This window comes from Akebia trifoliata, chromosome 14 (genome assembly GCF_017979445.1).
Source record: "Akebia trifoliata isolate Shusen 1 chromosome 14, ASM1797944v1, whole genome shotgun sequence".
NCBI lineage: Eukaryota > Viridiplantae > Streptophyta > Magnoliopsida > Ranunculales > Lardizabalaceae > Akebia > Akebia trifoliata.
Genome location: NC_141388.1, coordinates 28523674 through 28595762, shown reverse-complemented (window position 1 = coordinate 28595762; position 72089 = coordinate 28523674). Strand labels below are relative to the sequence as shown.

Sequence of the window (72089 nt, the reverse complement as noted above, 5' to 3'; positions counted from 1 at the left end):
CATTCTTACGTACAATGAAAGAATATATTTTTTAAGTTTTTGAGAGAACCCCCTTAATTATATCTTTACTTATTTGGGCCCCCAAATGGAGGGGTCTTTTAATAAATGTCAGGTGGGCTCCCACTTAAATGGGCCACTATTGAAAATTTGGCCCATAAGCTTAACTAATTGGTTTTAATTGTTTAAAATTTTTAATTTAATTTATTAAGATTTCACTTTACATTAATTAATGTTTTAATTATTAATTTTGAAAATTTGAATTTTTAGTGTTGAAAAATTATCGTTTTACCCCCGAAGAGGACTTTTGTGTTTCTAGGTCGTTTTTCGACGTTTTGGAATCGGTTTTTTATAAGGAATTTAGTAAGAATATCAATTTGTGTCATTTATGGATTTTCAGTGTGAAATAGTCGTGACTCTATGAAGGGCATTTTTGTAATTTTGTCAAATTTTGTGAAAATTGACGAAACAGTTTATTTGATTTTAGTTTGTTGTTTTATGTGTTCGAAAGGATTTTCCTAAGCGTAGTATAGGCTCTAGGGATGTTTTGATAGTAAGGGTATTTTGGTAATTTGATCATTTTTAGTGATTTTTCTTGTAATACTTCTTTTTGTCTAAAAATGATGATTTATATATTTTTGGGTCATATTTTATTAGCGTAGCGTAGTTTCTAAAGTTTTGTTTGTTTGAGATACCTTATCCAAATTTCTGAAACATATGTAGTAACAAACAAAAAATATTGGAATATTCATCCATCATTGGGAACCGTCGCAATCGGGCTGACGAATTAATTAATCAGGCGAGTGCCAAAATGGGGTGTCTACAGATGCCCCTCTTTGGTAGAGAGTTGAAGCTAACTACATAGCAAATCTATTTTGGTAGATAATGCGATATCTGAATGCCAAAGCTAGTGATAGTTCATTTTGCAGCCTGACTTAGTAATTCGTCAGGGCATTCGGATCCTTCAAGGTAAAACTTTTCCCGAAGTAAAAGTTGTCAGGTCCTTGAGCGCGAGCTGTCACTGACGGTGTCAAATCCTTGAATTTTAAAAAATTCTCCTTAACTAAATGTGCAAGTGTGTACACTTGAAATCTGAGATAAATCTCAGGGGATTTGAGCGAAAACTGAGTAAAATCTGAACATAATCTGAGAAAATCCTCGGCGGTATCTAAACATAATTCTAAGAAAACCCTCGATAGTATCTGAGCATAATTTTGAGAAAACCCTCGGCGGCATCTGAGCATAATTTCAAAAAAACTCTTGGCGGCATCTGAGAAAAATTTGAGAAAATCTTCGACGGTATCTGAGCATAATTCCGAGAAAACCCTCGGCGGCATTTGAACAATATTCGAGAAAACCCTCGACGGTATTTGAGCATAATTTCGAGAAAATCCTCGACAACATCTGAACATAATTCTGAGAAAATCCTTTGCAGTATCTGAGCATAATTCTAGCAAACCCTCGATGGTATCTGGGCAAAATTTTGAGAAAATCCTAGGCGGCATCTGAGCATAATTCCGAGAAAACCTCGGCGGTATCTTAACATAATTCTGAGAAAACCCTCAGTGGCATCTGAGCATAATTCCGAGAAAACCTCGGCGGTATCTGTGCATAATCCGAACAAACCCTCGGCGGTAACTGAGCAAAATTTTGAGAAAACCCTTGACGGTATCTGAGCATAATTACGAGAAAACCTTTGGCAGCATCTGAGCATAATTCTGAGAAAACCCTCGGCGGTATCTAAGCATAATCTGAGCAAAATCCGAGAAAACCCTCGACGTTAACTGAGCAAAATTTGAGAAACCCTCAGCGGTATCTAAGCATAATTCTGAGAAAACCCTTGACGGCATTTGAGCATAATTCCGAGAAAACCTCGACTGTATCTGAGCATAATTTGAATAAAATTCGAGAAAACCCTCGACGGTAACTGAGCAAAATTTGAGAAACCCTCGACGGTATCTGAGCAAAATCCTGAGAAAACCTTTGGCGGTGGAGTGAATCTGAGAAAAAATGAATGAATCTGGAAAATAATGAATGGATCTGGGAAAAAATGAACAAATTTGGAGAATCTGGGAGAGAATGAATGAATTTGGGAAATACTGAATGAATCTAGGACAGAATGAACGAATCTGGGGAAGAATGAATGAATCTGAGAATGAATGAATAAATCTGAGAAGAAATCGGAGAAAGACAGAATGCCCTATCTCTTATTCTAGGTGAAAGGGTAATAATGAGTTATTCTCTGGGCAAAACTAAATATGATATCAGAAACGCTTTTGTTTAAACGTCAAGATTTTTTCAAAAGTTTTATGAACTTAAAACCTGAATTTTAATTTCCTTTGAACCTCAGGGATTTTCAAAAAATTGCTATCAAGAGGGTAATATTAAATACGGGGTTCTCATTATCCTTTAGGATTAATATTGATCAAGTTTGAGTATAAAAATACCCCTAGTTTGATAAGAAACATTGCACTAGAGATAATTGAACACACTTTTTAGAAAAAATGCCCTTAATGTAAGGGGGAAAAATACACATTATAGATTTAAAAACACATTTAGTAACAAATAAAACTTTAGAATATTTATCCATTATTGGGAATTGTCACAATTGATTTGACGAGTTGATTAATCAGGTGGTACAAAAATTAGGTGTCTACATTGACCCAATCCTATTGAGGGCTTGCCTCCTTCTGACCAGATTCCTCCTATTGAATAGTTGTTTTTTCCTTTGGTCTTGTTTTACTTTGCTTTTCTTTTGTACTATCCTTTCCTAGGACTTCGTTGTATATATATTTTTCATACTTAATGAAAAATTTTGCTTTATAACTATGATCTTTCTTTGTGTACTCAATTTTCTATATAATTTTTATTTTCACATGAATTATTATGCTCTTTGTTGTAACTTAGTTGAATCACTACAGTATAATTAATCAAAAATTTTCCATGTGAAATCTTAATCTTCTTTGTAACAAACTTACACTTCAAGAAAAACCTCGCGCTGAACAAACCGAGCTTACACTTTGCTCTAACAAACTTTCTAACATTAGTTTGTTCTATAGAGCTTCTCATACTTCTAGCAAACTTTCTAACACAAGTTTGTTCTGACCATTGCATCCCTACTTCTTCCCCCCCAAGTTCTACCTCAAGTTTCTTTTGCAACCTTGGGTAAAACCTTTTTTGGGAGTATATGCTTTGAATTATTTACTTAATGCAGTGTAGATAACTTAGGATCTTAAGAAGCACAGGTTTAGGCTATATGTCACTATATCATTTAAGATAGAGAAATGTCTCTAAGTCCTTCCCCCTAAAAGGGGTCCAATTCAGTGTTATGCCACTTAGGATAGAGTAGGGGTTGTGACCAACTTCATATTTTATCAATTAAGACAGAGTAGAACCACAAAGAGCCTGACCCTCAAAGGGGCCCAACTATTGCTCTGCTACTTAGGATAGAACAGGGTCGCGACCAGCTCCATACTCTGTCAATTAAAACAAAGTAGAACCACGAAGATCCTGACCCCCAAAGGGGCCCAACCATTGCTCTGCCACTTAGGAAAAAGTAGGGTTGCGACTTGCTCCATACTTTATCAATTCAGATAGTGTAGAACCATGAAGACCTTGACCCCCAAAAGGCCCAACCATTACTCTGTCACTCAGGACAGAGTAGGGTTGTGACCAGCTCCATACTTTGTTAATTAAGACAGAGTAGAACCACGAAAACCCTGACCCCCAAAGAGGCCCAACCATTGCTTTGCCACTCAGGGCACAACAGGGTCATGACCAGCTTCATACTCTATCAATTAAGACAAAGTAGAACCACGAAGACCTTGACCCCCAAAAAGGTCCAACCAATGTATTTCCATGCACAAGTTACCAACAATCAAAGGAAATTTCTTTTATTGATAATATCTTTTGAGGTTACAGGTGTTCCATGATCTAGAAAACTTTTTATCGGACATTGTAGACAAATAATAGATCCCCTTTTGGCCAATTTTTATCACTCTGTATGGCCCTTCCCAATTTGGACCTAATTTCCCACTATTCAGCTCTTCTGTATTCTGAAATACTTTGTATAACACTAAGTCTTCTTCATTGAACTGCATGTGGTAGACCTTTTTGTTAAAGTAATTTTGCAGCTTCTAATGATAACTATCTAGCCTTACTAGTACTGCATTTTGATTCTCTTCAAACAAGTCTAGCTCTGCTACTAGTTTCTTGTTGTTCTAATCAGTTTGGATCACTTTTGATCTAGTCGTGGGGAAGTTGCTTTCTGTGTGTATTACTGCTTTCATTCCATAAGCCATGGCGAATGGGGATGATCCTGTGGAGGTTCTAGCAGTTGTCATGTAAGCCCATAATACTTCGTGCAGGACTGTTGTCCACTTACCATTTGCTTCTCCTAACATCTTTTATAGTATATCGATAACTACTTTGTTTGTGACTTTAGCTTGACCATTGCCCAGCAGATATTGCGACGAAGAGAATAACTGCGGTATCCTGTGTTCTTTATAGAAAGCCTTGATCTGCTCACTTGAGAACTATCTTCTATTATCTGATACTATTGTGCAAGGTAAACCAAAGCGATAGATTATGTTATCCCAATGAACTTCTGTACTTCTTACTGACGAATCCTAGCTAGAGGAAGTGTTAATGCCTACTTCATGAAGTAATCCGTAACCACTAGCAAGAAGGTTAGATTCTCTGGTACTCTGGGTAGCAGACCTACCAAATCTATTTCCCATTATGCGAAGGCCAATGGTTCACTAGGGAATTGAGTTGTACTGCTGGTTGTCGGATAATTCTTTCGTGTCTCTGAAATTGTCACAGTGCTTGACATACATGGAAACATTCTTTTGCAAATATGGCCAAAAATACCCTTAGGAGAGTACTTCATATGCCAACAATCTTGCACTAGAGTGATTACCACAATCTCCTTCATGGACCTCTCTTTAAACCTCTTTTATTTTTTCTGGCACTAGGCAGAGTAAGAGTGGTCCACCCATAGATTTCTTGTACAATTGACTATCCAGGATAGTATATCTCTCTATTTTGACTTTTACGCATCTTGCTTCCTTAGGATCATTAGGCAGTTGCCCTGACTGAAAGAAGGCAACGATTGGGTTCATCAACCCTTGATTCCTCACTAAAGTTACCATAATGACTAGTTCATGTTCATCGATCAATGGCCTTCACTGGTAGTCGAGTAGGAGCTCTCTCTTGTCTCACTCTCCTAGCATTGAGTATAGGAAGGCTTGCGCATCTGCATGTTTGTTATCCATTCTGGGTATGTACTCTACTCTTACTTCTCTTGCTTAGAATATGACAGACCTGATCTTCTCTAGGTTGAACTGTATCTTGGGATTTCGTGCCTCAAACGTCTTATTGATGTGGTTGACCTCTAGTTCGGAGTCATTATAGACTGTAGCCTCTCTAATTCCCAACCCTATCAAAATGTTGAGGTTGAGCAGCATTACTTCATACTCTGCTTCGTTATTTGACGATTTGAACCCTAGTTTGACTGTCTTCTCTAGCCTGGTACAGTCAAGAGTAAGTACTACTACCCCTATTGCAGACCCTTTCAGGTTTGAAGATCTATCTGTATAGACCTTCCACCCTGACTAGTTGCTTGTCTCTTGCCATATTCAGTATTTTCTAGCTCTTTTATTAATAGGTTTGCCATTTCTTCCATGAGGAAATCAATTAAGAAATCTGCGATTGCTTGCCCTTTTAGCAAGTGCTAGGTTTGTATTCAAGCCCAAACTCTACTAGCTACACAACCCATTTTACCGTTCTGCTTAACCCATCTATATTTCCCAAGACTAACTTCAAGGGATACTCTATGATTACCTAGACTCTATGTGCTGTGTAAACTAGAGCCAGCCCCATCTTCTCAATCCTTATACGTGATAAAACTTCTTTCAAATCTGCAACATGATCTTCCTTTTTTTTTTACTTTTTACTAGTAAGTCATTGATGTAGACCTCTACAGTCTTCCATAGCAGATCTTTGAAGAGCTCTGTCACTAGCCTCTAATAGGTTGCCCCTACATTCTTTAGGCCGAAGGACATGACTTTGTAATAGTAGAGTCCCTACTTAGTGATAAAAGTTGTCTTTTCTTGATCTTCAGGGTTGTGTTGAATCTAATTGTAGCCAGAATAACCATCCATGAAAGATAACCTCTCATGGCCTGAAGTGGTATCTACCAACTGATCGATTCTTGGTATTAAGAAGTTGTCTTTTGGACAGGCCTTATTCAAATTTGTGAAATCGATACAAACTCTGATCTTCCCATTCTTTTGTGGGACTACTACTATATTCACTATCTAGTTTGGGAATTGCACTTTCCTGATGAACCATATCCTGATCAGTTTGGTCACCTTTTCATTTACAACTTCCCTAAGGTGTGGTGCCAATCTTCTCAGTTTCTATTTTATCGGCTTCATACCTAGCTCAACATTTAAGTAATGGCAGATCACTTTAGGGTTGATTCCAGGCATCTCTTCTATCAATCAGGCAAATACATCCCTATTCCTCCTCAAACAATCTGTCAGATCCCTCAGCTCTTCTGGTCTAATTCTAATTCTACTTTGATTTGCCTTTCTTCCCCTATATCCACCATTTAGATGTTTTCCAAGCGTGGGGGTCCACTCATCTCAATTTCCCCGTTATAATTGTTATTGCTGGGCTTTTTCTTTAGATCTCTCATTTTGACCCAATATGCATATCTGGGCTGCCACTTGATCTCCCTTGATGTCCCACATCCCTTGTGATGTTGGGAATATCAAAACTTGGTAGTACGTTGAGGGGACAAGCCTCATCTTATGCGTCCACCATCTTGCTAGAACGACGTTGCATGGAGAGTTTACTTCGAGGACCATAAATCTAGTCATCAAAGTGATAGGCCCTGCCTGCATGGGCAAGACTATCTCACCCCAAAGCAGACTTGTTCTTCCATCAAATTTGATCAAAGGGGCTCCTGTTTGGGTTATCACACTCTTACTCAAGCCCATCTTCTATAAGGCTAAAGTGTACAGGATGACGACAGAGCTGCCGTTGTCAATTATAATCATCTTGAGAGTAAAAGTGCTGTATTGAAGGGTCACCACCAATGTATCATAATATGGCCTCATTACACCTTCCAAGTCCTTCTCAGTAAAGGCCATTGTTTGATCACTAAGTGTTTCAATATGCTCTATAGGTTCGTTTCTAGTCGTGTAGATGTGTGTGAAATGTTCTGCCTACCGTCTCTTTATTCTCTCATCAATCTTGTCCTACCCTGACCTCTTGGGTTCCTACTTTAGGACAACATGAATCACCGCTACCTTTCCATCTTGCCCTTTAATAGGAGGCTACTCTTGCTTTTAATTCTTATCTTGATGATGGTCTTACCTTTTTTTTCTCAATAGATCTCTTAGCAAGTCCTACTCTATAAATCTCTACAACAGACCTCTTAGAGCTTGACATCTTTTAGTGGTGTGAATCCACACCTTATGGTACTCACAGTACCTTTCATCCTACTTTATTTGATCTCGAGGAAGTAGTGCTAGCCACTCAAAATAAGACTCATTTACAATGAGGGGCAAGATCTTGTTGGGGAAATGAAAAAGTACATCCCATATCTTTTTTGTCTTGCGTAGGCAGCATTTTCCTTTTTTGCTACTGTAGCTATTGCTATTTGCTAGGCTTAGCCACAATATGTATTACTTTGCTTTTTCTGACTACGTTTCGAGGGTCAACCTCTAGTTAGATATACTTTTCTCCTCTTTCAAACATTTTGCTTAATGTTTCTAGTCTTTTCTTCACAAGAGACCTATATAACCCTGAGTCAGATGGCAAAGAGTTCCTAAACGCCACTATTGTCTTTCGTAACAACTTTTTAGGGCCATTACTTCTTCTTTGAATCTCTTTATTAATTTCTCTAAGACTTTCTTCTTATTGTATCCTCATTTTGAGTAAAGCGTCCACATCTCTTCCAACCTTCATATTATCGACATAACGCGCCACAAAGGTAATGTAAAGCTCCTCAAAAGAAGCTATTGACCTACGTAGTAACTTGTCGAACCAAGTCAAGGCGTTTTCCTACAAACTAGAAAGGCAAAGTCTACACATCAAGCCTTTGTTTTCCTCCATGATGTGAGTGTCTATCGAAAGTAAAATAAGTGCTCGATTGGATATTTCATTTTAGAATAAGGGGTGAAACGCAGTGGTACAATTTTTTTTGGGATTTCCTTCGTCAAAATCTTAGTCGTAAAGGACGATTTCTGAATTCCCCTAATTGTCTGAGTGGCCACGATGCCTATATCCGTGCTCCTTACTGTCTCATTTTCCCTCCGAATCATATCCTTGACATCCTCTCGTGTCAAACCCATGATGGACTCACTCGAGTTGCTGTAGCAGTCATAGTTTCAATGATTTCCCTCACACTCAGGTTTTATGAATGAGAATTGGCTTCTACACTCCGATCATGTTCACCCCTAATAGGAGGTGGGAGACCTTGCATATCTTGCCTATCTTTTTGTTGGTTCTCTATTTGTTGACTCAAATTTCGGTTTTGTTTCACCAAGCCGTCCATTTTCTTCTGCATCTCTTCTTACTACTTTTTCATACCTTCTAGCATAGTCAAGAGATTTACGTCCACAGTTGGTGCAACGGGTGAAGGAGCATTGACTTTGATTGTTCTAGTGGATCTCACCATTGTTTCGACTGAAAATAATTTACTGTGGTGTTCCCACAGACGGTGCTAAATTTGTAAGGGCGAAATCTGATGATGCTTTGATAGACTCTGCTCTATTGATCCGAAGTTGCTCCCTCTTTCCTCCTGTTAGCACCGGTGTGGTACCTGCCAAGAATTCTCTGATGCTCTAGTTAGAGTTTTAGAAGAATAACAATAAGAACTCCTTCTCTATTCAATTGGTAAAAAAATCCCTTAGCCTATGTTAATTCTTCCATCTATAGATCATCTTTTCGAATCAGGGTTTCCTTTTATTATAAGGATCCTAAACGAAATTGGAATTTTTGAGATTGAGTCCATGATTCCTAAGATCTCTTCCGAGATTTTTATATTTGATACGCGTAAATCGAGATTACTCAAATACTCAGATTAGGCCTGCCCTACCGGGAAGGCTAGGTCTCCACTAATGTTGTCCTACCCTACCAACCAGGTTAAATGTCTCTTCCTTGGTCTGTCCTGCTGCTGGGTAGGGTCGGATGTACTGGCATACACGATGTACCATTTAACCGGCTTGGACACGTGTACGGTTTGGATAACACACCGTTATTATCCTCTACAACCATAATTTTCTTAAAATAAATAAAAGAGATCCTTTTAAAATCAGATGGAGAAGTCATGATTTTCAAATAATTTAATTTCGAGAGAGTCCATATGACATGTATTGATCTACAAATTAATACACATAAGTTAGTGAATATCCTTTTGAAAGTAAATGAAAATCAATCTGAACATCATGTGCAAAGATCAACTCATTAGCCATGCTTTGAAAAAAAATTGATTTTTAACATAAATGCCACGTGCATAAAATCAGTAAGTCAACTTTTTTTTATCGAAAATCAATTTAAATATAACATGCACAAAGATTAATGAGTTTTGTAGACACTCAAATTTCACAAAAAAAAATGAGTTTGAGTGCCAATGTGCACAAAATGGTGAGTTAACTCTCGTGTTGACATTCATACCACCAAAACCTCGCAAGACATTTAAATTTGATTTTACTAAAAATTCCCAACCTAACATAAATAAACAAGACAAGGGAAGTAGGATATTATTCTAATGGTGGCAATCATGCATCAACCTAATCGTTATTCTATGCGAATTTATCTATAAAAAAAACTTAATCTTAGGCAACGACCTTTTACGTAAAATACCGATTGAATTTATGCCTGAGATCGAATGTCATGATTTCAACGAATCAATGTTCATGATTGGACACGCTCAGGTCTGAGCTCCATCTCCTAATAATAGTCCATTAAATCAGTAAGAATCATAAATCATGAAGCCAAAATAAACTTACTTTTGATCTATTATGCGAATCTTCAAATTAATGTTTGGGTGTTAGGGATCCCTTCAGAATTATCCAATACTTTTACTCCACTTTTTCGAATTGAAATAACGAACACAGATGGTAATTGGAAGACGAGGGTAGTAGTGACTAATAGTATGAGGGCTATGGGAAAGGGCACAAAGCCGAAAGGTGGGGGTGAGATGGCGAAACCTTGAATAGGGGTTGAGATGATGAAACTGAAAGCTAAGGGCTAAGATGAGTGATCTATGGGGGGTTGAATGATGAAGGGTGGTTGTTGCTATGCATGAGGTGAATGAGGTTGACAGTGGGGTTGTGGCGAAAAAGAACGGAAACAGATGGTGAAGTGGGGTTGAAGGGTTGAGAGAAAGAAGAAACAAAGTAGGTGGAGGGGAATATCAAAGAAGTGGTTGTGACAATGAAGACATGAAGAAGAAGAAGGTGGGCATTAAAATAGTGGTTGTGACGATGAATAAAGGAACAAGATGGGGTCATCAAGAGTGTGTTAGTCAGATCCGTAGGAATAAGATGGTTTGTGGGCTATGAAGGGTTGTAAAAATGTGAGAATGAAGGTGATCTGTGAGGTCTGCAATGCTGAAGAGAAGGGACGTTGTTTTTGGGCTAATGTAATAGAAGTTGTAAACACCCTAAAATTGCACAACCGGAGATTTGACAGTCTAAGGGATTAATGCTCCGTTTGGAAAAGCCTTCGCATGGCTAAATTTATGTCGAACACGTTCCGATTTTGGAACTTCAGTGTTTGGGACGGATAAGAATTCTTTTTAATTACGGATTAGTTCAACAAAAAGCAGCCGATTCTCTCGACCATTAATACTTAAATGAGCCTTCGCAAAATCATAAGGTTCCAAAAAAATAGAGTGAAAAGAATTAGCGCCAATCTCTCTCTCTCTCTCTCTATCTTACAATCAAGAACATCTATTTCCATCCTCTGCAACTCTATTAGGTAAGCAAATTTTCCTCTTTTTTTTTTCAATGTTAATCATCGAAAAATTCAGGAGATAAAAGAGGGAAAAAAAAGAGAAAAGAGAAAGAAGAGTACCTCTCTTCACCCATCGATTTCAATCCTTATTCACCCACAAATCTTCAGTCTTAACACCATTGTCATCTTCTCCAACAACTCAATCGAACCCAAACTCACCCTCATTATCTTTGTCCCAAACACCTCCAAGAGCATCGTATTCATCACCCTCACTTACTCATATTCACCATTAATGCACCAACATCCTTGTCTTCATGATACTCACAAACCGTCATCGTCAAGTCTCATTTAACACAATAATATCTCAGCTGCAGCACCACCACAGCCCTCCATTAATGGCTAACTCTCTCAATACCCTCTCTCACTCACAACTCACCCCAAAACATGAGAGAGCGGTGTGAATCAGTTCTGATCTCTTCTATTGATTCACGTTCTTCTCTGAATCTGAATCGAGCTCGAGATGAAAAGAGAAGTAACAATGGAGAGTTCCATTCTACGCCACAGCCACAGAATGTTTCTGTGGTCAGAAATAGAGTGAAAATAGAGATAATATTGCCACACCAAATTTTGTTAATGCAACACCAACTGTAGCAACTCTTTGGAAAAAAAATCATTAACTATTCTCTTATTATTCATGCCACCTTAACAATGAGAATGATCATCACCATCTGTGCGCATTTTGTTTTCTAATTATTTTTATTTTTATTATTTGAAATAAGGGTGGTCATATGTAAAAACATATGAAACAATAATGATTTTTCAAAATATGGGTTAGAGGTTTTGGATTGAGCTGATTTTTTGCAAGGATAGTCACTATGATGAGAAGATCATCCTCACAAAAAATCAGCTCAATCAGAAACTTCTAAATCCATCAAAAGGGATTTAAAAATTATTGATAAAATTGGCCAAAATCGACGGTCCACATTCTAAATCACTTTTAATGGGGGTTAGAAGTTTCAGATTTGACTGATTTTTTTTCGGATGATTTTCCCATCATAGAGATCATCCTCACAAAAAATTAGCTCAATCCGAAATTTCTAACCCATATTTTGAAAATTTATAATTGTTACATTGTTTTTACATATGTTTTCTCATATGTCCCTTGAACCTAACCCTTTGAAATAATCATTAACTATTCTTATTATTCATGCCACCTTCAACCAAGATTTTGATGGAAAAAAAAAACATTATACACTACTTTGAGTATATTTTTAGCTTTCAATTGGGGATGGCATGAAGGTGGTATTTCAACCGTTGGATTGAGAATGATCTTATATGACGGTTCGAATATTTATCGGATTAGATTGGGTATCAGAAAAATATTCAATTCATTGGCAAGCCCGGGATCTCTATTAAAGGGTGGTTGAGATAAGAGGTTAAAATTTTTCAAAGATGAATTCTTATTTTTTAGGAATTATTTTAGATTTACAATTTTCTAAAACTCCTTGGGACTATTCACCCATCTCAACTGTTTGTTTAATGGACATTATTAAATCACCTTTAAGACTAATAATAATGTTATTTTTAAAGAGACTCTACTGTTTGAATGATTACTATAATATTTTATTCGGTTGAGATTGTAATTAGAGGCAAACCTTCATAATAAATAAATAAAATAGGTGAATGATTGAGAATAATTAAAAGTTGAGGTGCTAATAGAAACTCTCATTTTTTTTTCCTTCGATTTTTTGTTTTAGATTTAAGATTTTATATGAATCTTTTATTTTTAATTGTAAAAAATTATTGAAATTGTTTGAATGAGTACTATAATATTTTATTCTATTGAAATTGTAATAAAAGACAAATCTTAGTAATAAAGAAAGAAAATAAGTGAATGGTTGAGAATAAGTAAAAGTTAGGGTGCTAATAGAAACCCTAATTTTTTTTCCTTAGATTCTTTTGTTTTAGGTTTAAGATTCTATATGAACCTTTTATTTTTAATTGTAAAAAATTATTGAAATTATTTGAATGAGTACTATAATATTTTATTTTGTTAAGATTGTAATTAGAGACAAACCTTAGTACTAAATAAATAACTTGATGATTAAATAATATTGTTGAGTTACAGTAGTTTTTTAATTAGAGTATTTGGTGACATGTCTACAAGTAAGTTGAACAAGAACTTAGTCAGGTTGATGCATAGATAAATTTGTATGTGAATTTATTTATTACTTTCTTTTTCTTAATTTTTTTTTAAATTTAAATTTTATTTTTATAGTTTTTATCAAGATAATGTCTAGTCAACCATCAGTAAAGGCATATTGGGATTCAACAATACATAAAATTTGGATGGAATGTTATGTTGAAGTAGTTCAAAAGTATGGTAAAGGAGGAGAGGGTCTAACCTCAAAAGGTCATGATTATTTTATAACTATTTTTGAAGAAAAGTCAAAAAAATCTTACACCAAAGTTCAATACAAGCATCGTTGGGATTACGTGAAAGATAGATGAAAAGCATGAAAGAATCTTAGGATGAAATCTGGATTAGGATGGGATGTAAATACATGATCCTTTGAAGCAACTGATAAACAATGGAAGTCATATGTTTTGGTAATTTTTTTATATGATAATTGAAGTTAAATGAGTTAGTTAATTTTTTTTTTCTGATTATGTTTTATATCTTTTATCAGTTAAATAAACATTTCAATCAAAAGGCACTAGAGTATGAAGATAAGCTAGACCAAATATTTGTTGGGACCGTTGCAATTGGAAAATATTGTATGACTCCAAACGAGACGTCTTCTTCAATCATGCAAGATAGTCGTTTTTCTCTCGATGATTTGGATGCAGATATTGATGATGTGAATGAAGGGTCAATACCAAATACTTCAATTGATCTAGTTGAAAAATCTGTTGAAGAGATGCCTAGAAGACGTCATAAGAGATCGAGTGAGTTTGACCCATCTTCTACCACAAGTGTGAATGCGAAAAGGAATGCAAAAATAGGCGATATTGAGGTCCATAGAATGCTTTCTGTGATGGCTGATAGTATAGAGGCGGATTTGAAAAAATAAGAAATGACACAAAACGCAAAAAAAGACGCTTATATTATCTCATGCATCAACTTGTTGAGTACTTTCAATGACATGGATCGATGTGGACCACTATAATTGACAAATTGTTCAAAGAGTCTTCTAACAGGGAGATTTTTGTTGGATTGATGGATATTGACCGTAGGTCTGCATCAGAGTGGATTAAAATGAAGTTTGAAGAGGCTCATGGAATCTTGTAATGGATAATCTTATGAGGATAGGGTAGATTTATGATTACAAATTATATTAAATACTATAATAGAATAGTGATATTTTTTTTTATTACTATAGTTGTTAGAAGACATTATTTTAGTTTATTGAATTCTTAAATTCATTTTTTACCTAATAGTTTTACGTTATGATTGGTAGAAATATTTGTTTTTAATTTTTTTATTTTTCATTTAAACTCTATATGATTGGATAATTATGAATTATTATCTGTTTATAATTATGTGATTTGCATATATATAATATCAGATAGATGATAGCACAAAGAAAAAAAATTTCTTTTTTATTTTATTGAGGCATTACTACCGTACAAGGAATCGACGCATGAAACAACCATGTCGAACTTCATTACTTTCTGGTGATTCATATGTCAGAGAAATACTTGATTCAGACAATCTAGTGCCTTGTTACGACAATTTTCGTATGGATAAGTATGTCTTCAATAGATTATGTTATTTTATGAGAGATAGAGGATTACTTCAAGATAGTAGAGCAGTGAGAATTGAAGAACAAATTGTAATTTTTTTATATACAGTTGGGCATAATGTTAGGAATAGAAATAATCAAGATAGATTCCAACATTCTGGTGAAACGATAAGTCGATATTTTCATCACGTATTACAAACATTATATAGTTTTGCCCATGACTTAATAAAAGCACCTGACTTGAGCGTCACACCACCAAAAATATTAGCAGATCGACGATATTTTCCATGGTTTAAGGTAATTGATTATTTAATATTTGAATTAATATAATCAATAACATAATAGTTGTTTAATGTTTACTTTTAAATGAAATAGGATTGTGTGGGTGCAATTGACGGGACTCATATACCTGTAGTTATACCATTTGACAAACAAATACCATTTCGATCAGGAAGAAAGACCGAATGTACACAAAATGTCTTGGCTATTTGTTCATTTGACATGTAATTTACTTTTGTTTTGACTGGACGGGAAAGCTCAGCACACGATTGGCGAGTCTTTCAATCTACGCTTAGCGATCCGAGTTTAAATTTCCCACATCCTCCTGTTGGTAATGAAATGTTATTTTATTTTATTTTTGATATTTTTCATATCCATTAAGGTAATTTAAATTTATTGAAAGAAATATTTTAATTGTCTTAGGAAAATATTACATGGTTGATGCGGGTTACCAAAATATGCGAGGATATGTTGCACCATATCGTAATACACGGTATCATATTCATAATTTTCGTAGAGGAAATGGACCAAGAACAAAGGAGGAGTGGTTCAATTATTATCACTCTTCGTGCAGAAACGTTATTGAGCGTTGTTTTAGTGTACTGAAAAAACGATTCCCGATTTTGAAACGGATGGCTTCAAACTCTTTTGTGACTCAGATACGTATTGTATGTGTGTGCATGGCCTTACATAATTTCATCCGACAACAATCAGTTACTGATAGTTGGTTTACACAATATGAGGATGAAAATGTTGACATTGATAGAGGAGGCGCATCTAATACGACACCAAATGAAGTTGATGATGAATTGGTTGTTGATATGAATATTGTACGAGATGAGATTGCTCAACAAATTTATAATGCCATTGTAGACACCTCAATTTGAACGGGCCACTTATCGAAAGGGCCCAAAAATATCGATTTTCTAAATAAATGGGCCAACGGGCCTTAAAGGCCCAAGTCATTGAAAAGTGACATTTTTACCAACCCGAGGCCCCTAAGACCTCTCAATGGTTTAGGAGGCCACCAAAAGGACTCGGCCTACCTTACGACTTCCCAACATTCACCGCTCCGCTTCCAAAATAAAAAACGTCAAATTTTCGATAAATTTCACTAACGGGCCTAAAAAGCCCGATTCGCCAACACGTGGCATTTTTGATCAAATTAATGATTGCAAAAATCTAAAAAAAATTAAAAATAAAAAGGTGAGACGGAGATGCCTACCCCTCCTCTACTATCACCGCTCCGCCTCCATATTCGAAAAATCATTTCTAAAACCCAAGCCCAACACTACAAAGCCCACAAATCATTAACCATATCCAATTCATTATCCAACCCACAACCCTAACCCATAAACCACAACCCACATCAACCAATCACTCTTTATCATCAAAAGATGACACATGTCATCACCCCATCTCACCTCCCTCACCCAACTACCTACCCCATTAATTTGCTTTAAATCCCATCTACCCAACATCAACCCATCACCTTTTCTCTCAATCAAACACATCTACCCACACCCCTAACCTATACCTCCCCTAATCTACCCTCATCATTCCCTAAAACCTACATCTACAACCTAAACCTACACCATCCTCTCAAGTCAAACACTCACCTCTCCCATCAACCTATCCCAACCCTTCATTTCCACCCACTTTAACACATGGCATCTCCTTCATCCTCCCAAAATATCAACCACCTCTTTAAATCCTTCATTCTCTTAAACCAAACACCATTTAATCTCAACCACCATCTTAAAACTTACCTCCACCAACACTCCACCCAAATGGGTTGGGTAGGATCCAAACCATTTGGGTCAAAACTCACCCATTTAACCCCCCTTACCTAAATACCCTCCAATCTCCTCTAAATTACACCCACTTCTCTCTCAAACTCATAACCATTCTACCCATTTTCTTCACTTCACCCCATTATATCCCTAAAATAACTCCTAAACATCTATAAATACCCTCCTCCTCTTCCCAAAAATGGCCCCCAACTTTCATTACAAAACTTCTCCCCAACACTCTCTCTACTAACAACCATCACCAATTCTCACCAAGATTACCACTTCTCTCTCACTAATCATCCCCAAGTCTCATAAAAAAAAATCACATACTCATCATCTCTTCTTTACTCCTTCAACAAAAAAAAAAGAATTGTATTTGCTTAAAATACTAAGGACTCAAGAAGACTCAAAGAAGAAGAAGAAAAGAAGAAAGAAGATACAAGGTGGGTTCAAGGCAACCCCCCCTCCCTCTTCTACATCCTCTCCTCCTCCCTCTTCTATCACCCCTCTCCCCTTCATTTTATTTTTTAGGATGAATGGACCCCAAGGCTAAAGGTCTATAAGGGTCATTTCCATCAATGGAATGACCCTATGATCAAGCCGAAAATGAACCCCTATCTAGGGTACAAATGCACAACACGTGGCACATCATTTTTCGTATTTTTTTTTAATCAAATGATCGAGTTGAGTTGAGGTTACCACTATTTAGTGGGGAGAAAAGGGTGCCTAACACCTTCCCTTTTCTCCAACCGAGCCGCTTACCCCGGATCTTAAGGTTTGATCCGTACCTTATCCACGTGAGTCACTAAAATGCCAAAATGCCACTTTTTCAAAAATGCACATCGGGTGACCATTCACACCCACTTACAATATGAATGGTGGCGACTCCAAACCATCGTAGATAGGGTCATCGTAATGGCGAAATCCCGTGTCTACAGCCATATATATATGATGTAAAATTTTATTTAATTATTTATTTGATAGACATTAAATATGTTAGTATAGAAAAAATGAAATTGAATTTTTATTTTTATTTTTTAATATTAAATCCTATGTTTATACTTATTGTTAACATATTATTACTTATATCAGATAAATAATTTATTTTTTAAATATTATTTTTAATTTCATCTAGCAATTTTTAGACAGCAGGTTACCAAACAGTTCAACATCTTAACAGCACAGTTAGACAGCATGTTATCAAATAATATACTCAATTCAGCAAGTTGCTTCAGCAACAGCAACAACAACTTTCTCTCAATTTCAGCAACTTAATTCAGCATCAGCAACTTTACATACAGTTTTTCCAAACGGAGCATAAGAAGGGCCAATGGTAAAACTAGAAGAGAGAGAAAATCTCAAAACCATCCCAAATCTAAATCTCAAACCAACTCAAAATTCATTTCTCGACCACTTATAATTTCCTTATTTATTTATTTTCTTCTCTCCTCTCAAATTTTCTCTATCCGAGCCCTTTTAGTCATTTATGTATTTATTTTTATATAATTTATTATTATTCCATGATTTCACTCTACATACTTGATACCCTTTATTTTATTTTATAGACATTCATCTGACTAGTCTAACCATTGCATTTTATTTTATTTTATTTTTTTATTTTCCAAAGGGAGCCTTACTTTATTAAGCTAGTTACCCACCAAATTTTATTTTATCAAGTTTGTTGCCAAATAGACCTTGGAGTAGGGATCCACGTCATAAAACCCAAATTGAAGAGGGAAATTTGTTACTTAACATACCTTGCATCTTAACCACATCAATTTGGGGCATCTAAAAAAACACATGATCCGATGCCACAAGGTAATAAAGGGCAATATTATGAGAACATAAAAAAAAAAAAGTTCAAAAGTTAATTTTTAATGTTGAATTCTAGGTTTTGGGCGTCCGATAGCCATCTGTTCTCTACACAATTGATCAAGGTCAAAAAATTAATTTGTTGTAAAGTCCTTTTTCTTTTGAATATGAGTTTTCAATGAAATCTAGATTGTTGTAGTGTCGGATTGCCAATTTGATATCCATGGCCCCAAGTAACCTTAGTGGGATTTGAAATCTTATTAAGTTAGTCATACTAACCTAATTCATAAAGTAAAGCTTGTTTAGTAACAAACATGCCAATGCAAGGGAGTTTTTGAAATTGCAACGGTTAGACTCACCAGGTAAATCCCTCTTTCGCTTTATTTGTTTATTTGTTTTTTTATTTTATTTTATTTTCTCTTTTTATTTATTATTTTTCTTCTTAAGTTTCTCTAACAACTAATCATCCACGTTTTTATCAAACAGTATTTAGAATCCTACCCATGTATCTCTCCCTCTCCCTAATTTTTTTGTTAACCAATTTCTCCTACACATCTCGCTCTCTCTCTTTTATTTGTGTGGGTTTAGTGTATGTTGGAAGCCATTTTTTCTAGAGTTCACAGTTTAAAAAAATAAACAAGTTTTGGTTGCATTCGTATCTCTCAATTGATCTTATAACCTGGAAATCTTGAAGGAAAAATACCATCTCTTATTGTCTAATTATTCTTTGGAAGGAAGAGCATAATAAGGTACTTATTATCTTTCATTAGTTTAAAGATGGTTCTAGTGCAAGATAGTGACTTGATACATATTGTTAAGTGATGATTTCATTATAACTAGTATGGATTTTTGACATTTTCATTTTTAGGATTATCTCTTGAGTTTTGTTATTCTTTGCTTTCTTTTTGGGCTATAATGCTTATTACATGTTTGTTTAAAGTCCTCAATGAATTAAAACTTATGTTCAACAATATTTGTGAACACTTTTTTTTTACTACTTTAAATGTCTAAAGGCTATTTTTAGGGGCTGGTTTGATGTTATAAAAAACTGACTTTGGGGGGACTGGTTTTGAGAGTATAAAAATTGATTTTGTGGGGTTGTTTCCGTGTAAAAAAAAAGACTTTGTGGCTGTTTCATGCTACTAAAAACCAAGTTTGTGGGGCTGATTTGGTATTTTAAAGACCAAATTTGTGGGACTGGTTTGGTAGTTGAGAGGTGAATTTCATGGGACTGGTTTTAGGTGCAGAAAATCAGTTTTGGAGAACTATCTCGAGAAGGAAAAAATTCAGATTTTGGGGACTATTTTGACATACCAAATCTTCATTTAGGGGCAGGCTTGCATTCTATAAAAATCTGATTTTTGGTACTAAAATGTCAGGATTTCTTTTTGGGTTGTTTTAGTGCTAAAAAATGAAATTTTGAGACTAGTTTTGTATTGTGTTTGGAGCTACTGTGGTAACATGAATAATTTTTTGGGACTGTTTTGATGGTGTAAAAAAATTGGATTTTAGGGGCTGTTTTGTTGGTGTAAGATTAAAAAAATTGGATTTGTTTTGTAGAAAAAAAATGAAAATGTCAGGATTATTTTCAATCAAAGTACGAGATTATTTTTTTTCGAAATTATGGATCGTTCTTGTTTGAAAGAAATTTGGATTGCTTGCGTAAGTGAATTGGTCCAATTCCATGTAAAATCGGGGTTTGTTCATACCATGGTTTCGAGTTCATTTTCGTTTGATTGATTCCAATGCCATAATGGCATTGGTTGCTTAATCGTGTTCATAACCTATTATGTACTTGATTAAGGTTGTTTTTCATCAGAATTGAATTTCGCTTGAATGTGTTTGATGAAACAAGATCTACAAAATTTGAGTGCTTTCCTTAATACTTGTCAAGTTGGTTTGTTATGGCATAAGTTCAACCAATGAGTTAACTCATCTCATGTGCATGAATTTCAAAAGTCTTAAAACGAAACATGCACACACTTTTAATCGAGTTAAATTGAGTTGAATCAAGGGTTTTGATTCCCTAAGAGACGAGTGACCAAAAATAGTGCCAGAGCATGCGCTAGAAGTCCTCAAACCAAAAGTGGATCAAAAACCTATGATTCGCCTAAATTCAACCCAGTTCATTGTACATAATTTGCAAATATCGAAATATATAAATATAAAAATCACGTGAATCTAAAAACTTAGTATAAACGGGTGAATCGGGGTGCCTAACACCTTCCCCAAGTCCTAATTGAGCATCCAAACTCGGATCTCAAATTCTTAGATTATTCCCGTAGAGTCAACTCGTCAGAAAAATCATTTTTAATTAATAAAATAAATTGGTTGGCCATTCACACCCAAGTAAGTCGATGAATGATGACAACTCCAAATAAAGTGGGCAATTGATTCCATCTCGAGAATCCGGTCGCTACAAAAGTAAAGGGAAGTAGGTTGTATGACTATGAGAGAGGAAGGAAGTTTTTTTTAATGGTGGTGAGTTTTTTTTTTCTGTCTTCTTTTCTTTTTCTCTTCTTCTCTTCCTTTTTTTCTCTTCAATTTTCTCCTGATCTTCTATTTGCTTTTTTTTTTTTATAACGTATGCCTCCCCTCTTTTATAGAGGTTTTCAAATAGAGTTTGAGTTCTGGATGGACTCTACCATATTGTCATCTTATGTGAGAGATCTCACGACTAAGAATCCCACATGATTTTAAAATTTCTTACTCTTTTTTTATATAATTCCTTCAACATATAAAACTCTTTTAAGGAGTTTCTTTTTCTTTTATTTAGAATTTTTCTTAGCCAAACCACTCAAAGGATGAGATGGGTTATGATAACATGTCCATAGCCAACTTATTAAATACAAAAAGATAAAATCTTCTAACATTATATTTCTTATCAAAATTGAAAAAATTTGAATTTAGTCTCCAAGAATTTTGTATGATAGCCTATTCACATATTTTTCTGTTGTGTGCAATTATATGTCGATTATATTGTTTTCTTGATCTGTAATTGAATCCCCAACATTCTATACGATTGTAAAATGATATGTTTTAGTTCCCTCCTTTTTTTGGTATTTCATTTTTTATGTTTTTATAATTTTTGCAATATTAGTGTGCACACTTAAAGGAAGTTTCTTCGCATTACTTGAACTACTATTGATTTCTTTCTTTCTTAATATGTATATAAATCATTAATGACCTCTCTAAAAATTATTTGCAGCTTATAAGGGCTGTGGTTACTGTCAGTAGCTCCAACATGTGCATTGGTTCTGCTTCACAACTTGGTGCTTTTTGAATTCAATTAAACACAAATTTTTCTAATCAACCAATGGAGACTCATGGTCGAATTTTATCTTGAAATTGATTCAAAACAAAGAAGGCTACTTACATTGTAGAATTTCCTGAAATTTAATGTTACATCAAGCCACGGTTGTCTTAAAGAAAGCGTGGTCTGCAAAAGAAGATTTTTTTCTATAATGGGCAACAAGACACTGATTAAATGGTCAAAACAAATTACATCCTCCCAAGTCCAGCAGCTAATACGGGCAGAAAGGGACGTCCAGAAAGCTTTTCTCATATTTGATGCAGCAACAGCCGAGTACACTAATGGCTTCCGGCATGATCACATCACCTTTAGTCTCATGATCTCCAGATTAGCTTCCGCAAACCAATTCAGATCAGCTGAGGAGCTCCTCAATAGGATGAAGGAAGAGAAATGTAACTTCACGGAAGACGTATTTCTCTCTATTTGTAGAGCCTATGGGCGGGTCCACAGGCCACTGGAAGCCCTCAGAATTTTCCATCAGATGAAGGAGTTCCTGTGTGAGCCCACCCAAAAATCTTATATCACAGTCTTTGCCATTCTTGTTACCGAAAACCAATTGAAGATGGCTCTAAAGTTTTACAAGTATATGAGAGAAGTGGGTATTCCTCCAAGTGTTGCTTCGCTCAATGTTTTGATTAAGGCTTTATGCATGAACAAGGGGACCATGGATGCTGCTCTTCAAGTGTTTAGAAAGATGCCCCATCATGGGTGTATTCCTGATTCTTATACTTATGGTACTTTGATTAGTGGGTTTTGCAAATTTGGGATGATTAATGATGCAAAAGAGATATTCAAAGAAATGGAAACTAAAGGTTGTACACCAACAGTTGTTACATACACATCTTTGATTCATGGTCTATGTCTGTCCAACAATTTGGATGAAGCTATGGAATTGTTCGAAGAGATGAGTAGCAAAGGTATTGAGCCCAATGTGGTTACTTTCAGTTCTTTAATGGAGGGTCTCTTCAAAGGTGGGCGATCTTCACAAGCCATGGAGCTACTCGAAAAGATGATCGGTAAACGCCATTCACCCAACACAATAACTTATAGCACTTTAATTAATGGACTATGTAAAGAAGGAAAACTTCAAGAAGCAATAGAGATTCTTGATAGAATGAAGCTTCAAGGCTTGAAACCTGATGCGGGGTTATATGGTAAGATCATAGAAGGTCTATGTGATTCCTCTAGGTTCCAGGAGGCCGCAAACTTCCTTGATGAGATGTCCCTTGGTGGAGTCTCACCCAGTCGTATAACATGGACTCTTCATGTCAAGATTCATAATGTCATAGTCCAAGGACTTTGTACCAAGAGTGATCTGAATAGAGCCTTTCAAGTTTACCTAAGCACGCGTATCCGAGGTATCTCAATCAATGATGAGACCTTTAATTCTCTTGTGAGTGGTTTTTGTAAGAAAGGAGATGTACACAAAGCTGCTCGGATTGTTAATGAAATGGTGCTCGAAGGTTGTGTCCCTGATGAGGTCACATGGAATGCTGTTGTGGGTGAATTATGGGGTCGAAGGAAGATGCGGGAAGCTGCCGAGTTGGTACAGGTTGAACTGATGAGCAAGTTTGTTGAGCCCAGGGCATAAGGTCTTAATATGAATCTCGGCTTGTGTACATGTGGCAACTCAAGTGTAAGTGGTAACCTATAGAGTACGTTCTCCTCTAGATTACTCAATTATTTTAAGTGTTAAGTTCTCCAAGTTCAAGGTTCTATTCTAGAAGTTAAGGCTGTCACATTTAAGAATCTAGTATTAAGGTTAGTGGGTTGACATACTGTAATGCAACTTTCAATTCTTGGGGTTAAAATCCAGCTTCCCAAACAAAGGAAAAATAAAAAAGGGTGGATAGTTCCCCTGAAAGATCCATCTAAAGGAATCAATCGACATGGATTGACTTACTATAGGTGAGGATCCCAAGTTTCCATCTAATCAAACAGATGTGCCACATCTAAAATTATTGGCATGGAAATCTATCTATCGAAGGGCCAGGAATATATATGGGCCAAATAGAGTCACTTTCTGCTAGATTTGAGTATGGGCTGCGAATCTATATCTGATGTGTATGGTGGGGAGATATTGTGCCATGACTTCTTTTTTTCACTTGAAATTAATTTGGAAAACAGTTTCATAGAAATGTACTGGGACTATAATCTCTCGTATTGTTTGTGTTGTATGTGGCTCATATGGAGTGGAACACGTATATAGAGAAAGCAGGCGAATGCCGGCATGAAGCTGGAGTGGAGAGAGGGACGCATAACATATCGAATGGAATGGAGCGGAACATTGAAATTGACGAGATACGAGTGAGAAGCATCTATGGAATGCACACCAATGTCCCAAACAAAGTCAATTTCAATGTTACTCCGGCATGACTCAAAAGAATAATGCTGAAGTGCCTCAAGATTGGATCTCACATCGCAGACCCTAATGTGAAAGTGTATCGGAAACATAGATGCATTTCCTCGAGATACGAGTGAAAAAGCATATGCGGTTCCTATCCACTTTCACATCAAGATGTTCGATAATCTAATTTATAAATTTATAATCAAATGTTATCGTGTAGTCGATAATCTAATTAATATTTTAATTATAAAAAAAAATTATAAATCGAATCAAATGTTATCGGGTATTCGACAATCTAATTTATAAATTTATAATATTTTTTTTATAAATCAAATATATCCTTTGTAATAATTTTCATAAATATATATGTGTGCTTTTCTTTTAACTTACGCACACACACACATCAATTACTGTACTCTGTATAGTCAAAGATGGAGAACACATGGCTCCCTCACCGTGGGACTGAGAATTGTGCATTTTTCCGGTTATTTATAGGATAACATGATATCACCTTCTGATTTCTCTATTTGATTATACACTGTTCAAAAGTCAAAATTACAAATCGAATATTCGATAATCTAATATCGGGTATTCGATAATCTAAAATCTAATCAAACATATTTCCTTGGAAAATATTTGCAAATCTGTTGTATTTTTTTTTTTTTTTTTTGAGTTAGAATTTGCATAAATTGCTTGTTTCTTATATTATTTTTTTTCATGCTTTTATTTATTTCAGTTTTACTTATTATATTAGCTGTGATTATAATGTTTAAATGATGTCAGAATATAAATGAAATGTTATATGGATTTGTAATGTATATATGATAGAATGTGAATGTGTTATGTATATTCGATGTAAGGTGGATGTTGGATTGCGTATTATACAGACATTTTGTTTATTAGGAAAATTTCATATGTCCATTTTTAAAAGGAAATGTTATTGAAATTTTTATAGAATTATAAAATTTTATCATTTTTTATAGAATTATAAATTTTTTAAAATTAAAAAAAAAAATTATAATTTTTTTTATATAAATTTATTATATTTATATATACTTAGTGTAATTATATATTTATAAGGATATTTTGATAATTTTTTATGCATTCAGGGTACGTTATCAACATTGTGTATTATGTAGGTATTTTGTTTATCAAGAAAAATGTCATATGTCCATTTTTAAGAGGAGATACTGTTGAAATTTCTATAGAATTATAAATTTTTTATAGAATTATAATATTTTTAAAATTAAAATAATTATTTTTATAAAATTTTAAAATAAATTTATTATATTTATATATATTTAATGTAATTATATATTTATAAGGGTATTCTGGTCATTTTACCCTAATATAGCAAAATCCAGAAGTTGTATCAAACAATAATTATCAGATTCTGATAAACAGCACAATACTTTTACAAAGTTCTATCAAACAAGTTTTTTAGTGTTCTAGCTTTTTACAACTGTTTTTTACAACAGTTTCTTACAGTAAATTCTGGCAGTTGTATCAAATGGGGCCTTACTAACAAGTATTGAGTAGGGATCTTGAGTGATGTCTTATTTCTATGGTTAGGTTAAGTATCAACGTGGCATTGTATTATTGGATGTTAAAACTAGTTAGACTGCTATGCAAGCCATGAGAATCTCGGCGTATTAATTGTTTTAATTTAAAAAAAAAAAAAACAGTCTTTCCCTCTCTCTCTCTCTCTCTCTCTCTCTCTCTCTCTCTCTCTCCAAACCCCAAAATCTTCAAGTCTTCCCTCTCATCTTGAACCTTCAAAAAAATAGGGTTTTCATTGTATCTTCTCTCTCTCTCTCTCTCTCTCTCCTCTTCAAGAGTTTCGAGGGTTCAAGATCAAATGGAGGTGAGGGAAGAGAGGAGTGCTTAGGTATTTGGATAAAAAAAGGAGAGAAGGAAAGCTGCTGTATTTAAAAATAAAAAATAAAAAATTAAAAGAGTCCCACAAACCTTATTAAGTTAGTAAGGACTTCACCCTTACCAAGGGTCTTGGGCTCACCTTGTGGCATCCTAAACCATGATCCAATTCTTTAGAGTTGTAGAAGATAAAATTCTATGAACTTTGAAAAAAAAAGTTCCAAAACATATTAATTTTTTCACCGTTGAATTCTAATTTTAAGTTTGGGAATTCGGTGGAAGTCCCGTAGCCATCCATTTTCAAAACAAAAGAATTAAATTTTTTATTTTCTAGATCTGATTTTTTTTTTGACGAAATTTCAAGGGCTATGGTGTTGGATTGTTGATGTTATAAACCATTTGAACAAAACTACCTTTAGTAAGGCTTAAAATCTTACTGTGATAGTAAGGATATTGTTTCGCTAACAGGGTGACTCGAAAACTAAATCAATGTGAACCTTGCAAGAATCATAGATTTTTTTCTCTCACTAATTTTAAAAGTTGGAGATTTTCACAATTGGTTACCACCTCAACAAAATTTTAAAATCCAATAATAAAATGCCACGTAGAAAACTAACCTAAGCATAGAAATGGAACATTGTGTTGATTCCCTTGTTAGCAATCTCCCGTTTAATTCTTGAAAAAATCACGAATTTTTTCTTTTTTTCAATGAAAGTGTTATTTTTTGGATTATTGAACTATTCTGAATAATTCATGGATTTTAAGTTTGAAAAAAATAAAATCCAATTTTTATGAATTTTTATAAAATTCAGTGGAAAAAAAATGATATTATAACTTGTTGTATGTTGCAAAGTGTAAACTTGTAAGTTATGACTTTGAAGTGACCATGCTTCAAAATTTTGGAGGAATCCACATTTTTATGTGACAAATGTTCCTTTTATCTTTTAAAAAAATAATGATATGACTGTCTACATTTATTTGAGATCACACCTTAATTTTTCAAATTGATGATTTGTCCTTGACTTTAGTCTTCTTTTAAAAATCAACGGAACAATAACCTCAATATCACCATCTCCATTAACATCAATTTCATCATCACCATCACTATTAACATCACTCTAATATGGCCGAATTTTTAGTTTTCGAATTTTTGAAATGAAACAGATCATATACGCATGAAGCATATGCCTCATATTTTTTATTTATTAAAGTTTTGGCCAAATTTTAGACTGAATTTTTGTAATCCAAAATCAAATAGAACTCGACTTTTTCACGAATCGAATTTTTTCGGTATTCCGAATTGCTAACAAGGATCTCCAATTTAATTCTTGAAAAATTTACGATTTTTCCATTTTTTTTTTTCAATGAAAGTATTATTCTCCATCTTATTGGACTATTCTAAATAATTCACGGATTTTAAGTTAGAAAAGAATAAACACATTTTTTACAACTATTACGAATTTTTATAAAACTCAAAAGAAAAAAAAATGCTACTATAACTTCTTGTATATTGCAAAACGTAAACTTGTAAGTTGCAACGTGTAACACAAGTCGACTTTGAAGCAGTTATACTTCAAAATTTTGGAAGAATCCACTTTTTTACATGAAAAATGTCCATTTTATCTTTAAAAAATAATGACATGACCCTCTACATTTACTTGAGATTCCACCTTAATTTTTCAAATTGATGATTTTTTCATTGACTTTGATCTTTAAAAAAAAAAAAATCAATGGAATAATAACCTCAATATCCTCATTATCACCACCATTACCATTTTTTAACATCACCATCACCATTAATATCACTATTATATGGTCGAATTTTTTAAATAAAACGGATAATACACATATGAAGCATATGCTGCATATTTTTCATTTATCGAATTTTTTACTGAATTTTAGATCGTATTTTTGCAACTCGAATTTTTCACGAATCAAATTTTTGCCGTAGTATTCCGAATTGCTAACAAGGGTTGATCCCCACTCATAAGTATTAGCTCTGCGATAAGTTATCATCAAATTACGAAAAAAAAAAAAAATTGCTCATAATATTCACCCACAGTGCTCACAGAATCTGGGATCCACCAATCACATGTGCTCGCATTGCATTCTCAATTTACAAAATTACCCTCGTCAAACTAGATATGGTACACACTGTTAGGAAAAAGTTTTGTGAGCAAAGAATCTCTCACAAAATACGCGAGAGAGCACCGACGGGTCATGTGGATGGAAAGCGACGGAATCAGATACTTCCGTGAATCCAAGCTCACGGGAATAACGGTGCAATTGGACATCTCGCCGTTGAATTCTCATGCTTTATTACACGACTGGCTAATTCCGTAAATTGGGATAAGATTCTCCGTTAACTCCACTCATGGATATTCTTTAGGGTGGTGATTTAAACATACCCCTCAATGTTTTGATGAATATTAGAAATACCCATAGTTTCAAAATGATAATATACCACCTTGACCTCAGTCTTCTCTTATAGACTAAATGTAAAATGATCCAAATGCAGCTATCTTCAATCTACAACAAAAAAAACCTGGATTTTTATTCGTGTGATTTAGCCATGACCCCACTTTTTGGTGAATATAAGAGATGCTTCTATGTTTTGAAATTGATGGCATGCCTCCTTTAACCTCAGTCTTCTTAATAGATTAATAGAAAAAATTCAAACGTTCTCAGTTTCAACCTTTAAGTAAAAACCCTTGATTTTTTCTTTCCAAAATCAATCATCTTCCACTTCTTCAAGTAAAATCTTAAACTATCATTTTCAACCTTAAGATTTTATTTACTTCAACCTTCAAACTTCAAGACAAGATGGGATTTTTGTTGAAATATAAATGATGGAATTTGATATAGAAAAATTTAAGGGTACATAAAGGGTGGAGCTAGGTTGAAAAGGATGAATCCAAGATAAAGTTGAGAAGAAAAAGAAAATATATCATGAAGATTGAAAATGTTGAAGACGTCTGATTTCAAAAAGAGGAATCAAGTATTTTTTAACTAGAGGTTGAAGACGGTTGGAGGGGGGGGTCTTTTTTCACTAATATATTAAGAAGATTTAGGGCAAGAGAAACATAACATGAGGGTATCTCTAATATTCACAAAAAACTTGGGGGCCATGTCTAAAGCTCCCTTTCTCTTCAATCATCTTCAATATCGCAAGTTATAAAATTACTCTACTCTTCAACCTCACAGATTATATCTACTCCAACTTTCAAAATTGAATAAGATAGGATTTTTGAAGTGTTTGAAGATCAATAATTTGGGAGAAAAATTAAGGGGTTTTTTCGTTGTCACAATTGAAAATGATAGCATTTAGGTTAGTTTGTATTAGTCCATAAGAGAAGACTGAGGACAAGGGGTATGTCATCAATTTCAAAATATAATGGAGGTACCTTGAGAGGGGTACGTCTTAATCACCCTTATTTTAATATTAGAAAATGTCGTTAAAGTCATGGTTATGGTCACATACTCACATGAGTAAAAGGGTTAAAAGATAGAGGATATGCGAATTGTGTTGTGCTACATAGCCCAACGACCCTAAGTTTCCCAAAAATCATTAAAGAGAGATACTATTTGCAATCTAATTTTACTTATTACACTTTAATTAAAAATAAAGAAAATAATTAAATAATTAAGAACAAGTAAAAGTTGGGGTGCCAATAGACATTCTCTTATTTATTTATTTTTTTGCTAAATTTTTATTTTTTGAGTTTAGAATTTTATATGAGCCTAATCATAATTATAAACAACTAGTGAAATTGTTTGAACGAGATGTTCTGTAATGTTGAGATTTTAATATGCACCAAAACCTTGGTAATGTTTAAAGAATGTTTTCATCGAGATATGAGTGAAAAAGCATTTATGATTCCTGGGGTTGTTCACAAGATAATTGAAAGTAGAAGGAGAGAGCTACAGGATAATTGCGCTACATGTATTAACTCTAATACATGATTAATTAGTTAATAATTACCTTATGTGCAGGGACAGAGTCAGGATTTTGCCCATGTGGGTGGGGGGCAACAAAGAGTATAAAATTTTTTGTGGGGACAATTAAAAGTGAAAAAAAATAGTTGTGAGAGCAATTAAGATTGGAAAAAAATATTGTGGGGGCAATAGTGGTAGATTTTTTTATCATCTGCTAAAATCTATTGCAATATCTCAAGAAGTCATAGACTTCAAAAATTCTTTTGGGGGCAAGTGCCCCCACAACCCTGACTCTAAATCCGCCCTCTGTTTACATGTGTCATCGGATTAAGGTGGTTAGAGAAATGTTATCTACAAAACCCATAGGTCTTGATGTTGTCATCCTTGTAGACATCCACATCCCTAGATTGGGATTAATTCTTTCCCATGGGCAACTCCTAAATGGCACTATCAAGCACCTCCTCAGGTAAGGGGATGCTCTTCCTCAAGCACCACGGCTCATTATAGTCCACGACCTGCATATTGATTGAATACATTATTTGGCTCATTATCCCATATGGTATGTATTTTGGATTTTGAAAGAAGAAACGAATTTTAAACGTAAGTAATGATATTAGTTTGGTGTCCTTGATTCAACTGGAATTTTTCTTATTTTAATCCAAATTTTAAAATGAATTCACTTTAAAAATTAAAAAAATAAAGAAAAAAAGAAGGGGGGGATGGGGGATGGACTAGTTGCACACCAATAAGTTGTTGGTTGCACTCTAACCTTAAAAGAAAAAAGTTCTTATTTTAACCTACTAATTGCACTTCATGATAGTAATATAAAGATTTAGGGGCTTACTCATCTTCCCATGGCCTTGTGCTCTTTTATTCTTGTGATTGATTTTGCTCATATTCTCTTTGGCACCAATTGATATTGATTTTCCAACCTCTATATAGGTTTCGTTTAGAAATTGATAAAAGCTTATGTTTGGATCTTATCTCTTAGGATTCGATGATCACTGATCAATTCAAACTGTTGACATGGATTCCAACAAGTTTCTTAAGCTTCATAATGACTTTAAAATCACCAAAACCAATCCTTCCTTGATTTATGAATACAAATACATGGTGATTATAAAGGATACGTGATGTTTGCACAAGGGGTGTTAATGAGTACCCATTTACCAGGAACCAAAATCAAAAATACCCCCCCGTCTTCGATTCTCTTTTAATTGGAGCTGATTAGAGCCAGGTCTAATATGGAATCGAATCGATAGGAACCGGAACCATTAGGTTCTATTAGATGGGTACCCACGGTTACCCGGAACCGATTTATTTTATCGTTTATTTTTACATTATTCATGATTTAAGGTTTTCCTTTATTTTAAAATTAGCATATATATTATGTAAAATTCTTCAATTTTTCATATAAACTAAATATTGTAGGTTGAAATGGCTCATCTCTTCTTAAAGTTTATTACTTGCAAAGAATATGATTTTCAATTTTTGAAAAAAATCATGAAATCATATTTTTAGTGGAACAGATGGGTACCTGTGATTTTTGACGATTCCAATTCTACTTGTTTTAAAATTGGACCCAAAAATTTAGCGTTTATGATTCTAACTTTCATAGGAATTGAACTGGAATTGACTCATTGACAAGCCTAGTTTACACATAGCTTAGACTACATAAAAATGATTGAACCAACAATAATTTATGTGGGCATCTTTGGGGAAGAAGAAGAAGATGAGTGCAATATTTTTTGTATTATTCTTGGAGTGTAATAATCTAAATGGAGTGCAATTGGTAATGTGTGGTGTGCAACTAGTCTGTTCCTAGAAAAAAAAAAAAAAAAAGGTAAAGCGGTATTATTTTCTATTGCCCTCAACCTAATAATAGTCGTATTACAATCATGCATTTTAAATTCAAATTCAATTTGATTTGGGTCTCATCACTCTCATACAAAAGTTACATTGCTATCATAAGGGCAATTTAGACCATACCCCTCTATGTTTCGGTACATATTCTTGGGAAACCCCTATTTTTCTCAAATTGATGACATGCCCCTTATCACAATCTTCTCTTATAAACTGATTAAACATGATCTAAATGCCCTCATTTTCAACTTCTAACCAAAAACCTCGATTTTTATCCCCTCAAAGCTTTTCAACCTATTACAAAACCACTTGGAAAACCACCTCTTAGAAAACTACTGATTTTTCTTCGTGAACCTTCTTTCAAAATCAATTTTTTTCTTGAGATATGAAATGTAGATAGAATCTAAGAAGTTGAAGATGAGGGTATACTTTTTAATCCCAGAGATTTAAGATGAGTGCTTTACGAGAAAAAATCAAATGTTTTTGGCTTAAGGTTCAAGATAGGGGTGTTGATAGGTTAGTTTCAATTTCTATAGCTATCACAACCATTAATTTTTCTCGATTTCGATTCCTATTGATTTTGGGTCCAATTCTCAAATCAATGGAATTTGAATCGAAACCATACAAAGAATTCAGGATTTATTAATTTGATTCCAAGAGACCCGATTCTAATTGGTTCCAATAAAAAGGTATCCACAATCATCCAATCAATTCATGTTCCAATTCAGCCAAGAGTTAATTGGGCATCCATTAACACCCTAGTTGAAAATGAAGGTATTTACGTAAATTTTCATTAGTCTATGAGAGAAGGCAAGCCTATTAAATTATACCTTTGGATTTTGCTTTATCCAATTGAAAGGTTACACCATTAAAATTACACCTTTAAACCTTACTTTATCTAATTCAAATTCAAATTCAAAGATATGGATAATATTTGGTATCATCCCAAATCTCTTGAAAAAAGATTGTTCTTATTTGATTCGAGAATATTTTTTCCCAAAAAAAATGTTTGGGAGGTTCTTAAGCTGGATTTCGTGGTCATGACCAAATAATTCTGATTATTCATTTTTATCTATAAAAGCAATGTAACATTAAACAACTTCCTCTCCATCCTGTTTGGATAGATAGGAGAGAGAGAAAGATAAAATAATACAATAGGAAGTAATTTGTTTTATTTTCTCACTTTCTCTCTAAATCTCTCCAATTCGAGGGAGAAACAAATTGAACAATTTTCTCTCTTACTTTCTTTCCATTTCTCTCCATTAATATTTTCTTCTCTCCTCACTTAACTTCCCAAACAAGAATGGAGAGAAAACTGATTTCTTTCACTTCTCTTCTCTTTATTTCTCTCAATCCAAACATAGTGAGGATACATGTTCGAGCTTTTCAACCGCCAAAACTAAAAGACCTTGTAGTTGTAGGTGTTTATAAAAATTACTAAAGAAGAGTTCTCTGTGTTAAAAAATAGAAAATCTCACAATACATTTATATAGACATCTTACAACAACTAACAACAAATTTAACAACCTTACAACAAAATATTACTTTGTAACCAACTCTAACTAATAGTAACTGATTACAAGAAAAATTTTAAGTGTAGAAAACTTATATACAAACACAAGTATACTAATATCCCCCCTCAAGATGATGGAGTGCAAAACATCATATTCTTGTCTCTCAAATAACCAAATCTAGCATAAGGGAGAGGGTTGGTGAAAATATCTGCAATCTGATCCACGTTTGAGATGTGTCTAACATCAATTTCACGAGCAACAACTTTTTCTCTAATAAAATGATAGTCAATCTCAATGTGTTTTGTACGTACATGGAATACCGGGTTGAAAGCAAGAGAAATTGCTGATATGTTATCACACCAAATTAAAGGAACTTATGGTATGAGCATTTTTAATTCATTAAGAAAAATACGAATCCAAGACAATTCAGTAGTAGTGTGGGCAAGGGATCTATATTCAGATTTTGTATGTTAAACCAATACCACAAGTCAAGCCTTAATTTTCTCCCCAAATTATGGTTTGGTTTATTTCCTTCTTTATTATGTAATATTCATTCTTTATTGTGTAATATTCTGTAATTATTCTGTAAATATTTAGTTAACTTATTTAGATTAGGTTCCTGATTCGTAGCTACTGCGAACCTGTATAAATGTGACTATTCTTAATGAAGATAAACAGCTTTTAAAATTCAATATTTGTGTAAAACCTTTATGGTATCAGAGCCCTAAGGCATACTCTTCTTCTCCCAACTTCAATCATGACAGCAACAAATAATGTCACGGTTATATCTGAAAGTACAGCCACCTCCATTCCATCTTCATCTTCAATCATCGCCTCTTCATCTCAAGTAATCTCTATCAACACTACCACATTAATTCCACATAAGCTATCCAAATGTGGGAATTATTCAATGTGGTGTTCTCAAATGACTAATCTCTTTCTCGGTTATGATCTCATGGGATTCATAGATGGATCTAATCCTTATCCTCCAATTGATGATCAAGAACACAAGCTTTGGATTCAACAAAATCGTCTCATTCTCCTCACCATACAAACAATAGTCATAGGAACCACTACTCCTCTTGTCTCTCGCTGCAAAAATTCTCAGGAAGCTTGGAACAAACTCAAGGCTACAAATGCCAACAAGTCCAATACTCGGATGGTTGGTCTTCGCGATTCACTTACTGTAATGCCCCGAGTTTTTAACTCATATCTCGAAGGAATCTAATAGTGAAATTTTAGGAGAATTCTAAACGAAAGATTTAGGATAAAATACTCCAATTTTGTTTCGTTCATCTTTAACAAAAATCAACTTCACCATTGGATTAAAAAGGGTCGAAATATATACATTAGCCTGTAAGCAAGTTCGAAATCAAGTTCGGATGAAAAAGTTATAAAATCCTTGAATTTCGTGTTGAGTGGGACATAAAATAATAAATTTTCGTTAGAGGAAGAATTAGAAAATTTTGACCACACCATGAGGTCCGCAACAAAAAATTATTCAAAATGGAATACTCATGTTTCATTTTTCGAGTTCGAATGGTTAGGATTTCGTCAAAAATGGAAATGAAGGAAAAATACAAAAGTACCCTCCAGCTTTTTTATAAAAAGAACCAACTCATTCTTTTATTCACTTTCTCCTCTTCAACTCACAAAGAATCAGCCCACTTCCAAAACCTATGGTTTCAATCCTTTCCATCACGATCTATCGCAAGCGAGTCCGAGTTGACCATCGGCGGAGGAGAGAAAGTCGTCGGTATCGACGAGTTCCACATCTTCAACCCGTTTAACCATCATCTTCCTTTCTTTATTTTGCTCTCTCACTCGAAATCAGTATGTGGGTTCGATATTACCCACTCGGATTCTCATCCATCTAAAGGAAGAGTCGTCTATCGTCATCGAAAATGGAAAGAACACCTTCATCGAGGGTTTCGAAATTAACTTGACCATTGATACCCAAGTTCACCAAATTTCGAGCTCATTGCGGTCTCACTTGAACCTCTTTGCTAGCTTCACGTATTCGACAATCACAAACCAAATAGGGGACTCTCAACTTTTATTAGTAGTTGTAGATTTCGAAAAAATTACATTTAGGGATATTTCGAAACTTATTTTGTGTTTTAAAAATTTTAGAATATTGTTGTAATTGTTTCAAATTCATACTAGAACTAATGTATTTGATGTATTTCATCATAATTTAAATATTGGATTCGTGGGTGGATTAGTAGAATCGAAAAAGAGTGAAAAACTCGAAAAAACGACAAAAAAATGAAAAAATTCGCGACTTTCAATGTTTTGACGGTGCCATAGTGAAAGAGCACGGTGTCATCGTGCTCAAATTATTTTTTTTCGAAATTGCTCCATATTTTAACCTTGAACTCCCCTTCATGTATACACACAATCCAACCCTTTATTTCATTAAAAACATTTTAATAAATGTCCTTTTTAATTTTTACTTTTCATTTACTTTAATTTCTTTAATGAAATTATGATTTTACCCCCCATTTCAGAACAATAGGAATGTTTTTAATTTCCAAAAGACAAAGGATCAAAATTTGATTTTTGATTTCAAGAACAAAACGTAAATTTCGACGTTTTCATCCAATTTTCAAAAGCGAATATCTTTTGCATTTCTGTGAATTATGAAATTAAAATTATATGATGTCGAATCTCATGTTAAAGGATTTCAAGTACAAAAACTCATTTTCAATTTCGAAAACTTTGAAAAATTGAATTTTCGACACTTAGCTAAATTTTCACAAGCTTTTTCAATTTTGGCAGTTTGTCTTCGTGTACTTATTGGGATCCCGTTTTAACAAAAAATTGATAGTTTTTCGATCGAATGATCAAAGTGAATTTGAAATCTTGAAAAAGAAAGATTTGTTTGAAAAGTTGATAAGTGAAAACATGGCAGAATGGGAAAGGGATGAATTGGTAAAATGTCAGAATCACACCAAGGGGTGACGTCTGCATTTTACATTGTATGTTGTGTGTTGGTTGGTGAAAGGATATCCAAGGATAATGAATGGTTGCATGTTTATTTAAATTTCTGTTGGCGTAGAGGCTCTGAGTACTATTATTTATTTTAGATCGGGAGGCCACAATTGCATGGTAGGAAATTGAATATCCATTTTTAACCCTATATTGTTAATTTTTCTTTTGTTTTGAAATAAAAATGATATATATATATATACGTAGCTATTTTAGGAGCTGTTAAATAGTCTGTGAATGCTTGAAGGGATAGTGCGTCATATCATCCGGAGTGGTGTACTATCCTACGATGTACGGTAGGGACCACCAAGCTCATACGTGATGTGGGACGTGTATGAGAGTGGAGTCACAACTGGAATCTAGGCCCATTCCTCTTTATCTTTATTAGTGAACGTGTATTATAAAGGTGATCATATATGAATGGAATTGTTTATTTTGAGAATCACATGCACGCTTAATAGGCATAGACGAAGATGATTGGTCAATGATTACTAACAATCTAAAGTAGTCGAACGTCCTGACATATTGAAAAGAGACTCATTGCTTACGGTCAGGTCAAACGGCTCGTCTTAACCGGATAAATGGTCACCAGTGTGGTAAGAGCAACGATCGACCACAAAATCAAGAACTAAAAGTCAAATTTATGTTGTAACATCATGTCCTAACTAGGAACGATTCAGTCGTGAATCCCAACTCTCTAATTCCACTACTCCACCATCGTGTAATATGTATCTATTGTTATATTTTGAATTATGAATTGCAAAGCATGCTTGTCATTTTAATGTTGTCAAATTATTTGTATAAAAATGAAAATGTATAGTGAGCATTGATAATAGATGTATGTGGACTTTTAAACTGTTTAGTTTCTCATCCCTAGTTATATATACCAATTAATCGTATTTTATTTTGTAATGCCTCGCATGTATTAAAATGTTTCAGTATGTTTATTTGTACATGTTAGGTGAGGTTATTAGTAGGGGCTGTTTGTGGACCTACTGGGTAACCATGGTTACTCACCCTTTATTTCCTATTTTTTTTAGCTTCAGAGCTTGCCACCGGAGAGGCAATCGTATAGCCATCGAGCGAGGATTATCTAATGAGTCATACCAACGACTAGAATCTGTTACCCGAAAAGCATCATGATTACTTCTACTAGGAGTCTGTTCGTCCTAGGAGATGTATATGTTTTTTTTTGGGACCGAGTGATAGGTCTATGTTAGAGTGAGGATACATTTTTGTAATCTTGTATATTTTCACCTTTTTGCGCAACTCTAATCAAATTCCGTGATGTTCGCCATTTATTGTCTTCCGCATCTTGTATATTTTGGTATATTGTTATATATAGGATTTATTGGTTATTGTCTTATCAGTTTTTCTTTGCTTTTGAGTTCCGTGAAATGCTAACAAAAGATGAGGAAACTGTCTAAGCTTCAAGTTTTGACCTCGGGAGTTATGTTAGCGTTTGACAGGGCGCCACACTTACTAAGGTCAGTCAAGATGGAAAGAATATTTCTAAGTTTATGCAATCTGTAAAAACTATTGTAGCTGATCTTGTAATGATTGGGCATGAAATAAGCGATGGTGATCTTGTTGTATACACGTTCAACGGTCTCACGGATGATTACAAAGAATCAAAGTTGCTCTACGAGCTCGAAAATCTTTGGTGGGCTTCGAAAAACTATTGAAAAAATTGATTGATTATGAGACTAGTCTCAAGCATAATAACTCAACAAAAAAATCATCTGCTGTCACTGCTCAATATACTTAAAAGAACAAAAAAGGAAAATGTGGAAAACATTACTACTCACAAGGACAACAAGGCAACACTAGCGATTATAGTGGAAATCAAAATCAAGGCTTTGGACATCAACACTATCAATCTAATCAAGGAAATTTTTCCACTTCCAATACATACAATCAAAACTTCTCGCCAAAACAAACATGGAGACCCAATACTAATGGTGAACAACTGCGGATTGTATGTTAGTGTAGACACCCCATTTTTGCACTCGCCTGATTAATCAACTCGTCAATCCGATTGCAATGATTCCCAATGATGGATGTGTCCGTTGCTTTATTTTGTTACCAGATGTGTTTCAGAAATCCGGATGAGGTATCTCGAACTGAAAAAATCTTAGAAACCACGCTACGCTAGGAAAATACGACTCCAGAAACATAGAAATCATCATCTTGCAGACCAAAAAGAAACTTCACGATAAAAATCACTAAAAAATTACCAAATTACCAAAATACCCCTAACCTCAAAACAACCCTAGAGCCTACGTTACGCTTAGAAAAACTCTCTCGAACACATAAAATAACAAATCGGAACCAAATAAATCATTTCACCAATTTTAACAGAATTTGACAAAATTACGAAAATACCCCTCATAAAGTTCACAATCATTTCACATAAAAATTTTCATAAATGACACAAACCAACATTCTCATTGAATTCCTTACGAAAAACCGATTCTAAAACATCCTAGAACATTAAAAACCGATTTGAAACGTGAAAAGTCCTCTCCAGGGGCAAAATGATAATTTCACAATTTTCATAATTAAAAAATTTGAAATTAATAAATAAAATATTAAATAATTAAAGTGAAACATTGATGAAATTAATTTAAAATTTTGAACCTAAAAAATCGATCAATCGGACTTTCGGGTAAAATTGTTGAGGGTTCGTGGGATATTTCTTTAAGGACCCCTCCATTTGGGGGTCCAAAGAATTAAAGAAATAATGGAAGGGGGTTCTCAAAAATTTAAAGTCAATCAAGCAAGACTGTAGTCAAAGTATTAAAGTCAATCAAGTGAGACTAAAGTCAAAATTAAAGTCAATTAAGCAAGACTGAAGTCAAAATATTAAAAGTCAATCAATTAAGACTAAAGTCAAAACATTAAAAGTCAATCAAATAAGACCAAAAGTCATAATAGAATTCTAATTAAATAATAACTCTATCTAATAGAATTCTAACTTAAAAACAATTCTACCTAAAACAATTCTAATTAAAACACAATTCTACCTAAAATAATTTTAACTAAAACACAACTCTAATTAAAAGATCTCTAATTAAACACTAACTCTATCCAAATCAACCTTAAAAAAAATTCTATAAATAGAGGTGCTCACACCCTATTTTCGTATAAAATCATAAACCCTAAGAGAAGTAGGTCTAAAAGCTCCCCTAGCCCCCCATAAACCCTAGTTTTGGAGCCCCAACTCCTTACCTAACATCCTTCCTTCAATTTTAGTCTAGAAAACACTTAAAATCCCTCCAAAAACACCCCCAAATCCGCAACAGACTTGAAGAGTTCAGATCCAAAAACAAGGAGATACCTTGATCTAAGAGATCCGAAGTCAAATCCAGAGACAGAACGAAGCAAGGGAGTACAGTACAAGGAGCTCTTTTTGTCAGATCTGAGGGAACAAAATCCTTACTATCGGAAAGGTATGTAATTTTTTTATTTTTATCTAGGTTTTTAGCAATGTGATATATTTGGAAAGTTAGTAGAGACCGGCTTTGGCCGGGCGGGGTTGGTGCCTAACACCTTCCAACCCCGTAACATGATCCCCGAATTCAGATTTTTTGTGGTAGATTAGTTCTTTTTATCCATGTTAGAGTCAGTTTGGTTCCTAGACCACAATAACTAGGTGGCGACTCCCAAACCTCAAGGGTCAAAAACGGATCCGCGCACCCCGCGGATCGAGGGCGTTTTCAATTAGTTATGTGACAAAGTTGGTCACGTTGCTAAGTTTTGTAGGTCCCGCCCTTCACCATATGCTCCCTCTTGGCCACAATCCAGGAAATCAATCAGGTTGGATTGTTGATTTTGGTGCATCACACTACATCACTTCAGAATTTATCTATCCATTCAGATTATGGTGGTAATGATGATCTTGTTATTGGAGATGGTAAAAGCATTCATTCCTATCATTCATATTGGATTTATTACTCGTAGTTCTAATGATTCTATCTTTCAACATAATAATGTTTTATGTGCTCCAAAAATTAAGCAAAATTTACTTTCTATTTCTCAATTTTGCTCACAAAGTAACACTTCCATTGAATTCTTTCCTAATTCTTTTCTTGTGAAGGATTTAACTATGGGGGCATCCTTGGTGCAAGGCCAGAATAAAGGGCATCTGTATGAGTAGCCAGATTCAAAGAACCAACCTAGTGATTCATGAACTCAAGCACTCATGGCCACCTCCAACATGTCATCCTCTACAACTATATCTTCTTGGCACTGTCATCTTGGTCATCCGTCATCTAAAATTCTCCACAACATTATTGCTTATCATAAATTACCTCTATCTAAGTCTTTGTCTAAGTCAAGTACTATTTCTTCTCATTGCAATTCTTGTTTATGTCATAAATGTCATAAGCTTCTTTTTGGTATTTCATCTTTAAGTTGTTCAAAAACTTTGGAGATTATCTTTATAGATGTTTGGGGACCAGCCCCTATTATTTCTTTCAATAATTCCCGTTATTATGTTGTTTTTGTGGATTACTTTAGCAAATATACATGGCTTTATCCTCTCAAATACAAATCTGATGTAGTACCAGTTTTCAAACAATTTAAAACTTTAGTAGAATATTACTTTACCACTACCATTCAGACAGTCTACATAGATGGAAGTGGTGAAGCAACAAGTCTTGGTAATTTTCTATCACAAAATGACATTCAACATCTCAAACCACCTCCTTATACACTTAAACATGTAGGTAAAACTGAGCGTAAACATCAATATATTGTTGAAACAGCGCTTGCACTTCTTCACCATGTCTCAATGCCTCTCAAATACTAGTCTTTAGCCTTTCAAACAACAATTTACCTTATCAATCGAATGCCATCACCCGTAACTCACAACCAATCACATTGTTTTTCATTTTTTTCATGTGTCACCTAATTATTCCACCTTAAAAAAAATTTGGTTGTCTGTGCTACCCCTGGCTTCAACCCTACACCTCTCATAAATTGGAACCCATGTCTCGTCCATGCATTTTTGTTGGGTACTCAGTCATTCACCATGCTTATATTTGTCTTGACCCAAATACTAGCAAGCTTTTCATCTCTCGTCATGTTCACTTCGTGGAAAATATATTTCCCTTTCATTCACATAATTCTTCCAATAAATCCTTAGTCTTTCCAACTAGCAAAGATTGGATTTCTGATTCAACCATATCTCTTGTTATTAATTCTGATTCTGAAAGTCCAACTCTCTCAACTGAAAAGGCAATAAAATTGTAACCATCTCCTCCAAAATCTTTCCCACTTCAGTCCACATCTTCCATACCAACTTCTTTCCAAAATGACACTTTAACATTACCTCCCTATCACACAACCTCGTCAACCGGGTCAACTACTCAACATTTGGCTTCCTCAACTGCCACTTGCTCTGAGTCTCAATCCAAGGGCACCTCCTCTCCTTTACAGGTAAGTCACCAATTCTCTAACTCTAGTTTTTCCACTTCGTCACCTGAACCCCATCCTTATAACACTAGGTTAAGAAACAATATCATTATACCCAAACAAATTCTTGATCTTAACACCACAACAGTTCCTTCACTTATCGAACCTTCCACCTATAAGCAAGCCCACAAACATTCTGCTTGGCATCAAGCCATGAGTGATGAATTTAATGCTCTTTTAGCCAATAAAACTTGGATCTTAGTTCCTTGCACCCCTTCACAAAACATTATAGGTTGTAAGTGGGTCTATAGAATTAAAAAAATCCAGATGGGACTCTTACTTGATATAAGGCCCGATTAGTTGCTAAAGGTTTTCATCAACGACCCGGGATTGATTTTTTTGAAACATACAGTCATGTGGTTAAGCCTGCTACTATTCGTTTATTACTTGCACTTGCTATAACTAATAGTTGGTCTATCTGTCTACTCGATGTAGATAATGCCTTTTTACATATTAGGTTCCTAATTTGTATTTACTATAAACTTGTATACATGTGACTACTCTTAATGAAGATAAACAGCATTTTACATTCAATATTTGTGTAAAACCTTTACTATAGAGGATCTTGCAACTTTAGGCTACTTTTTAGCACACAAAGTGATAATGTTAGATCCTAGAAATACACAATAACCACTAGTTGACCGACGATCAATATTATCACCTCCCAGTCAGCATCTGAAAAAGCATGTAGATCTAGAGATCATTTAGTAAATTGTATTCCGAAATGTATTGTTCCTTTGATATACATCAAGATGCGTTTGACTGCTTTGAAATGTCCATGGTGGGGTTTTGCACGAATTGGCATACATAGTTGATTGCAAAAGCAATATCTGAGCGTGTGATTGTAAGTATTGGAGTCGACGATGCTATGATATTACACAAGATCAATAAAAGGAGAGGAATCAGTCATACTGCTATTTTTCTTTGTGCAAGGAGAAGTATATGATTTACATTCTGACATTCCAACTTTTTGAATTAAGTCCATAGCATACTTGGGTTGAGAAAGAAAAAGATCCTTGTCATTTAGTTTGATTTCTAATCCTAAAAAATAATGCAAAGAGCAGCCCAAATCTTTTATGTAAATTGTAAGCTAAGATCAGAAATAATTGTAGAAATGAAGGAGTTGCATTCCCTGTAAATATAATATCATCCACATAAAGAAGAAGGAGAACCATGTGATATCCCAAATGTAGGATGAACAGAGAATTGTCACATTTACTCATAATGAAACCGTTACTTAGAAAATAAGAACTAAATCTCTCAAGCCATGCCCTTGGAGCTTGTTTAAGACCATATAGGGCTTTCTTTAATTTGCAAGCATGTTTCAAAAAATTTAGATCTTCATACCCCTTAGGTTGAATCATGTATAGATCTTATGTTATAGTGCCATGTAGAAAGGCATTACTACATCAAGTTGTCGGAGACTCCAATCAAAGTGTATAACTATAGAGAGAACAATTCAAATTGTAACATGTTTATCAATCGGACTAAATGTCTCACGATAGTCTATGCCCTCTTGTTGGTGAAATCCCTTAGCAACTAACCTTGCTTTGTATCTAGCAACACTTCCATCAGAATTTCTTTCGATGCGAAAAACTTATTTGTAGCCAATAATGTTCTTTCAGATGGAGGAGGAGGCACAAGAAACCAAGTATCTTGAGCTTGTAAGGCCTGGAATTCCTACGACATAGCTCTTCTCCATTCTTGATGTTTAAAAACATCTGTGTAGCAAGTTGGTCCATAGAAAGAGACCCAATTGTGTTATGCAAGGTAGTATTTTGAACAGCCAATAAACCTGCTGACATTTTCCTTTTTCAAAATGCCACTTTTAGATCTTGTAACCATTGGATATCTAGAAGGTTAGCAATGGATAGTGTGGGAATAGTTAATGAAGGGCTATCAGAAAGTGTGCCGTCAATAGTAGGGTTAGTGGAGGTTGGTATGACAGAAGAAGAAGTAAAATGAGTAGGAGAAGAGTGTTGGTATAAAGAAGGAAGTGGTGTGGTTGATGTACAAGGTGAAAATACAAGATGTTGGTAGTTATTGGGTGATATGTTGGTTTGTAGATGAATTGGAGATATCTTTTGATTGAATGAAGACAGAGGTTTTTGTGGAGGATAGTTTTTTGTGTTATGAAATTGAAATATATTCTCATAAAAAACAACATGCCTTGAAACATACACAGTTCCAGAAGTAAAGTCCAAACATACGTGTCCCTTGGATTTGGGAAATATCCAATAAAAACACATTTTTTGAATCTAGGTTGGAACTTGTTTGTATTATAGGGTCTCAACCAAGGGAAACAAAGTGAGCAAAATACCTTTAAAATAAAATAGTCTGGTGAGCATTGAAAAAGTGTTTCATAAGGAGATTTGAATTGTAAATTAGCAACAAGGAGTCTATTTATCAAGAAAACAACAATAAAAATAACATCAACCCAATACACAAAAGGCATTTTGCAGTAAAGTTATGGACGTTTCAATTACATGTCTATGCTTTTTCTCAGCCACTCCATTCGGCTCAGGAGTATGGGGACAAGAAATGTGATGTAAGATTCCACAAGAGGTAAATAAAGATAAGAGTTATTTACATATTCTCCACCTCCTGAGCGAAAAGTTTTGATTTTGTGACTAGTGAGGTTTTCAACTAGATTTTTGAAATGAACAAACACATAAAATATATCATTCTTTAATTTCAATGGAAATAGCCAAGTAAACTTTGAGTATTCATCTAGAAAAATGACATAATATTTGTACCCACTAACCAAAATGGTGGGGGGAAGCACCCTAGACATCGGAATGTACAAGAGCAAGAGATGTATTAACAGTTGAAGTGGAATTATCAAAAGGGAGTTTGTGTCTTTTGCTAATATTACAAGCCTCACAACAAAAATTCAAGGAACTAGTACATGGTAATTGAAAATGACTAACAAGTTTCTTAAAAATGGTGGAAGACGGGTGTCCTAATCTTGAATGCCAAATAGGAGCTAAAACTTTTTACGTAAAAAGAGCAGAAGTATCCTGAAGAGACGTGGCTTCATGAAATGGGTATAGTCCATTTTTACTGCATCCTCGAAAAAGAATCATTTTCGTTGACTTTTCCTGAACAAAGAACTGATCAGAGTCAAAAGTTAAGAGACAATTGTTATCATGAGTAAATTTTTGAACAGAAATAAGGTTGGTGGAAATTGATCGTATATGAAGGACATCTTGAAGTTGAAATGTAGATGTGGGTGTTATTACCAGAATTTTGAATGGAAAGGGTGTTTTCATTACCCACAACTACTTTTTCATTACCGTAACATGGATTATGAATACTCAAGTTGGAGAGATCTGAAGTTAGGTGATTGCTTGCACCAAAATCAACATACCAAGTAGAGTTCATAGGATGAATATCAGTGGCGACATAGGCTCTTGGAAATTTTGGTACAGCTCTAGCATTGTAAGAAGAATCCATTATGTACCAACATTCAATAGGTGTATGATTTTGCCTACCACAAATTTGATAGAAGTTGTTTGGTGGGTAACTAGATTGCATTTGGAATTGAGATGGATTTCCACATCCACCATTATATGAATTTTTGCCTTTGTTGGAGCAATTCTGATTAGCAGATCTGCCTTGGTTGTAATTATTTCCTCTACCAACATGAGAGGTGTTGTCTCTATTTGAATTATCTCTATTTGGAACAATAACTGCAGTAGAAACTGGAACTGGACTAGATTGTATTTCGAGTAACATATTCCTTTCTTTATTAGCTAGAAGACCATTAAACTCAACAAGAGATAATGATCCAAGCCTTGTACCTATAGAGGTTTTGAATGATGAAAAATTAGGAGGTAATCCAACTAAAGTGTATAGATTAACGTCTTCATCTGAGATTGCGGCATCAACAACAGCCAAGCGATCCAAAATAGTTTAGATGTTTTATAAATGGGTTCTGATCCTTTCTTTAATTGAAGAATATAAGATTTCAATTCCATCCCATTAGATCTTGCAGATGGACAAAAACGTTGTTCCAAAGCTATCCAAACATCTTTTGAATGTTTGAATCCAAGAACAAAGGGAAGGATCGATGCATTTATGGTAGCAAACATGCAGCTAAGCAACTGTTGGTCCATTAAAATCCATTTAGATTAGCTAAGGTTAGATTTAGTGGTACCTTTATCATTTGTAATGGTTCTAATTGGAGCAAGTTCATCAAGAAAATTCTCTATTTTGTGTGCCCGAAGAACGACTTCAAATTGAACACGCCATATGAGATAATTTTCTTCTTCAAGCTTTATTGTTAGAAGAGAGTTAAGATTGGCAATGAAAGATGCACTCGACCTGATTGATTCGCCATTGTTGGATCAAAGGAAGCTTTAACAATGAAGTTATGTGGTCGACGTTAGTCTTGAACGAAGCTCTGATACCATGTGTACAGAGATTACTAAAGAAGAGTTCTTTGTGTTAAAAACAAAGAGTCACACAATTCATATATATAAACATCTTACAACAACTAACAACATATTTAACAGCCTTACAACATAATATTATTTTGTAACTAACTCTAACTAATAGTAACTGATTCAAGGAAAATATATAGTGCAGAAAGCTAGAATACAAACACAAGTATACTAATAATAAGATCATAGCTTTAGAAATTGATTTTTTGGGACAAGTTTTCATTTGGTTCAGAAAATTGCTTTCAAGTTAGAATCTTGTTTTCTTTTCTTTCATGTTTTCTTCTTTTTTATTTCCTTTTTCAAGAAAAAAATACTAATCTATAAATACTAAAGCGTCATCATGATTGTAGAGGTCTCTTTCGTGACAAACCTCAACGTCTAAGCTTTTTCTGAGATTGACTTTAATGCTGATCTTCCCTCTGACTTGTGGGCTCTGCAACACAAAGACTCCGATGCTCAAGTTAGGGAAGAATGCATAAAGTAACTATAATCTTTTTCTCTCCCCCCTTTCATATTTTTTGTAATATTGATCTGCCCTATTTATAGAAATTTGGATTAGTTTCCTCTTTTAGTGAGCTCCCTAGATTGTTCTTACCTCTAATGAAATTTTCCCTGATTTTCTCATTCCTTTTTGGTTCGTCTTTCATCTATGGCATGGATATTGAATCGACATTGTACTGCACACAATTCATCATCTGACCTTTCGTTTTTCATTCGAGGTCAGATACCCTTTTCCCAAGACTGCTAAATTTTCCCTCCACAATGGTTTCTTCAAAATTTCTTATATACCTTCCTTTCTAAAGTGATGTCACGCTCTCGTAAGCATCCCAACAAAACCTTCAGATGAGGGAAGATGCATGGTAGTCCCGACCTATGGAAATTTTTTAGTACATACTTCCTTAATTTTAGCTACTAAAATTCTCTAGGGTACCAATCTCTATTGGATGATCATAACTAAAAAATAATGCATGTACAACCATTTTACCTAATGGCGGTGTCAATCAAATACTAATTGGATTAAGTACAAGAATAATCAAATATGAAATTTTTTTGATAATTGAATATGAAATCCAAAAGTTACTCTCTTTTTTTGTTAACAAGGGTTTCTGAACTTACGTCCGACTAGTGGGATTGGATGAACTAGGGCATAGACCAAGGAACATAGGTCCTTCCTTCAGACACGTGCAATGCCCGCATATGATATGCACCAATTAAGTGAGGGTACACCCTCACAAGTGGCCTTGAGGAGCCATTGCTCATACTAAGCATCGAACTCAGAACCTATTAACTCTCACCGCTTATTGGATTCAAAATTCCCATTGAGCCAACCTCTCGAGGCTAATCCAAAAGATATTCTAAATCAAGATTGGAATTCAAATTCAGTTATCTTATAAGATATTTGATAATCCAATTTAGACATGATATATTATATATTATAAATGTAGTACAAATATATTTATATAGAGTCGGGCTAGGGGTACTCTCAATTCTTACTTTTTGATTTTATACCTGCCAACAACTGTAGATAGAAAACAATTCATAGTTACAAATCTTGATGATGTGGTTGTAGACACCCCAATTTGAACGGGCCTGTAGACACCCCATTTTTGCATCCGCCTGATTAATCAAGTCGTCAACCCGATCGCAAAGGTTCCCAATGATGGATGTCTATTCCAATGCTTTATTTTGTTACCAGATATGTTTCAGAAATCCGGATGAGGTATCTCGAACTGACAAAACTTAGAAACCACGCTACGCTAGGAAAATACGACCTCAGAAACATAGAAATCATCATCTTGCAAACCAAAAAGAAGCTTCACGATAAAAATCACAAAAAATGATTAAATTACCAAAATACCCCTAACCTCAAAACAACCTTAGAGCCTACATTACGCTTAGGAAAAACAACAAATCGAAACCAAGTAAACCACTTCGCCAATTTTCACAAAATTTGACAAAATTACGAAAATACCCCTCATAAAGTTCACGATCATTTCATATAAAAACTTCATAAATGACAAAAACCAACATTCCCATTGAATTCCTTACGAAAAACTGATTCCAAAACATCCTGGAACATTGAAAAATGACTTAAAACGTAAAAAATCCTCTCCGAGGGCAAAACAGTAATTTCACAATTTTCATAATTAAAAAATTCAAAATTAATAAATAAAACATTAAATAATTAAAGTGAAACATTAATGAAATTAATTTAAAAAGTTGAACCTAAAAAATCGATTAATTGGACTCTCAGGCAAAATTGTTGAGGGTTCGTGGGATATTTCTTTAAGGACCCCTCCATTTGGGGGTTCAAAGAATTAAAGATATAATAGAAGGGGGTTCTCCAAAAATTAAAAGTAAATCAAGCAAGACTGAAGTCAAGGTATTAAAGTCAATCAAGTGAGACTGAAGTCAAAATTAAAGTCAATCAAGCAAGACTGAAGTCAAGGTACTAATCGAGTCAATCTCATAAGACTAAGGTCAAAACCCTAAATCAAAACCCTAATCTAAACTAATCAAGTCAATCTCATAAGACTAAGGTCAAAACCCTAAATCCAAACCCTAATCTAAAACTAATCAAGTCAATCTCATAAGACTAAAGTCAAAACCCTAAAACCCTAAAGACTAAGTCAAAACCCTAATTGAAACCCTAAAAAGAAACCCTAATCAAACCCTAAATGCTTCTAAAAACTTTATAAATAGGAGCCTCCACACCCTATTTTCGTATCAAAGAAAAAACCCTAGAAAAAGTAGGTGAAGAAGCCTCCATAACCTCCCCAAAACCCTAATTTTGGAGCCCCAACTCCTTCCCTAACACCCCTACTCCGATTTTAGCCTAAAAAACACCCAAAAACCTCTCAAAAACACCCAAAAATCCACCACAAATTCAAAGCATCCAGATCCAAGTAAGAGACACTTGCCTCGGAGATCAGGAATCAGATCCGGAGACAAAACGAAGCAAGGAGTACGGTACAAGGAACTGTTCATTTTCAGATCTGAGGGAATAGCACCTTTGCAGATCAAAGGTAAATTTTTATTATTTTTTAAAATCTAGTTTATCATTAGCGATGTAGATCTATTTGGGATAAGTAGAGACCGGCATTGGCCGGGCGGGGTTGGTGCCTAACACCTTCCAACCCCGTAACATGATCCCCGGATTCAGATTTCTATGTAGATTAGTTCTTTTTTATCCATTGTAGAGTCATTTATGGTTCCTAGACCACAATAACTAGGTGGCGACTCCCAAACCTCAAGGGTCAAAAGCGGATCCGCGCACCCCGCGGATCGAGGGCGCTTTCAGGGCCCTACTTAAAAAAGGTTAAAAAAGATGTATTTTATCCTAATAGACCTAAGGGCCCAAAACCCTCAAAATAATGATCTTATTTCAAAGAAATGCCTAAGGTCACTTATTTTTCCTATGGGCTAATAAATATTGTGGGTCACCCCTCACCACCTCACTTCTCAACCCAACCCAATCCTACCCTTATCAAATCCAACCTAACTTCTAAGCCCATTGGACCAAAGCCCAATCATTATCCCAAGCCCAAGTCTCAATAATCACAACTAATCATCAAAGATCATCACAAGGGGACATATGTCACCACATCCTCCACCCTCCTAAAAAAATCTATAACCACTCTCTTACACCCCCATTTTTCTAATCAAAATCCACTTCATTCAACTCACCTAGCACTCAATCTACAATCATTCCCTTATACCTTCATTCTTCTAAGTAAAATCAATTCCATTCAACTCATCTAACACTTAATCTACAACCACTCTCTTACACCCCATTCTTCTAACCAAAACATAATCCACATATCTCAAATTGCAATCCCTAGTACTAATTCTCCGTATGAACCCGATTGGTTTGATTTCAATTTGTGAAATAACAAATAGTAAATAGAAAAAATTACACATGAGAAAATAGTAGGATTTACGTGGTTAATTAGTGTGCCTACGCCCACGGATCAGAACAAAAACATCATTATTTTTCCTTGAGTTTTTATAATCCTAGAAATCTCTATTTATAAAATCGTGAGTTGCTAAATGCATCTATCTTCCGAAAAATAGAAAACCTCAAAATATTAAAAAAAAAAAATTCTGAAGATATATTCCACAATTCTCTTTTAGTAACCCTAAAAATAGAAACCACCAAAAATAGAGTACAAGAAATTTACACAACATGATTTTATGACTAGATCAAAATAAACTTTGAAAGAGAGCTTACTGAGTATGGGGAAGAAAATAGTGGATCCTAATTCCCTAGTATCCTTTTTCCTATGTGTAAGCTTTCCATTATTGAACTTCACCTTTTCATTTCTCAAAAGAAAGAATTACATCTACTAAAGTATGAACTTCAACCTTTTTTTAGTAAGAGCTTGAGCTCCCTTGGTAAACAATTAAGAGATACCCATTGAGCTACATGAAAAGCTTCAAATGCTAATCTTGAAAGTTGCTTATTATATTAATTTATTTCCATACATTTGTATTCAAAATGATGGGTGATTGATGAGAAGATACATTATCTAAATCATGTAAATCCTGATTGTTGGATTGTGTTTTCAGTCAAGGTCATGTGTTTTTCCCTATATTGTATAAGGAAAAGATTACATAGACTGAAGGAGAGCTTAAACAAAGGTCCTCACTTTGGTTCGTATGACACCTCAGCTCTCTATGCTTTATTGTCGTTGAGTAGAAAAGATTTGAAAAATACTATAAAATACTAAATAGTTGAAGTTGTGAAAATTTGTGAAAATTGGCTAAATGTCAAAAATGTGATTTTTCAAAGTTCTTCAAACGTAAAATAAATTTTTAATGAAAGTCTTAATTATGAGATTTTATATTATATAATTTTTGGAGCTTAATTTGAAGGGAAGGTCAAAGAAAATAAGGGATTTTGGTTTTTAAATTATTTTTAGTATATAATGAAAGTCCACATTTTGTTCTTGAACCCAAAAATTAGATTTTGATTTTTAAACTATTTTTATTATTTTCAAATGTGGGATATTCTCTTTTTTTCATTAAAAAAAATTAAAGTAAATAAAGCATTTACTTAAATATTTTTAATAAAAATAATTTGCTAGAATGTGTATGATACTATGCTAGAATGTATCTGACACTGTGTTAAAAATGTTTCTAGCACAAAAAAAAAAAAATAATAACGATAAGGAAATCACTATTATAGCGATTAGGAGGTTGCTATTATAGTGATCAGGTCATTATAGTGATCGAAAGGTGAGATATGCGTTCTGTGAAATTTATTCTTGAGTTTTTCTTAAAAACTTTGCCAAAACTTGTGTTATCCTATTTTTTTCCTTAGAATTTGTAAGGTAATGTAAAAGCAACTTATTTAACTTAAATAAAAATAAATCTATGGAATCAAACGCCTAACACATGCATGATTTAAAGTAAATCAACCCTAAGTAAGAAACTTCAATAGAACACCTTTGACAAATCTACATTTCTTAAAAAAATTAACAACTAAAAGGTAGAAGGGAAGATTTCCTACTTGTTTTACAAATTTTATAATATACTTTCATTAAAAATGATTCTCAAAAAGCTCCTTGCTTGAAACCCCAACTGTTTTTTGTCCCAATGCAAGCACTTTAACGAAGACCTCGATGAGACAAAAAAATTTCTTTTCTTTATTAACTGTTGGTTCTCTTCCTAAGGTGTTCAAATTGTTGTTTGAAGGTCTAGGGTTTGGATATTCTATATTGAAGAAGAAAGAGAAATCTAATTTTCTCTCTTAAGTTTGGTATTTATATGATATCAATAATGGTAATTTATATAATTATTTTTTTTGTTAATAATTACTCAATACTTCAATTTACACAAACTTACATCCATTTTGGATAAGTTTTCGATACAAATCTAACGATTTACTCAGATATTTCTAAAATGTCATTTATAAAAAACTCATAATTTGATTGATCACTTGTACACATTTGTCGAGGGATATGCTAATTTTTTTTTAACTCGCCTATTCAAATATTATATTAAAATCAATTCTAAATATTTATTAAAATTCTTAGAGATGCACATAGTATAACAATCAATCACCTCGAGATACAAAATAGATTTTTAAGATATTACTTGAACAACTTGAATCTAATATCCACTCATCAAGAGAAAAAGTGTGCATAACTTTATAAACTATGAGAACATCTATGTAGTCATCATCACTTTTTAGTATAATAGTGGCACTATTAGAACTATTCCATTTTTTTTTTAATTTTTTTCGCACAAGCCGGACAATGCTTTATGATGTGACCATGTTTCTTGCAATAGTAGCATTGTATATTACCCTTATTCATTTTGGATCTACTTATACTATTTTCAGATCTCTATTTGAAGTCATTTGTCGTTAAGTCCCTCCATGAGCAATCAAACCTTGATCATTATCTTCAAGATTTGACCTCCTTTGAATATCGTTTAATAGGAGAGCTATTTTGACATCTTCTAACTTCACCATATTTTTCCTTATACAGAAGCGTCATCACCAAATTGTCTTAGGAATATGAAAGTGAGAAAAGAAATATAAGGGCCTTGTTTTCTTCCTCTAACTTAATATCAACTTTGTTTAGTTGATACAAGATCTAATTAAAAACATTCATGTGTTCCAGATTTGCATCATTTACCATCTTTAGGTATATAATTGCCTTTTCAAAAATAACTTGTTGGTCAAGCTCTTAACCATGTAGAGATTTTCAACTTCTCACATAATTTCGTTGTCGAGTCCTCCATAATAAATAAAATGTTATCTACAAGATAAGTCAGATAATGTTAATCGTTCTTGCAATGTCTTCCTAATCTACATCTGTTATATTATCTAGTTTATCGAACTTCCCTTTCAAAGCTCTAATTAGGCCTTTGTGAACCAAGATGTCCTTTACCCTTCTTTGACACAAATTGAAATTGTCATTCCCATCAAATCTCTCGACTGCAAATTTTGTGTTCAAGCTTTTCACTACCATCATATTAAATACCAAATGAAAATAAAGTATAATCTCATAAACACACAGTCAATCTATACTAACTAGGGATGACAAAAGGGTGTGTTTGGCCAGGTTTAGCTAAACTTGTCTCTGGCCTCGATTATAATTGATTACCCTAACCTTGACTCAGGTATGATTTTTTTGGCCCATCCCTGTGCCTAATCATATTTCTAAGCCCCACCCACCCTTTTTTAGTATTTGAATGGTGTGTTTTAATCTTTAATCAGGGTGTAATAAATAATTTAAGAAATTGGGGTACAATAAGTTAAACCTAAGTGCCAATACTAGCTATATTATATATTTTTATAATAGGTAAAGAAGTATGGGTGGAGGTTTGAAAGTAAGATTTGGAACAACTTTCCACATATCTTACCACTTAGCAAAGTGACACTTTTTTATAATAGCTTAATATATAAGCGGGGCGAGATATATTAAAATCATCTGCGTCCCGAAATCGAATCAATTTTTCATTTTCTATATGGAAATCATATAAAATTATGAAAATCCAACCCTATATGGGCAAGGAAAAATTGCAATCCCTAGTACTAACTCTCCATACGAACCTGATTGGCTCTGATACCAATTTGTGAAATAACATATAGTAAAGAGAACAAAAAATTACACACGAAAAATAGTAGGACTTACGTGATTCAGTAGTATGCCTACATTCACCGATCAGAACAAGAATATCACTATTTTTCCTTGAGTTTTTACACTCCTAGAAATCTCTATTTATAAAATCATGAGTTACTAAATGCATCTATCTCCCGAAAAATATAAAATCTCAAAATAGAAAAAAAAAAAAAAAATCCTTGCGAAAATACTCCATAATTCTCTTTTAGTAACCCTAAAAATAGAAATCACCAAAAATATAATACAATAAATTTACACAACATGATTTTATGACTAGATCAAAATAAACTTTGCAAAAGAGCTTATTAGAGTATGGAGAAGAAAATGGTGGATCCTAATTCCCTAGTATCTATTTTTCCTATAAGCAAGCTTTCAATTATTGAATTTCACCTTTACATTTCTCAAAAGAAAGAATTACATCGACTAAAGTATGAACTTCAACATTTCTTTAGTAAGAGCTTGAGTTATAAAAAATGGATGATCCACAAATCTCCAACCTGTAAACTAGGGTTAGAAGTTTCAGAATGGTCTAATTTTTGTTGATGATGATCTCCTCACCATAGAGATTGTCCTCACAAAAAATTAGCTCATTCCAAAACTTCTAACCCATATACGACAAAACACGTTGGCCAAATAGTTGGCTTTTGATCTTGATCCTATGTATATATTGCTAAACATTCTCATCCACAAGATTTTCATATAAAGTATTCAATTCAATGTAATTTATATCTATCTAAGTGATATCATGAAATAACTTTTGATGGAATTTTTTATTTATTTTAATATTAAGGGGCTTATTAAATTTAACAGAGAGCTTTTTAGAGGACTATTATGGCCCATTTCATGGAATGGAAGTTCTTTGTTCTAAAATTCGTAATATAATAATAGCTATGTCACTATGCTATAGGTAAAATAAATTATCAATTGCACAACAAATAATACGTTAAAGTATGGTATTAACAACAACATTATCATGGTAAAAGATAAATAAATAACATTTTCACTTTTTATTATCATCATTTACCACTTTCTAAATGGTATTTTACATGATATTAACTATTATCGTATTATAAAAAAATCAATTTTTTTATAAGTTACATTTACTTTCATATTTATAATATTTATCTTGTAATTAATTTTTTCCACATTAAAGTTATAAAGGCTAAGTAAATAAATAATAATTGTTATATTTTTCGTTAAAACTACTAGTTCATCCATACTTCAAAATTTTCAATTTTTTATCTTAGTTTTAAAGAGTCCAACTAGCCATGTTTACTAGCTAAGGCTCATCTACTGACAGAACAAAACCTTGAGATTTGTTAGACCTTGACCTTGAGATGCCTAACAAATCTCAAGGTTTTTTTCGATTTTTTTGTTTTGATAGGGAATGAGCTTTAACAAGGCTTTTTTACTTACCAAGTTAGTCCAGAAAGCATTTTTTATTTTAAAAGAATAATGATGCTAACTAGAAAGTCTTCACTTGATCAATACTCGGCTAACGTGGCACGGACACGAAACTATAAATCTTTTTCCTCGGGAAAAACAACTGTACATGTTTTATGGGGATGTGCAATTGTGTATCCCGAGGAAAAAGATCTATGGTTCTATGTCCATGCCACGTCAGCCAATTATTGACTTAGTGGAGATTTTCTAGTTAGAAAATCAACACTCAATTTAAAATTATGTGATTGGCAAAAGGTATCGAGAGAGAAGGCCAAGGCGACCCTCTGAAAAGGGAGAGGTCTTGACAAGACCCCTCATTGGCCACCACTATAGATTTATTTTGATTTACGAAGTATGTATGGTTTGTGGGTTATTGCATATAGCCGAGTGATTTTGGTTGAGATGTGACGCTTTAAAAGGCTAAGTTGGCTCTCTCTTTGGTGGTCGAGCCTACGGGTCTGGATATCCACTTCATAAAAAATAAAATAAAAAAAGAGAAGATAAGAAATCCCTACGCTTCGTCTTTCTTTATCACATTTAAAGTTTCAATACATTTTTCATTTCTTTCATAGTTCTTCAAGTAAAAAGTTGATTACTTCTGTTAAACTTATGATAAAGTGCTCCATATTTGTGGGCTTTAAATTAAAGAATCGTGTTTGAGTGCTTTTCAACGACAATTGAATGAGATTGAGATACATTATAAAATAATATGGGCGAAAAAGCAATCAATGATTACCTCAACTCTATATCATTTTGAATTACCTTTGTAACGATCATCCGAGTTTTGGATGAAATGGTCCAAATTTAAAACCTTATCTTGACTTATTAACTACTACTTATGATCTAAAATAATCTTCTAGACTAATAAATAATAGTTGTTATAAAAGTAACATCAATGACTCCATTTTCTTTCTTTTTAGAAATAACTACCTTTCAATACTTAACAACCTTTACTTCCACAAATAACAACCGTTATACACTAACAATGTTATCCAAATGTTTGACTTAAAAAATATTTATATTATATCTTTATAATGTCTATTATTTCAAAATGTCGGTAATTATTTATCCTCACTTTTACTCTTTTAAGTTTTAAACTTTTATTTTAAATTTTAAATTAAAGAAATTATAATTATATTTTATTAAAAAATATTTTAATAATGGTTTTGATTGGAGTAATGGGACCACAATTTTATTTAGGGTAAGTCTGCTTAACTCATAAGCGAAGTATCCTTAACTTTGAATCTGAGACAACTTTTTTCTATTTTAAAAAACCTTTGCTTAGTACCAAAAATGGATAAAACAGGGTTATCTCATAAGCTGGATCATTCTGAATTAGCATCCAGTTTTAGGGTATTTTAGTCAATTCATATGATGACGTCACTCTCCATTACTGTCATTCAAGTAGTGTGGCATTTTGGGAGTATTGATGAGAAACAAGGGTATTATTGGTAATATGAGAAAATAAATATATGAGAGTAATGGATGGATTGGATGGATGAGAATTTGGTTTTGTTTTCTGGGTGGGATCACAGAGAGTCTGCTCTGCAAGTTTTTTTTCGTTTTTGGCTTTCTTTCACTGCCATCAACACCAACAACAGTGGAAACCAGCTTTTCTCTGTTTGGAAATTTAATTGATTTTCGTTGATTTCGGTGCTTTGACAGAAAAGAGGGAGATTTGGGTTTTCTGTTAGGTTCTGTCTTTCTCTTTTTATTTTTCTGTTCTTGTTGAAGCTGAGGCTGAGCTGAGTGACTGATTTCGAGGTTCAAGAAAACTGTAAGATAAGAAAAGATATTTGGGTTTGAGAGAAAAATCAAAAAAGAGATTTGGGTTTCTATGATTTGTCTTGTTCTTGTTTTATCCTTTTGAAGCTTGGTTGAGTGATTGATTTTGAGATTCAAGAAAACTAGAAGATAAAAGACTTAAAAAAAAAAAAAAAAAATAGTGTTTTGGGTTTGAGAGTAAAATCGAAAAGGGATTTGGGTTTCTATCAGGTGTGCTGTTTTTGTTTAATCTCTTGAAGATGAGCTGAACTTAGAGACTGATTTTGAGGTTGAGGTAGACCAAAAGATCAAAAAAAAAGTTTGGGGTTTGTGAGAAAAGTTAAAAAGAGATTTGGGTTTCTATCTGGTGTTCTGTTCTTGTTTAATCCTTTTGAAGCTGAGCTGAGTGAGTGATTTTGAGATTCAAGAAGACAGACAAAAAAAAGTGATTTTGAGGTTTGGGTTTGAGAGGAAAAAAAAAAGATTTGGATTTCCATTGGGTGTCATTTTCTTGTTAATCTCTTGAAGCTGAACTGAAAGATTGATTTTGAATTTCAACAAGACTCAGAACAGAGATTTCTTAGGTTGGTTTTCAGGATTGATCTGTGTGAAAAAGTTATTTATTTATTTTTTTTGTTCTAGAGGATTATAGAAACAATGATTGGTTCTGTTTCTTTGGGTAATTTCTTCCTCTGCTGATGAGATTTGATTCGATCTACTAAAAAAGGAAAACAAAAAAAAAAAAAAAAAAAAAGAAGATCAAAAAATTTCAAGTGGAGCTGAGGAGATTGAAAGAATAGAATCAATCATGGATTCCAATCTTCTTCATCATCAACATCAGCAGAAACAGCAACAACAGCAACAAATGAACTCTGGTTTAATGAGGTATCGCTCCGCTCCAAGTTCTTTGATAGCCAATTTCATAGAAGGAGATGGAGAGAGTGAAGGATGTGATGATTTCATTCCTTCTTCTCATCATGGATCTTCAAGCCCTGAAACAGAGAGAATGCTTGCAAGGCTCATGTCTCATGGTCGTGGCAATTCGGGTTCTTCCGATCTTCGTGAGATTGGAGAGAAATCTCCTTTGATTAATAACAGAAGCCCTCAGTTTATTGGGGGATCGGTAGAGCACGAATCGGAGCAAAATGGGTATTCTCAAGCTTCCCAATTGGTGTATCAAACACTGCCACCTGTGTTGAATCAAACCTCAAATTCGATTGGTTTGGAACATAATCATCACCAGATGAAGATGGGGAGTGGTAATTGTTCTAATCTTATCAGGCACAGTAGCTCTCCTGCTGGATTAATCTCCAATTTAACTGTCGAAAATGGTACATTTCTTCTCTTCTCATTATGATTTTTTTTTCTTTCCTTTTGTTTGGTAATTGAAGGACATGTCAGTTAAAGATATCAAACATTTTCATGTTTAAATTGCACATGATTTCGCATTACAGATGTTGAGAAACTTTGAATTTTTGTCTAAATATTTGTCTTTGCAGTTCTGAATTATAAGCCAGAATTAGCCATTAATTTTCGTTTTAGTAATCAATTAAGTCGCTCAAAACTTCAATTGTAGTTTCCAAGCATTTAGAAATATTTCCATACCTAATTTGCTCAGATTTCACATAACAGATGTTATTGTGTCGAGAAACTTTGCAGCTATGAATTATCTACCAGAATCAGCCAATAATTTTCGTTTTAGTAAATAATTAAGTTGATCCAACTCAAATCTTAGTTGCCAAGCATTTAAAAAAATATGTTCATGTTTAATTTGGTCAGATTGCGCAACACATATGAATTTTATGTCAGAATCACCAACAACATTTGATTTAGTAATCGATCAAGTGCTCAAACTTAAATCTTAATTTCCCAGCATTTTAGAAAATATTTTGATGTTCAAATTTTCAGAACAGATGTCAAGAAACTTTGCTTTTCGTCTAAATATTCATCTTTGCCACCATTAATTTTATATATTTCATTTTAACAATCAATAAGTTGCTCAAAATTCAATCTCGGTTTCTCAGTGTTTTAGACAATGAGTCGAGCTAGAGTGACCTCATATCACACATTTTGAAGTGAAAGTGGATAGGAACCATAGATGCTTTTACACTTGTATCTCAAGGAAAGCATCTATGTTTCCCATACACTTTCACGTCAGGGTGTGCGATGTGAGGTCCAATCTTGAGGTCACTACAGCATTATTCTTAGATAATATTTTCATGCTTAATTTGTTCGGATATCACATAACAGATGTCAAGAAACTTCGCGTTTCATCTAAATATTTGTCTTTGCAACTATGAATTTTATACTAGAATCACGGATAATATTCATTTTAGTAATCAATGAAGTGGCTCAAGCTTCAATCCTAATTTCCCAGCATTTTAAACAGTATTTTTATGTATAATTTCCTCAGATTTCACGTGTTTCATCTAAATATTCATCTTTGCAACTATAAATTATACACCTGAACCAATAACTTTCATTTTAGTAATCAATCGAGTTACTCAAACTTCAATATTAGTTGCCAACATTTTAGAAAATATTTCCATACTTAATTTGTGCAAATTTCACATAATACATGTCAAGAAACTTCACTTTTCTGCTACAATTGTCTTTGAAACCATGACTTACATGCCCGAACCTTGGATATCTTTCATTTTTACAATTGATGATTAAGTTTCTCAACTTCAATATTAGTGAAAGAGAATGAAATACTGAAAATCTGAGTCTTAGCGACTAGCAGGCTACAGCATGATGAGGGGTCAGATGAACTTCCCGCCTGGGCCCCCTTCTTCATCTGGGCTAATGTCTCAAATATCCGAAATTGGGAACGAGACCATTGGACCGAGTAGTGTTGACGATGGAAGCTTGGGAAATGGTGATGGTAGCAATCGATACATCCCCAACTTTCCGATTGGTTCTTGGGACCACTCCACATTCGAGAATTACGCTGACGTCAAAAGAGTTAGAGATATCAATGGAAAAATCATTTCTGGTTTAAACCCGTCAGAGAATCAGGTACTAATGCTAAACCCATCAGATAAAATTTGAGATATGCTATTGGCACCCCAACTATTACTGAATACACCCCAATTTCTTAAATTATTTATCACACCAACACACTCTTCAAATATTATTCAGGTTTGGTTCAAATTATAATCTCAACATCACAAAAACATTATAACACTCATTCAAACAACTTCAGTAGTTTACAATTATGATTAGGATCATATAAATTCCTAAACCCAAAAACTAGAAATCTAGAAGAAAAAAAAAACGAGAGAGTTTCTATTGGCACCCCAAGTTTTACTTATTTTCTTTATTGTAATTGGGGTGTGATAAGTAAAAGTTGGGGTGCCTATAGCAGCTGTCTAAAATTTTCTCTGTTTCTTATCTTATTGCCTAGTTTTGAATTTTGATGAATAATGTTGTTATTGTTTATCAGAATGGAGAGGCTGGAAATCACACTCCTGGTTTAACCCACCATTTTAGTTTGCCAAGGACTTCGGCAGAGAGGGCTGCCATTATGCAATACCAGGACTCTGTTCCTTGTAAGATCCGAGCCAAGCGTGGTTGTGCTACTCACCCACGAAGCATCGCAGAGAGGGTAAATCTTCTATTTCGCTAATTTTTTCATCTCTTCATCATCTATATGATCTTTTTGTCATTTTATCTCAAAATGTCCAATGGCTCAAAACTCATCTGCTCCCATTTCCGTTTCCCTTAAGTATACCCGTGACATTTTTCCAACTGTTCAAGTGAACACCCGCCCTCCACACACACACACACACCCCGCATTCATGGCATGCATGCATAGTCAGTGTTTGTTTTAAAAAGTGGATCGGACCGACGGTCCCATCGGAATTTTAATATTTATCAGTTCAGTTATCTAGGAACTGTTATTCAATAAGGAACTAGCAATTTTTTTAAGTTCAACCGTGAAAACCGTTCTTCTCTATGGACTGGTTTTAGAAATTTAGAAATATTTCCAGATTTCAACAAGATTTTTTTATTTTTTTTATTTTTTTTATTTGGTAGATTTCAATGAGGTTGAAGATTCTCTCATTATTAGATTTTCTAGCAAAAAATCAGGGAAATACTAGAAAATCTGAAAATTAATTATTTTAGATGTATATTGAAAATTTTAGTATCAAATAAGTATAGAAACCTACTGAAACTACAACTCTGGCAACTATATTAATAATAAAACCTGAAAATTGTCTAAATTATTTTTATTTTTTATGAATCCTTAAATAAATACAAAAAACTGCTTAAATCTTAATTATATATGGGTCGGGTTCAGCAGCCAACATTAGGGAGACAAAGTTGAGAGCCAAAATTTGTCCCATATGACTTAAAAGTTTCGGATTGGTCTGGTTTTTTGTGAGCATGATCTCTGTGATGAGAAGATCACCCCTCACAAAAAATCAGCCCAATCTGAAACTTCTAACCCCATCAAAATTGGTTTACAAATTAACAGTAAAAAATCGACGGCCCTCAAATCTAAGACACTTTTGATGGGGTTAGAAGTTTCAGATTGGGCTGACCATAAAGATCATCCTCACAAAAAATTAGCCCATTCCAAAACTCCTAACCCATGTAGGGCAAAGGCACTAGCTCCATGTTGGCTCCCTAACATTGGCTGCCGAAAGGGACCATATATATCTATATATATATATATATATATATATGAACCTCAGTCGGACCCTGGTCCGACCAGTTGAGCAAAATTTCAGTTCGATTATCAGTCTGGTTCTTAAAACATTGTGCGGTGTTATTCTGAATCTCGAATGGTAATCTAGATTCAGTGATTTCGATTTTGCAATAAATCTCTTAATGGAAGTAGATTATCTTTTCTTGAGCCAAACATGAATCTTTTGATTCATTTGGTTCTAATGTTTAGTTAAAGATCTATATCCTTAAGAATTTTACAACATTAAGGAGGAGATTCTTTGGTTCATAACCCGAATTCATCAACACATTAGTGCTGAATATTTATATCTTGAGCAAGCTAATTTCAGGTGAGAAGAACCCGGATTAGCGAAAGAATGAGAAAATTACAAGAGCTTGTTTCAACCATAGACAAGGTAGAATAATTTTTAAAAACATTACTAAATAATGTTTGTGGCTTCTAAATGTTCTCTGTTTCTTATCTATAGCAAACGAACACGTCAGACATGTTAGACATAGCTGTGGAGTACATTAAAGATCTCCAAAAACAGGTCAAGGTACTAAGGAAACAAAATTACTCAAAACCCACATTGACCCTTCAATCAACACTCCTTATACCTCACAAAGTTTCTTCCTTTTTGCAGACACTTAACGATAATCTGGCGAATTGTACGTGTTCGAGTAAGCAGAAGTCATATTCAAAGCCTTCAGTGTAACTTCCTTCTGTACAGCAAAATAAAGGAGGAAATAAAAGAAAAAGAAAAAAAAAAAGCAAAAAAATGATGTAGTTGTGTGGAAAAGAAAGGCTGATCCATAGAATCTCCATTGTATGATCCATATCTAGTAGGCTAACAGAGGTTCTCTTTTGATGCCATAAAAAAAAGGAGAGAAACTGTATATCACATTGTAATTTACTTAGTATTATTTAGAAGCTCAACCTAATGTTGTAAGTGTACACTCTAAATCTCATTTCGTGTCAATGTTTTTCAGTTTTTTAGAGAATAAGATGTGTTGTATTAAGATGCATGAGATATATATATTAATTTTTCTCAGTGATAAGTTGTGGTAGAGAATGAGATATTTAGAATATTAGTATATTTATATTAGGAAGTATTGGTAATTAGGGTATTTAAATTTTAATATTGAGAGTGGTTTACATTAATTAGAATATTTATAAATACCTTATCGATGTTCATGTACTGATCATCTAAGAATTGAATTATAAATGCATAAGCTCTATTGAGTGCACGATCTTGGATGGAGCACCATTATGTGGTGTCATTGTTAGATCTAAATTATTATTATTATTTTTTATCCTTTTATTTCAATTATGCCATCAAGATGACCATTCAATGTGGCCAAAACCATGTCCAAAAGTCATGGTTGCATCGGCGCAATCAAAGATCTGCCCATTAATGACTCAAGGACCTCAATCGAACACAAATGGGATCCATAGACGAATTGGTTCCCCAATTTTCTAATTAAAGGTTCATTGGTTACATCTCTCGTGTTGCTCCTAACCCAATCACTCAACCAATATATAATACATTTTGACAATCTCTTGATGTCCCATACCTCATTGATCAATAAGATTCTTCGTTAGTGCTTTTTTTTTTTTTCAATGATGCCCAAACCCAATTAATAAGGAGAAGACAACTGGCCTTTTAGAACACCATATCTCACCTAAATCCTCAGGGTACATGCAATACGTTACAAATCACACATACTTGATAAGGATCAATGAGGGGAATTTGAACTTAAGATTGCTCCCTTTTTAGAGGGGGGTTTTGGCCACTACGCCGAGTGATTGTTTGCTCACAAACCAACACCATTTTGACATTTGGCACTGATGACATCAGCAATAATAAGTTAATTTTTCTCACCTATCCATGGTAAAAAACCTAAATTTCCTAATAAGATCATCTTGTCACTTTCAAAAATATGATCCAATGCAAAATGGTTGCAAAGGATGAAATTATATATATATATATGGGTAGCGTTCAAGGGCAAACTTTTTGGCAAAACATTTTTCAAAACATGGGTTAGAGGTTTTGGAATGAGCTGGTTTTTGGTGAGGATGATCTCTACGGTGAGGAGATCATCCTCATCAAAAATCAGCTCATTCCAAAACTTTTAACCTATGTTTACCAGTTGAAAAATCGTGGACCGTCCATTTTTTGTAAACTATTTTTGATGGGGTTAGAAGTTTTGGAATGGGCTGATTTTTGGTGAGGATGATCTTCTCACTGTAGAGATCATTCTCATCAAAAGATCATCCTCACCAAAAATCAGCCCATTCCAAAACTTCTAACTCATGTTTTGAAAAATGTTTTTGCCAAAAAGTTTGCTAAAAAGTTTGCCATTGAACGCCCCTATATATATATATATATATATATATTTTCAAAACATGAGTTAGAAGTTTTGGAATGGGCTGATTTTTGGTGAGGATGATCTCTATGGTGAGGAGATCATCCTCACCAAAAATCAGCCCATTCCAAAACTTCTAACCCATGTTTACAAGTTGAAAAATCGTGGACCGTCCATTTTTTGTAAACTGTTTTTGATGGTGTTAAAAGTTTTGGAATGGGCTGATTTTTGGTGATGATGATCTCCTCACCGTAGATATCATCCTCACCAAAAATCAGCCCATTCCAAAATTTCTAACTCAAGTTTTGAAAAATGTTTTACCAAAAAGTTTGCCATTGAATATATATATATATATATATGGGAAATGTTCAGCAACAAACATTTTGACAAACATTTTGGCAAAACATTTTTCAAAATATGGGTTAGAGGTTTTGGAATGGGCTGATTTTTGGTGAGCATGATCTCTACGGTGAGGAGATCATCATCACCAAAAATCAGCCCATTCCAAAACCTCTTACCCATCAAAAATGGCTTACAAAAAATGGACGGTCCACGATTTCCCAACTTGTAAACATGGGGTTAGAAGTTTTGGAATAGGCTGATTTTTGATGAGGATGATCTCCTCACCATAGAGATCATGCTCATCAAAAATCAGCCCATTCCAAAACCTCTAACCCATGTTTTGAAAAATGTTTTGCCAAAATGTTTGCCAAAATGTTTGTTGCTGAAAGGGACCCCCTAAGCTTTACCACACATTTTAACAAATGTGTTTTGTCTTACATTGGTTAGAAGTTTTGGAATGGGCTGATTTTTGGTGAGGAGATCATCCTCACCAAAAATCAGCTCATTCCAAAACTTCTAACCCCATCAAAAATGGTTTACAAAAAATGGACGATCCACGATTTTTCAACGTGTAAACATGGGGCTAAACATTTCAGAATGGGCTGATTTTTGAGGAGGATGATCTTCTAATCATAGAGATCATCCTCACCAAAAATCAGCCAATTCCAAAACTTCTAACCCATGTAGGACAAAAAATGTTTGTTAAAGTGTGTGGTAAAACTTAGGGTGCTAAACATTTCCCTATATATATATATATATGGGAAATGTTCAGCACCCTAAGTTTTACCACACACTTTAACAAACGTTTTTTGTCCTACATGGGTTAGAAGTTTTGGAATGAGCTGATTTTTGGTGAGGATGATCTCTATGATTAGAAGATCATCCTCCCCAAAAATCAGCCCATTCCGAAATGTTTAGCCCCATGTTTACACGTTGAAAAATCGTGGACCGTCCATTTTTTGTAAATCAATTTTGATGGGGTTAGAAGTTTTGGAATGAGCTGATTTTTGGTGAGGATGATCTCCTCACCATAGAGATCATCCTCACCAAAAATCAGCTCATTCCGAAATTTCTAACCCATGTAAGACAAAACGCGTTTGTTAAAGTGTGTGGTAAAACTAAGGGTGTCGAACGGGACCCTATATATATATATATATATATAATATATATATATATATAAAAGTTATTTTTCACCATTGTATTTTAATTTTAAATTTGGATGTTCAGTAATCATCCATTTTCAACACTATTGATTAAATTCAAAAAAAAAAAAAAAATTCCCTTTTTTTTTACCGCGAAATTTTTCATGAAACCTAAAAAGTTATGATTTTAGATTGCCAATATAATAATCCACTTGGATCCCACAATACTTTTTAAGATTTGAAATAAAAAAAATAAAGATTTCTAAACATTTAATGTGCGGGTAAGAGAGAGAAATTTTCTTCTTATTACTTACGTCATCAGCATCACATGTCAAAACGATGTCTGTGAGCAAACAATCACTCCCAACACTTGTTGGCTTTCTAATAAGTCTTTGTTCATAGGGTCAATTAGATTCGTATGAGATTCAACGTTACATGCCTTTATATCTCCTCAATTTGATATATCTTGAATTAGATGATACTTGAGTGGGCCAAGATTTCATTGATCACTTGGCCCAAAAGAAAATGGAACATCCTAGAACTGGAGTTATGTTTAAATGTAGTTCCCGGAAGCATAGGATCCTCACTCAATATTAACGTAGAAGTTGGGTTGCTACATCTTTTATCTTTTCTATTGACGCCTAACTCGTGCCGGTCTTTTTGTCCCACTTACTTGTTTTTCCAAGTCAAGTACATCTCGTATGCTGTGTTGTTTGTATCAAACACTCACGTGTTACGAAATCGTTTAGGGCCTGTTTGATTGGACATGAAAATATGTGGAAAAATTGATTTTATTAAAAAAATAAATTTTAAATGTTTGGTAGTGTATTTTCCCTAGAATTCAATTTTTCTCTTCCACCTTAAAGAAAATTCAACCGTCCTTTAAATAAAACTTCAAATATGGATGCTTTGGCAACCGAACCAAACTCCACGCGTCCTTTATTTTGAAGGAAGCCCTTTAAATCACTATTCATTTTTTTCAATAAACCTATTGTCTCATGTTTTTTTTTTTTTTGGTATAAATGTTCATCTTAGCCTCCTCTTCTCATGTAACATGATTTAAACACCACTTTCGTCTCTTACAAATTGTAAAGTCTTTTCATTTAATATTTTAAAAATCGAACCAAATCAATTAATCGGGGTGCAATAAATAATTTAACAAAATGAGGTGCAATAAGTTAAAGTTGGGGTGCCAATAAAATTCTCTTTTTTTTTTATTTAGTTATAATTGGAGTGTAATAAGTAAAAATTGGAGTGCCAATAGCAACACTTTTTCTATTTTACATTAAAAAAAAAATTTAGGGAAAATTATAAAAAAAAATCAAAAAAAAAAAATTTATTTATCAAAAAGAATCTAATTTTTGAAAAATTAGAAAAAAAGATAAAAATCCGGTCATTGAAAGACCTGTTTCTTCTCTCTCTTCACTTCTCTCTCCTCTACATTTAAATAAATAAAAATCGATTTTTTTTTTAAATTCCGATCATTGAAATACCGGTTTCTTCTCTCTCTTCATTTCTCTCTCCTCTTTTTCTCTCGTCTACATTTATAAATAAATAAAAATCGAATTTTTTTAAAAATACCGGTCATTGAAAGACCAATTTCTTCTCTCTCTTCACTTCTCTTTATTTTAAAGTGGCGAACCGTGAACCATTATTTCGAACCAGATAACATAGGTGTAGACTCGTACTAAAACCTGACAATTAACCTTCAAACTCGGTTGAACAGACTCAGTTTTATGAAATTTCGATGTGACTTGGTTTGTGGTAAATAAATTTTAGTTAGACAGAATTTAAGGGAGGAAAATGAGATCGGTACCAACCAACCTGAAATTTTTTAATAAGAACTTGGTAATAATGATACATGTTGATTATGAGCGAAAGTCATTGACTCACCAACTCAACTCATAATTCATCAAGTTGACCCCATAATTGAGTTAAGTATTCAAGTTTCTTTTTTTGATTGGTAAGCCAATTTTTTATGAGTTCTGTAGCTCAATATTGTCAGGATTTGAACGCAGGTCTTTGGTATGATCACCCAAAGACTTTACCAACCAAGCTAGTCTGGCACTTGTTAACTTCAAAACCAAAGGATGTATATGAGCTATTGCAACAGTTATTAGCTACAGATAAAAAAATCCGTTGACATTGCCCCCACCAAAAAATATTTTCACTCTTAAATGCCCCCACACAAAAAAAAAAAATCACGTTTAGTTGCCCCCATAAAAAAATTCAACTCTTAATTGCCCCCATGTGGGCAAAATCTTGGTTCTGGCCTTGCCTCTTAAGTATTCAAATTAATTGAATATCTATAACAATTTTTTTAATAAGGTTTGATTAATGTTTTCCAAATGAATTGTGATAATCTGACTACCCCTGGTGACGTGACAAGTTCGGGAACTGTAGATTTGTATGCCTCGGGATACAAAACTGCACTTCCTCATAAAAAGTGTATCTCGAGGGAATCGTATATCCCGAAGCATATAGATCTACGGTTCTCGAACTTGTCACATCAAGAGAGTCGATTGAGTGTGGCCCATGGGGTAGTCAGATTTTTTTTAAAATATTAAGAGAGAGAAAGAGGATAAAGAAGTGAAGAGAGAATAAACCGGTCTTTCAATGACCGGTATTTTAAAAAAAAATTTGATTTTTTTTTTAAATGTAGAGGAGAGAGAAAGAGAAGAAACCGGTCTTTCAATGACCGGTATTTAGAAAAAAATTTGATTTTTTTTTATAAATGTAGAGGAGAGAGAAGTGAAGAGAGAGAATAAATTGGTCTTTCAATAACTGGATTTTTATCTTTTTTCTAATTTTTTAAAAATTAGATGCTTTTTGATAAATAAATTTTTTTTTGGATTTTTTTCATAATTTCTCCTTTTTTTTAATGTGTTTGAATAGTGTTTTAGAGTTATGGTTAATGATTTGAAGGTGGAAACATTGGAGTAGAAAAGTGACTTGAAGCCTTCATATTGAAGAAAATGTCTACTTGAAGACAACTTTTAAAGCTCTTGGTTGGAATCACTCTAGAAGGGAAAGATGGATTTCAATAATAACTCCTAGGGAAATGATTTTCCCACCTCCTAATATTGTTTCTCATGATTACCCTTACTCACGAAAGAAAGCATAGTTTTAAAATTCATGTACTCGACAACGATGTTCATCAAATTGTAAAATAAAAATATGTAAACCTTTAAAGATTTAAAAATAGTTTTTTATAAATAAAATTGTATTTAACTTTTACTATCCACAAAAATTATTATGTATTGTAGAATATCTTGGTTGATTTTCTTATCAAACTAGGTGCATTGTTTACATCAAGCTCAATGAGTTGGTTCTTTCAAATTTTGGTGCACAAGAACCTCAAAATCCAATCACGTCAATTGGACCAGTCAACTTTGAAGTTGATTCAAAAGTGTTTTAAAACTATGTCAAAAATTAAAACTATTTTTTTAATAACTGGGTATCCTGTAGATAGCGAACCAACCTCGCATCTGGGCTTTGCCTAATCCATAGACCATGGTCTTGTCCAAGGATCAGTCTCGGGGCACGTGTAACACCTGCACATCACACGCACTAGGTAAGTGAGGGTGCACCCTTGTGAGTGACCCTTGAAGAATTAATGCTCATATTGAGTATCGAATTCACGACCTACGGACTTTCATTGTTTATCGGTTCAAAATTGCTACTGAGCCAACCCGTTGGGGTTAATTAACACTCTTTTTTATATCTCCTTGAGGGCATTCAAACAGTAAATCACTTTTCTATAGTATTAACCTATTAGTTGATAGATTTGGATAGTTCCATAATCAAAAGAGCCAAGATTCCATTGGTGTCTACGTGGCATGTTTTGATAGGAGTTTAAGACACATTGGATTCCTAACCAAGCCATTTGTCTATATGGAATACAGCCCAATGTATTTTTTCCAATGAGCACATGCCACATTGACACCTATTTTTCTATAAGAATGGGATACTATTCTGGATCCCAACTATCAAAATTGAACTACTTGGTTTGGGATCTTTTCCAAGATAGTGGACTTTGTTCGTTCAATTATCTTATGATATTAAACGAGGAATCAAATAAACTACTGCAATAAATTGGCATCCATAATCGCCCCCTCTTGATTTCTCAAAACAATTTTGAAAAACAATTATTATCTTAGTGTATAGATCCTTAGTATATGTGCTCATTGGTAAGATGGACTTGATTGTGGATACGAGGTCTTTTTGGGTTTGTACTTTGGTTCAGAGATGTTGGCTAATTGGGGTGGAGTTCTTTGTGTTGGAAAATTTTGGGATTTATCCCATATATTTGAATGGAAGTAAAAAAGGGTATTGTGAAGTGGTAGTGTAAATGTTTAGTTCCACATCAGATAGAAACAATTAAAAAGTGTAACTCTTATGTGAAAGTTCCCACGTAGTGTACTGAGTGTTTACTTGTATTGTGTCATTCGGTTTTTCTCTGAGTTTTCTCATGCGTCCTTGAGAATACAACGCCTACAATTGGAGTGTTACTTTGTACACATGTGGAACTTTATACATGTGAAGTATTGTATCTTGAAAGACAGAATCCAGAGACTGCTAGCACATTGCAGGGGTGAAATATGTTTTAAGACTATTATATCCAATATAATAAGCCTTGTTTTGTTCAAATCAATGATTGAGTCCAATCGGTATTTCTAAGTTAATTAATTATTTATTATTTGTTATTTTATTTCAATTTCTTTTCTATTTATCTTTTGTAAACTAACAACACAAAAATAACACTTTGGATTTCTCATACTTGAGAAATTCCGAGGAATGGCCTTAATGTGACCTGAAAAAAACCTACCCATCAAATTAAACTCTCTTCCAAAGACAAAATAAAAGTATACCATCTCTTCTTCCCATCGGTGAACTCTGGATACTCTCTTTGAAGCATCATTGTCACCAAATTAGAATTAAGGAAGAATGGGCAATCAATCACTAGATATGAGAAAAGATGATCATGAAACCCAAAACAACATGGAGTTAATCAAAAACAAAATAAAAACATATATTTTCCAAAAACATAAAAATTCAGAAATTTCAAAAATCACCAAAACGTTAAATTCTTCCCAAAACTTCTAAATAATCCAAATATATTTATCTACTAATTCCATTAATAAAGTAGGAAAAGGTTCACGACCTTTACCTCAAAAAATTGGGTATACTCAAGAAAAGTCCATTTCCTCTCAATGGCACAAGCCACCAAACCTTGATAAATCTCGACTAGGATCATATGAGCCAACCGGCCACCATTTCGAACTTACAAGATAATGCTAATTAGAGTTGGGTCCACATTGTCATCTTTGCGGTGGAATAAGATTTGGTTTACGAACACTAAGGTTAGAGTGTTAGACCTATAGGTCGAGTGGGAACTCAAAAACATCTTGTTAAAAATGAAAGGCTTGAAAGTCGAACGAAAAAAGAGTTGTTGGGTAGAAGTTGGAGTTCCAATCGAGAAATATCTAGAAATTTCGTAATCCTATTTTTGTAACTCTCAAGAAGGGGTGGAATCATTACCTTTGAAAAGCTTTGCAACCTGAGTATCCGTTAGACCTCTTTGATAGTTCGCATCAATTCTTGCCCCCCAAACTATAACACATTAGCTTGGGACACCCAACACCCAACCAAGGCTTCGACCAATTCCCACTTCATTTTTACCTTGAATTGAGAAGGAACAAACCCAAGTTTATTTTCATTGATCCATCGAACCTTGTCGCTCGCTGACATATAGTTTAGCCATCAGGTTGTGAGTGGCTTGATCAAGGGCATTTAGGTTAGGAAGTTGAACCCGACCTGATTTGGATCCTTCTTCGACCTCACTTTCGCCGACACGTTGACACTTGGTAGATTCCATGGACTTTTACGATTGATTTTCAAGCAGCTTTTGAGCAAAAATCCAAGAGGAAGAGATTTTTTTCATGGTATTAAATGACAAAATCGTAGATTTTAAGCCCTAAAATCAATTCTGAACCATGAGAAAGTCATGGTCCAAAGTAGAAATGCCATGGCCCAAGGTGTTTTCACCCTGAACCATAACCAACCCATGACTCAAGATAAAAATACCCTGATCTTTGGCCTACCATTGAACCCTCTAGAGGTTGATCGAACCTCCAAGCTATCATTCCCTAATAAATTGATGTTGTACATTTAATTTCATTAATTTTGATCACCAATGGAGCTAATTCAATCATCATAATTTCCACACAAAAATGCAAGAAATTGTCCAAGGAGTTTCAAAATAAAGTGCAGAGGAGTCTAGCACAAATGTCAAGATATAAATGACAAATCATAAAGAAAACTCAAACTAGGACCAGGACACTGGCTCCACGATATCAAAAA

The 72089-nt window shown here is 34.0% G+C and overlaps 2 protein-coding genes across 4 annotated transcripts; both read left to right on the top strand.

The window, feature by feature from the left end:
• The first annotated feature begins 18679 nt into the window (after nucleotides 1-18679).
• Nucleotides 18680-23698, top strand: LOC147386670 (uncharacterized). Of its 2 annotated transcripts, none has more exons than XM_086423952.1 (2): nucleotides 18680-18963; nucleotides 21810-23698. In XM_086423952.1, the coding sequence occupies exon 2, from the start codon at nucleotides 22066-22068 to the stop codon at nucleotides 23503-23505; it is 1440 nt and encodes a 479-aa protein (XP_086280078.1). In that variant the 5' UTR covers nucleotides 18680-18963; nucleotides 21810-22065; the 3' UTR covers nucleotides 23506-23698. The 2 variants fall into 2 exon arrangements, with proteins under 2 accessions (XP_086280078.1, XP_086280079.1); XM_086423953.1 differs by lacking the exon at nucleotides 18680-18963 and adding an exon at nucleotides 19011-19350.
• A 33237-nt stretch (nucleotides 23699-56935) lies between these two features.
• Nucleotides 56936-62927, top strand: LOC147386669 (transcription factor bHLH130-like). 2 transcript variants are annotated; one of them, XM_086422990.1, is made up of 6 exons: nucleotides 56936-58535; nucleotides 59948-60222; nucleotides 60650-60811; nucleotides 62226-62291; nucleotides 62364-62432; nucleotides 62520-62927. In XM_086422990.1, exons 1-6 carry the CDS (start codon nucleotides 58013-58015, stop codon nucleotides 62589-62591), a joined length of 1167 nt encoding a protein of 388 aa, XP_086279116.1. In that variant the 5' UTR covers nucleotides 56936-58012; the 3' UTR covers nucleotides 62592-62927. The 2 variants fall into 2 exon arrangements, with proteins under 2 accessions (XP_086279116.1, XP_086279117.1); XM_086422991.1 differs by lacking the exon at nucleotides 62226-62291.
• The last annotated feature ends 9162 nt before the right edge of the window (nucleotides 62928-72089 follow it).

What these genes read in the sequence shown, in the direction of transcription:
- LOC147386670 (XM_086423952.1), top strand. Translation starts at nt 22,066, where the DNA reads ATGGGCAACAAGACACTGATTAAATGGTCAAAACAAATTACATCCTCC.
- LOC147386669 (XM_086422990.1), top strand. Translation starts at nt 58,013, where the DNA reads ATGGATTCCAATCTTCTTCATCATCAACATCAGCAGAAACAGCAACAA. An exon ending in CAATTTAACTGTCGAAAATG is followed by an intron (nt 58,536 to 59,947) that starts GTACATTTCTTC and finishes AGCGACTAGCAG; the next exon opens with GCTACAGCATGATGAGGGGT. An exon ending in TAAACCCGTCAGAGAATCAG is followed by an intron (nt 60,223 to 60,649) that starts GTACTAATGCTA and finishes ATTGTTTATCAG; the next exon opens with AATGGAGAGGCTGGAAATCA.